Source organism: Lathamus discolor, chromosome W (assembly GCF_037157495.1).
Source record: "Lathamus discolor isolate bLatDis1 chromosome W, bLatDis1.hap1, whole genome shotgun sequence".
NCBI lineage: Eukaryota > Metazoa > Chordata > Aves > Psittaciformes > Psittacidae > Lathamus > Lathamus discolor.
Window position 1 is genome coordinate 36,756,159 of NC_088908.1, and position 72,089 is coordinate 36,828,247.

Below are 72,089 nucleotides of genomic sequence, written 5' to 3' on the forward strand. Positions count from 1 at the left end.
TTGTCCATCTCTAACCATTTTTTGCAAAACTGTAACAATTTTTCAGCTGTCTTTGTCCGTTTCCAACGCATTTTTGCACATTTCTAACCATTCTTAAACCATCTTTGGCCATTTCTAACCCATTTTTGCGCAACTCTAACCATTCTTAAGCCATTTTTGGCCGTTTCTAACCCATTTTTGCGCATCTCTAACCCTCCTAAAGACATTTTTGGCCGTTTCTGACTCATTTTTGCACATCTCTAACCCTTCTTAAGCCATATTTGGCCATTTCTAACCCATCTTTTGCACATCTTAAACCCTTCTTAAGCCATCTTTAGCCATTTCTAAATTATTTTTGCACCGCTCTAAACACTTTAAACCGTCTTTGGCCATTTCTAACCCATTTGTTGCAAAAGCCTAACCCCTTTTATGCGTTTTTGGTCATTTCAATCCCAGTTTTGCCCAATCCTCAGAGTTTTTCAGCCATCTTTAGCCATTTCTAACCCAGTTTTGCACATCTCTAACCCTTGTTAAGACATTTTTGGCCATTTCAAACCCATTTTTGCACATCTCTAACCCTTGTTAAGACATTTTTGGCCATTTCTAACCCATCTTTTGCACATCTCAAACCCTTTTAACACATCTTTGGCCGATTCAAACACATTTTTGCACATCTCTAACCCTTCTGAAGCTGTCTTCGGCCACGTCATACCCATTTTTGCTCATCACTAAACCCTTTTAAGCCATTTTTTGTGAATTGCAACCAATTTTTGCACATCTCTAACTCCTTTTAAGCCATTTTGGCCACTTCTAACCCGATTCTAACGCATTTTTGCACATATCCAACCCTTCTGAAGCCATCTTTGGGCAGCTCCAACCCATTTTTGCACATCCATAAGGGCTTTTAATCCTTTTTTTGGCCATTTCTAACCCATTTTTGCACATCTCAAACTCTTTTAAGCCATCTTTGTCCATCTCTAACCATTTTTTGCAAAACTGTAACAATTTTTCAGCTGTCTTTGTCCGTTTCCAACGCATTTTTGCACATTTCTAACCATTCTTAAACCATCTTTTGCCATTTCTAACCCATTTTTGCGCAACTCTAACCCTTCTTAAGCCATTTTTGGCCGTTTCTAACCCATTTTTGCGCATCTCTAACCCTCCTAAAGACATTTTTGGCCATTTCTAACACATTTTTGCGCATCTCTAACCCTTCTTAAGCCATTTTTGGCTGTTTCTGACCCATTTTTGCACATCTCTAACCCTTCTTAAGACATATTTGGCCATTTCTAACCCATCTTTTGCACATCTCAAACCCTTCTTAAGCCATCTTTTGCCAATTCTAAATTATTTTTGAACCGCTCTAAACCCTTTAAACCGTCTTTGGCCATTTCTAACCCATTTGTTGCAAAAGCCTAACCCCTTTTATGCGTTTTTGGTCATTTCTGTCCCAGTTTTGCTTAATCCTCAGAGTTTTTCAGCCATCTTTAGCCATTTCTAACCCAGTTTTGCACATCTCTAACCCTTGTTAAGACATTTTTGGCCATTTCAAACCCAATTTTGCACATCTCTAACCCTTCTGAAGACATTTTTGGCCATTTCTAACCCAGTTTTGCACATCTCTAACCCTTCTTAAGCCATTTTTGGCTGTTTCTGACCCATTTTTGCACATCTCTAACCCTTCTTAAGACATATTTGGCCATTTCTAACCCATCTTTTGCACATCTCAAACCCTTCTTAAGCCATCTTTTGCCATTTCTAAATTATTTTTGCACCGCTCTAAACCCTTTAAACCGTCTTTGGCCATTTCTAACCCATTTGTTGCAAAAGCCTAACCCCTTTTATGCGTTTTTGGTCATTTCTGTCCCAGTTTTGCTTAATCCTCAGAGTTTTTCAGCCATCTTTAGCCATTTCTAACCCAGTTTTGCACATCTCTAACCCTTGTTAAGACATTTTTGGCCATTTCAAACCCATTTTTGCACATCTCTAACCCTTCTGAAGACATTTTTGGCCATTTCTAACCCATCTTTTGCACATCTCAAACCCTTTTAACACATCTTTGGCCGATTCAAACACATTTTTGCGCATCTCTAACCCTTCTGAAGACATTTTTGGCCATTTCTAACCCATCTTTTGCACATCTCAAACCCTTTTAACACATCTTTGGCCGATTCAAACACATTTTTGCACATCTCTAACCCTTCTGAAGCTGTCTTCGGCCACGTCATACCCATTTTTGCTTATCACTAAACCCTTTTAAGCCATTTTTTGTGAATTGTAACCAATTTTTGCACATCTCTAACTCCTTTTAAGCCATTTTGGCCACTTCTAACCCAATTCAAACGCATTTTTGCACATATCCAACCCTTCTGAAGCCATCTTTGGGCAGCTCCAACCCATTTTTGCACATCCATAAGGGCTTTTAATCCTTTTTTTGGCCATTTCTAACCCATTTTTGCACATCTCAAACTCTTTTAAGCCATCTTTGTCCATCTCTAACCATTCTTTGCAAAACTCTAACAATTTTTAAGCTGTCTTTGTCCGTTTCCAACACATTTTTGCACATTTCTAACCATTCTTAAGCCATCTTTGGCCATTTCTAACCCATTTTTGCACATTTCTAACCATTCTTAAGCCATCTTTGGCCATTTCTAACCCATTTTTGCACATCTCTAACCCTTCTTAAGCCATCTTTGGCCATTTCAAACACATTTCTGCGCATCTCTAACCTTTCTTAAGCCAACTTTCACCATTTTTAACATTTTTTTGCACATCCCTAAGCTCTTTTAATCCCTTTTTGGCCATTTCTAACCAATTTTTGCTCATCTCTAACCCTTCTTAAGCCATCTTTTGCCATTACTAAAGTATTTTTGCACCGCTCTAAACCCTTTTAAACCATCTTTGGCCATCTCTAACCCATTTATGCAAATCTCTAACCCCTTTTAGGCATTTTTGGCCATGACTATCCCAGTTTTGCCCAATCCTCACACTTTTTCAGCCATCAGTAGTCATTTCTAACCCATTTTTGCGCATCTCTAACCCTTCTTAAGCCATTTTTGGCCGTTTCTAACCCATTTTTGCGCATCTCTAACCCTCCTAAAGGCATTTTTGGCCATTTCTAAACCATTTTTGCGCATCTCTAACCCTTCTTAAGCCATTTTTGGCCGTTTCTGACCCATTTTTGCACATCTCTAACCCTTCTTAAGCCATATTTGGCCATTTCTAACCCATCTTTTGCACATCTCAAACCCTTCTTAAGCCATCTTTTGCCATTTCTAAATTATTTTTGCACCGCTCTAAACCCTTTAAACCGTCTTTGGCCATTTCTAACCCATTTGTTGCAAAAGCCTAACCCCTTTTATGCGTTTTTGGTCATTTCTATCCCAGTTTTGCCAATCCTCAGAGTTTTTCAGCCATCTTTAGCCATTTCTAACCCAGTTTTGCACATTTCTAACCCTTGTTAAGACATTTTTGGCCATTTCAAACCCATTTTTGCACATCTCTAACCCTTCTGAAGCCATTTTTGGCCATTTCTAACCCATCTTTTGCACATCTCAAACCCTTTTAACACATCTTTGGCCGATTCAAACTCATTTTTGCACATCTCTAACCCTTCTGAAGACATTTTTGGCCATTTCTAACCCATCTTTTGCACATCTCAAACCCTTTTAACACATCTTTGGCCGATTCAAACACATTTTTGCACATCTCTAACCCTTCTGAAGCTGTCTTCGGCCACGTCATACCCATTTTTGCTCATCACTAAACCCTTTTAAGCCATTTTTTGTGAATTGTAACCAATTTTTGCACATCTCTAACTCCTTTTAAGCCATTTTGGCCACTTCTAACCCAATTCAAACGCATTTTTGCACATATCCAACCCTTCTGAAGCCATCTTTGGGCAGCTCCAACCCATTTTTGCACATCCATAAGGGCTTTTAATCCTTTCTTTGGCCATTTCTAACCCATTTTTGCACATCTCAAACTCTTTTAAGCCATCTTTGTTCATCTCTAACCATTTTTTGCAAAACTCTAACAATTTTTAAGCTGTCTTTGCCCCTTTCCAACGCATTTTTGCACATTTCTAACCATTCTTAAGCCATCTTTGGCCATTTCTAACCCATTTTTGCACATCTCTAACCCTTCTTAAGCCGTCTTTGGCCATTTCAAACACATTTCTGCACACCTCTAACCTTTCTTAAGCCAACTTTCACCATTTTTAACATTTTTTTGCACATCCCTAAGCTCTTTTAATCCCTTTTTGGCCATTTCTAACCAATTTTTGCTCATCTCTAACCCTACTTAAGCCATCTTTTGCCATTACTAAAGTATTTTTGCACCGCTCTAAACCCTTTTAAACCATCTTTGGCCATCTCTAACCCATTTTTGCGCATCTCTAACCCTTCTTAAGCCATTTTTGGCCGTTTCTGACCCATTTTTGCACATCTCTAACCCTTCTTAAGACATATTTGGCCATTTCTAACCCATCTTTTGCACATCTCAAACCCTTCTTAAGCCATCTTTTGCCATTTCTAAATTATTTTTGCACCGCTCTAAACCCTTTTAAACCGTCTTTGGCCATTTCTAACCCATTTGTTGCAAAAGTCTAACCCCTTTTATGCGTTTTTGGTCATTTCTGTCCCAGTTTTGCCCAATCCTCAGAGTTTTTCAGCCATCTTTAGCCATTTCTAACCCAGTTTTGCACATCTCAAACCCTTTTAACCCATCTTTGGCCGATTCAAACACATTTTTGCACATCTCTAACCCTTCTGAAGACATTTTTGGCCATTTCTAACCCATCTTTTGCACATCTCAAACCCTTTTAACACATCTTTGGCCGATTCAAACACATTTTTGCACATCTCTAACCCTTCTGAAGCTGTCTTCGGCCACGTCATACCCATTTTTGCTCATCACTAAACCCTTTTAAGCCATTTTTTGTGAATTGTAACCAATTTTTGCACATCTCTAACTCCTTTAAGCCATTTTGGCCACTTCTAACCCGATTCTAACACATTTTGCACATATCCAACCCTTCTGAAGCCATCTTTGGGCAGCTCCAACTCATTTTTGCACATCCATAAGGGCTTTTAATCCTTTTTTTGGCCATTTCTAACGCATTTTTGCACATCTCAAACTCTTTTAAGCCATCTTTGTCCATCTCTAACCATTTTTTGCAAAACTCTAACCATTTTTAAGATCTCTTTGTCCGTTTCCAACGCATTTTTGCACATTTCTAACCATTCTTAAGCCATCTTTGGCCATTTTTAACCCATTTTTGCACATCTCTAACCCTTCTTAAGCCAACATTGGCTATTTCAAACACATTTCTGCACATCTCTAACCTTTCTTAAGCCAACTTTCACCATTTTAAACATTTTTTTGCACATCCCTAAGCTCTTTTAATCCCTTTTTGGCCATTTCTAACCAATTTTTGCTCATCTCTAACCCTTCTTAAGCCATCTTTTGCCATTACTAAAGTATTTTTGCACCGCTCTAAACCCTTTTAAACCATCTTTGGCCATCTCTAACCCATTTATGCAAATCTCTAACCCCTTTTAGGCATTTTTGGCCATGACTATCCCAGTTTTGCCCAATCCTCACACTTTTTCAGCCATCAGTAGTCATTTCTAACCCATTTTTGCGCATCTCTAACCCTTCTTAAGCCATTTTTGGCCGTTTCTAACCCATTTTTGCGCATCTCTAACCCTCCTAAAGGCATTTTTGGCCATTTCTAACCCATTTTTGCGCATCTCTAACCCTTCTTAAGCCATTTTTGGCCGTTTCTGACCCATTTTTGCACATCTCTAACCCTTCTTAAGACATATTTGGCCGTTTCTAACCCATCTTTTGCACATCTCAAACCCTTCTTAAGCCATCTTTTGCCGTTTCTAAATTATTTTTGCACCGCTCTAAACCCTTTTAAACCGTCTTTGGCCATTTCTAACCCATTTGTTGCAAAAGCCTAACCCCTTTTATGCGTTTTTGGTCATTTCTATCCCAGTTTTGCCCAATCCTCAGAGTCTTTCAGCCATCTTTAGCCATTTCTAACCCAGTTTTGCACATCTCTAACCCTTGTTAAGACATTTTTGGCCATTTCAAACCCATTTTTGCACATCTCTAACCCTTCTGAAGACATTTTTGGCCATTTCTAACCCATCTTTTGCACATCTCAAACCCTTTTAACACATCTTTGGCCGATTCAAACACATTTTTGCACATCTCTAACCCTTCTGAAGCTGTCTTCGGCCACGTCATACCCATTTTTGCTCATCACTAAACCCTTTTAAGCCATTTTTTGTGAATTGTAACCAATTTTTGCACATCTCTAACTCCATTAAGCCATTTTGGCCACTTCTAACCCGATTCTAACGCATTTTTGCACATATCCAACCCTTCTGAAGCCATCTTTGGGCGGCTCCAACCCATTTTTGCACATCTATAAGGGCTTTTAATCCTTTCTTTGGCCATTTCTAACCCATTTTTGCACATCTCAAACTCTTTTAAGCCATCTTTGTTCATCTCTAACCATTTTTTGCAAAACTCTAACAATTTTTAAGCTGTCTTTGCCCCTTTCCAACGCATTTTTGCACATTTCTAACCATTCTTAAGCCATCTTTGGCCATTTCTAACCCATTTTTGCACATCTCTAACCCTTCTTAAGCCGTCTTTGGCCATTTCAAACACATTTCTGCACACCTCTAACCTTTCTTAAGCCAACTTTCACCATTTTTAACATTTTTTTGCACATCCCTAAGCTCTTTTAATCCCTTTTTGGCCATTTCTAACCAATTTTTGCTCATCTCTAACCCTACTTAAGCCATCTTTTGCCATTACTAAAGTATTTTTGCACCGCTCTAAACCCTTTTAAACCATCTTTGGCCATCTCTAACCCATTTTTGCGCATCTCTAACCCTTCTTAAGCCATTTTTGGCCGTTTCTGACCCATTTTTGCACATCTCTAACCCTTCTTAAGACATATTTGGCCATTTCTAACCCATCTTTTGCACATCTCAAACCCTTCTTAAGCCATCTTTTGCCATTTCTAAATTATTTTTGCACCGCTCTAAACCCTTTTAAACCGTCTTTGGCCATTTCTAACCCATTTGTTGCAAAAGTCTAACCCCTTTTATGCGTTTTTGGTCATTTCTGTCCCAGTTTTGCCCAATCCTCAGAGTTTTTCAGCCATCTTTAGCCATTTCTAACCCAGTTTTGCACATCTCAAACCCTTTTAACACATCTTTGGCCGATTCAAACACATTTTTGCACATCTCTAACCCTTCTGAAGACATTTTTGGCCATTTCTAACCCATCTTTTGCACATCTCAAACCCTTTTAACACATCTTTGGCCGATTCAAACACATTTTTGCACATCTCTAACCCTTCTGAAGCTGTCTTCGGCCACGTCATACCCATTTTTGCTCATCACTAAACCCTTTTAAGCCATTTTTTGTGAATTGTAACCAATTTTTGCACATCTCTAACTCCTTTAAGCCATTTTGGCCACTTCTAACCCGATTCTAACACATTTTGCACATATCCAACCCTTCTGAAGCCATCTTTGGGCAGCTCCAACTCATTTTTGCACATCCATAAGGGCTTTTAATCCTTTTTTTGGCCATTTCTAACGCATTTTTGCACATCTCAAACTCTTTTAAGCCATCTTTGTCCATCTCTAACCATTTTTTGCAAAACTCTAACCATTTTTAAGATCTCTTTGTCCGTTTCCAACGCATTTTTGCACATTTCTAACCATTCTTAAGCCATCTTTGGCCATTTTTAACCCATTTTTTGCACATCTCTAACCCTTCTTAAGCCAACATTGGCTATTTCAAACACATTTCTGCACATCTCTAACCTTTCTTAAGCCAACTTTCACCATTTTAAACATTTTTTTGCACATCCCTAAGCTCTTTTAATCCCTTTTTGGCCATTTCTAACCAATTTTTGCTCATCTCTAACCCTTCTTAAGCCATCTTTTGCCATTACTAAAGTATTTTTGCACCGCTCTAAACCCTTTTAAACCATCTTTGGCCATCTCTAACCCATTTATGCAAATCTCTAACCCCTTTTAGGCATTTTTGGCCATGACTATCCCAGTTTTGCCCAATCCTCACACTTTTTCAGCCATCAGTAGTCATTTCTAACCCATTTTTGCGCATCTCTAACCCTTCTTAAGCCATTTTTGGCCGTTTCTAACCCATTTTTGCGCATCTCTAACCCTCCTAAAGGCATTTTTGGCCATTTCTAACCCATTTTTGCGCATCTCTAACCCTTCTTAAGCCATTTTTGGCCGTTTCTGACCCATTTTTGCACATCTCTAACCCTTCTTAAGACATATTTGGCCATTTCTAACCCATCTTTTGCACATCTCAAACCCTTCTTAAGCCATCTTTTGCCATTTCTAAATTATTTTTGCACCGCTCTAAACCCTTTTAAACCGTCTTTGGCCATTTCTAACCCATTTGTTGCAAAAGTCTAACCCCTTTTATGCGTTTTTGGTCATTTCTGTCCCAGTTTTGCCCAATCCTCAGAGTCTTTCAGCCATCTTTAGCCATTTCTAACCCAGTTTTGCACATCTCTAACCCTTGTTAAGACATTTTTGGCCATTTCAAACCCATTTTTGCACATCTCTAACCCTTCTGAAGACATTTTTGGCCATTTCTAACCCATCTTTTGCACATCTCAAACCCTTTTAACACATCTTTGGCCGATTCAAACACATTTTTGCACATCTCTAACCCTTCTGAAGCTGTCTTCGGCCACGTCATACCCATTTTTGCTCATCACTAAACCCTTTTAAGCCATTTTTTGTGAATTGTAACCAATTTTTGCACATCTCTAACTCCATTAAGCCATTTTGGCCACTTCTAACCCGATTCTAACGCATTTTTGCACATATCCAACCCTTCTGAAGCCATCTTTGGGCGGCTCCAACCCATTTTTGCACATCCATACGGGCTTTTAATCCTTTCTTTGGCCATTTCTAACCCATTTTTGCACATCTCAAACTCTTTTAAGCCATCTTTGTTCATCTCTAACCATTTTTTGCAAAACTCTAACAATTTTTAAGCTGTCTTTGCCCCTTTCCAACGCATTTTTGCACATTTCTAACCATTCTTAAGCCATCTTTGGCCATTTCTAACCCATTTTTGCACATCTCTAACCCTTCTTAAGCCGTCTTTGGCCATTTCAAACACATTTCTGCACACCTCTAACCTTTCTTAAGCCAACTTTCACCATTTTTAACATTTTTTTGCACATCCCTAAGCTCTTTTAATCCCTTTTTGGCCATTTCTAACCAATTTTTGCTCATCTCTAACCCTTCTTAAGCCATCTTTTGCCATTACTAAAGTATTTTTGCACCGCTCTAAACCCTTTTAAACCATCTTTGGCCATCTCTAACCCATTTTTGCGCATCTCTAACCCTTCTTAAGCCATTTTTAGCCGTTTCTGACCCATTTTTGCACATCTCTAACCCTTCTTAAGACATATTTGGCCATTTCTAACCCATCTTTTGCACATCTCAAACCCTTCTTAAGCCATCTTTTGCCATTTCTAAATTATTTTTGCACCGCTCTAAACCCTTTTAAACCGTCTTTGGCCATTTCTAACCCATTTGTTGCAAAAGTCTAACCCCTTTTATGCGTTTTTGGTCATTTCTGTCCCAGTTTTGCCCAATCCTCAGAGTTTTTCAGCCATCTTTAGCCATTTCTAACCCAGTTTTGCACATCTCAAACCCTTTTAACACATCTTTGGCCGATTCAAACACATTTTTGCACATCTCTAACCCTTCTGAAGACATTTTTGGCCATTTCTAACCCATCTTTTGCACATCTCAAACCCTTTTAACACATCTTTGGCCGATTCAAACACATTTTTGCACATCTCTAACCCTTCTGAAGCTGTCTTCGGCCACGTCATACCCATTTTTGCTCATCACTAAACCCTTTTAAGCCATTTTTTGTGAATTGTAACCAATTTTTGCACATCTCTAACTCCTTTAAGCCATTTTGGCCACTTCTAACCCGATTCTAACACATTTTGCACATATCCAACCCTTCTGAAGCCATCTTTGGGCAGCTCCAACTCATTTTTGCACATCCATAAGGGCTTTTAATCCTTTTTTTGGCCATTTCTAACGCATTTTTGCACATCTCAAACTCTTTTAAGCCATCTTTGTCCATCTCTAACCATTTTTTGCAAAACTCTAACCATTTTTAAGATCTCTTTGTCCGTTTCCAACGCATTTTTGCACATTTCTAACCATTCTTAAGCCATCTTTGGCCATTTCTAACCCATTTTTTGCACATCTCTAACCCTTCTTAAGCCAACATTGGCTATTTCAAACACATTTCTGCACATCTCTAACCTTTCTTAAGCCAACTTTCACCATTTTAAACATTTTTTTGCACATCCCTAAGCTCTTTTAATCCCTTTTTGGCCATTTCTAACCAATTTTTGCTCATTTCTAACCCTTCTTAAGCCATCTTTTGCCATTACTAAAGTATTTTTGCACCGCTCTAAACCCTTTTAAACCATCTTTGGCCATCTCTAACCCATTTATGCAAATCTCTAACCCCTTTTAGGCATTTTTGGCCATGACTATCCCAGTTTTGCCCAATCCTCACACTTTTTCAGCCATCAGTAGTCATTTCTAACCCATTTTTGCGCATCTCTAACCCTTCTTAAGCCATTTTTGGCCGTTTCTAACCCATTTTCGCGCATCTCTAACCCTCCTAAAGGCATTTTTGGCCATTTCTAACCCATTTTTGCGCATCTCTAACCCTTCTTAAGCCATTTTTGGCCGTTTCTGACCCATTTTTGCACATCTCTAACCCTTCTTAAGACATATTTGGCCGTTTCTAACCCATCTTTTGCACATCTCAAACCCTTCTTAAGCCATCTTTTGCCGTTTCTAAATTATTTTTGCACCGCTCTAAACCCTTTTAAACCGTCTTTGGCCATTTCTAACCCATTTGTTGCAAAAGCCTAACCCCTTTTATGCGTTTTTGGTCATTTCTATCCCAGTTTTGCCCAATCCTCAGAGTCTTTCAACCATCTTTAGCCATTTCTAACCCAGTTTTGCACATCTCTAACCCTTGTTAAGACATTTTTGGCCATTTCAAACCCATTTTTGCACATCTCTAACCCTTCTGAAGACATTTTTGGCCATTTCTAACCCATCTTTTGCACATCTCAAACCCTTTTAACACATCTTTGGCCGATTCAAACACATTTTTGCACATCTCTAACCCTTCTGAAGCTGTCTTCGGCCACGTCATACCCATTTTTGCTCATCACTAAACCCTTTTAAGCCATTTTTTGTGAATTGTAACCAATTTTTGCACATCTCTAACTCCATTAAGCCATTTTGGCCACTTCTAACCCCATTCTAACGCATTTTTGCACATATCCAACCCTTCTGAAGCCATCTTTGGGCGGCTCCAACCCATTTTTGCACATCCATAAGGGCTTTTAATCCTTTTTTTGGCCATTTCTAACCCATTTTTGCACATCTCAAACTCTTTTAAGCCATCTTTGTCCATCTCTAACCATTTTTTGCAAAACTCTAACAATTTTTAAGCTCTCTTTGTCCGTTTCCAACGCATTTTTGCACATTTCTAACCATTCTTAAGCCATCTTTGGCCATTTCTAACCCATTTTTGCACATCTCTAACCCTTCTTAAGCCATCTTTGGCCATTTCAAACACATTTCTGCACATCTCTAACCTTTCTTAAGCCAACTTTCACCGTTTTTAACATTTTTTTGCACATCCCTAAGCTCTTTTAATCCCTTTTTGGCCATTTCTAACCAATTTTTGCTCATCCTTAACCGTACTTAAGCCATCTTTTGCCATTACTAAAGTATTTTTGCACCGCTCTAAACCCTTTTAAACCATCTTTGGCCATCTCTAACCCATTTTTGCGCATCTCTAACCCTTCTTAAGCCATTTTTGGCCGTTTCTGACCCATTTTTGCACATCTCTAACCCTTCTTAAGACATATTTGGCCATTTCTAACCCATCTTTTGCACATCTCAAACCCTTCTTAAGCCATCTTTTGCCATTTCTAAATTATTTTTGCACCGCTCTAAACCCTTTTAAACCGTCTTTGGCCATTTCTAACCCATTTGTTGCAAAAGTCTAACCCCTTTTATGCGTTTTTGGTCATGTCTATCCCAGTTTTGCCCAATCCTCAGAGTTTTTCAGCCATCTTTAGCCATTTCTAACCCAGTTTTGCACATCTCTAACCCTTCTTAAGACATTTTTGGCCATTTCAAACCCATTTTTGCACATCTCTAACCCTTCTGAAGACATTTTTGGCCATTTCTAACCCATCTTTTGCACATCTCAAACCCTTTTAACACATCTTTGGCCGATTCAAACACATTTTTCACATCTCTAACCCTTCTGAAGCTGTCTTCGGCCACGTCATACCCATTTTTGCTCATCACTAAACCCTTTTAAGCCATTTTTTGTGAATTGTAACCAATTTTTGCACATCTCTAACTCCTTTAAGCCATTTTGGCCACTTCTAACCCGATTCTAACGCATTTTTGCACATATCCAACCCTTCTGAAGCCATCTTTGGGCAGCTCCAACCCATTTTTGCACATCCATAAGGGCTTTTAATCCTTTTTTTGGCCATTTCTAACCCATTTTTGCACATCTCAAACTCTTTTAAGCCATCTTTGTCCATCTCTAACCATTTTTTGCAAAACTCTAAAAATTTTTAAGCTGTCTTTGTCCGTTTCCAACGCATTTTTGCACATTTCTAACCATTCTTAAGCCATCTTTGGCCATTTCTAACCCATTTTTGCACATCTCTAACCCTTCTTAAGCCGTCTTTGGCCATTTCAAACACATTTCTGCACACCTCTAACCTTTCTTAAGCCAACTTTCACCATTTTTAACATTTTTTTGCACATCCCTAAGCTCTTTTAATCCCTTTTTGGCCATTTCTAACCAATTTTTGCTCATCTCTAACCCTTCTTAAGCCATCTTTTGCCATTACTAAAGTATTTTTGCACCGCTCTAAACCCTTTTAAACCATCTTTGGCCATCTCTAACCCATTTATGCAAATCTCTAACCCCTTTTAGGCATTTTTGGCCATGACTATCCCAGTTTTGCCCAATCCTCACACTTTTTCAGCCATCAGTAGTCATTTCTAACCCATTTTTGCGCATCTCTAACCCTTCTTAAGCCATTTTTGGCCGTTTCTAACCCATTTTTGCGCATCTCTAACCCTCCTAAAGGCATTTTTGGCCATTTCTAACCCATTTTTGCACATCTCTAACCCTTCTTAAGCCATATTTGGCCATTTCTAACCCATCTTTTGCACATCTCAAACCCTTCTTAAGCCATCTTTTGCCATTTCTAAATTATTTTTGCACCGCTCTAAACCCTTTATACCGTCTTTGGCCATTTCTAACCCATTTGTTGCAAAAGCCTAACCCCTTTTATGCGTTTTTGGTCATTTCTATCCCAGTTTTGCCAATCCTCAGAGTTTTTCAGCCATCTTTAGCCATTTCTAACCCAGTTTTGCACATTTCTAACCCTTGTTAAGACATTTTTGGCCATTTCAAACCCATTTTTGCACATCTCTAACCCTTCTGAAGACATTTTTGGCCATTTCTAACCCATCTTTTGCACATCTCAAACCCTTTTAACACATCTTTGGCCGATTCAAACACATTTTTGCACATCTCTAACCCTTCTGAAGACATTTTTGGCCATTTCTAACCCATCTTTTGCACATCTCAAACCCTTTTAACACATCTTTGGCCGATTCAAACACATTTTTGCACATCTCTAACCCTTCTGAAGCTGTCTTCGGCCACGTCATACCCATTTTTGCTCATCACTAAACCCTTTTAAGCCATTTTTTGTGAATTGTAACCAATTTTTGCACATCTCTAACTCCTTTTAAGCCATTTTGGCCACTTCTAACCCAATTCAAACGCATTTTTGCACATATCCAACCCTTCTGAAGCCATCTTTGGGCAGCTCCAACCCATTTTTGCACATCCATAAGGGCTTTTAATCCTTTCTTTGGCCATTTCTAACCCATTTTTGCACATCTCAAACTCTTTTAAGCCATCTTTGTTCATCTCTAACCATTTTTTGCAAAACTCTAACAATTTTTAAGCTGTCTTTGCCCCTTTCCAACGCATTTTTGCACATTTCTAACCATTCTTAAGCCATCTTTGGCCATTTCTAACCCATTTTTGCACATCTCTAACCCTTCTTAAGCCGTCTTTGGCCATTTCAAACACATTTCTGCACACCTCTAACCTTTCTTAAGCCAACTTTCACCATTTTTAACATTTTTTTGCACATCCCTAAGCTCTTTTATTCCCTTTTTGGCCATTTCTAACCAATTTTTGCTCATCTCTAACCCTACTTAAGCCATCTTTTGCCATTACTAAAGTATTTTTGCACCGCTCTAAACCCTTTTAAACCATCTTTGGCCATCTCTAACCCATTTATGCAAATCTCTAACCCCTTTTAGGCATTTTTGGCCATGACTATCCCAGTTTTGCCCAATCCTCACACTTTTTCAGCCATCAGTAGTCATTTCTAACCCATTTTTGCGCATCTCTAACCCTTCTTAAGCCATTTTTGGCCGTTTCTAACCCATTTTTGCGCATCTCTAACCCTCCTAAAGGCATTTTTGGCCATTTCTAACCCATTTTTGCGCATCTCTAACCCTTCTTAAGCCATTTTTGGCCGTTTCTGACCCATTTTTGCACATCTCTAACCCTTCTTAAGACATATTTGGCCGTTTCTAACCCATCTTTTGCACATCTCAAACCCTTCTTAAGCCATCTTTTGCCGTTTCTAAATTATTTTTGCACCGCTCTAAACCCTTTTAAACCGTCTTTGGCCATTTCTAACCCATTTGTTGCAAAAGCCTAACCCCTTTTATGCGTTTTTGGTCATTTCTATCCCAGTTTTGCCCAATCCTCAGAGTCTTTCAGCCATCTTTAGCCATTTCTAACCCAGTTTTGCACATCTCTAACCCTTGTTAAGACATTTTTGGCCATTTCAAACCCATTTTTGCACATCTCTAACCCTTCTGAAGACATTTTTGGCCATTTCTAACCCATCTTTTGCACATCTCAAACCCTTTTAACACATCTTTGGCCGATTCAAACACATTTTTGCACATCTCTAACCCTTCTGAAGCTGTCTTCGGCCACGTCATACCCATTTTTGCTCATCACTAAACCCTTTTAAGCCATTTTTTGTGAATTGCAACCAATTTTTGCACATCTCTAACTCCTTTTAAGCCATTTTGGCCACTTCTAACCCGATTCTAACGCATTTTTGCACATATCCAACCCTTCTGAAGCCATCTTTGGGCGGCTCCAACCCATTTTTGCACATCCATAAGGGCTTTTAATCCTTTTTTTGGCCATTTCTAACCAATTTTTGCACATCTCAAACTCTTTTAAGCCATCTTTGTCCATCTCTAACCATTTTTTGCAAAACTCTAACAATTTTTAAGCTGTCTTTGTCCGTTTCCAACGCATTTTTGCACATTTCTAACCATTCTTAAGCCATCTTTGGCCATTTCTAACCCATTTTTGCACATCTCTAACCCTTCTTAAGCCGTCTTTGGCCATTTCAAACACATTTCTGCACACCTCTAACCTTTCTTAAGCCAACTTTCACCGTTTTTAACACTTTTTTGCACATCCCTAAGCTCTTTTAATCCCTTTTTGGCCATTTCTAACCAATTTTTGCTCATCCTTAACCCTACTTAAGCCATCTTTTGCCATTACTAAAGTATTTTTGCACCGCTCTAAACCCTTTTAAACCATCTTTGGCCATCTCTAACCCATTTTTGCGCATCTCTAACCCTTCTTAAGCCATTTTTGGCCGTTTCTGACCCATTTTTGCACATCTCTAACCCTTCTTAAGACATATTTGGCCATTTCTAACCCATCTTTTGCACATCTCAAACCCTTCTTAAGCCATCTTTTGCCATTTCTAAATTATTTTTGCACCGCTCTAAACCCCTTTAAACCGTCTTTGGCCATTTCTAACCCATTTGTTGCAAAAGTCTAACCCCTTTTATGCGTTTTTGGTCATTTCTGTCCCAGTTTTGCCCAATCCTCAGAGTTTTTCAGCCATCTTTAGCCATTTCTAACCCAGTTTTGCACATCTCAAACCCTTTTAACACATCTTTGGCCGATTCAAACACATTTTTGCACATCTCTAACCCTTCTGAAGACATTTTTGGCCATTTCTAACCCATCTTTTGCACATCTCAAACCCTTTTAACACATCTTTGGCCGATTCAAACACATTTTTGCACATCTCTAACCCTTCTGAAGCTGTCTTCGGCCACGTCATACCCATTTTTGCTCATCACTAAACCCTTTTAAGCCATTTTTTGTGAATTGTAACCAATTTTTGCACATCTCTAACTCCTTTAAGCCATTTTGGCCACTTCTAACCCGATTCTAACACATTTTGCACATATCCAACCCTTCTGAAGCCATCTTTGGGCAGCTCCAACTCATTTTTGCACATCCATAAGGGCTTTTAATCCTTTTTTTGGCCATTTCTAACGCATTTTTGCACATCTCAAACTCTTTTAAGCCATCTTTGTCCATCTCTAACCATTTTTTGCAAAACTCTAACAATCTTTAAGCTGTCTTTGTCCGTTTCCAACGCATTTTTGCACATTTCTAACCATTCTTAAGCCATCTTTGGCCATTTCTAACCCGTTTTTGCACATCTCTAACCTTTCTTAAGCCGTCTTTGGCCATTTCAAACACATTTCTGCACACCTCTAACCTTTCTTAAGCCAACTTTCACCATTTTTAACATTTTTTTGCACATCCCTAAGCTCTTTTAATCCCTTTTTGGCCATTTCTAACCAATTTTTGCTCATCTCTAACCCTTCTTAAGCCATCTTTTGCCATTACTAAAGTATTTTTGCACCGCTCTAAACCCTTTTAAACCATCTTTGGCCATCTCTAACCCATTTATGCAAATCTCTAACCCCTTTTAGGCATTTTTGGCCATGACTATCCCAGTTTTGCCCAATCCTCACACATTTTCAGCCATCAGTAGTCATTTCTAACCCATTTTTGCGCATCTCTAACCCTTCTTAAGCCATTCTTGGCCGTTTCTAACCCATTTTTGCGCATCTCTAACCCTCCTAAAGGCATTTTTGGCCATTTCTAACCCATTTTTGCGCATCTCTAACCCTTCTTAAGCCATTTTTGGCCGTTTCTGACCCATTTTTGCACATCTCTAACCCTTCTTAAGACATATTTGGCCGTTTCTAACCCATCTTTTGCACATCTCAAACCCTTCTTAAGCCATCTTTTGCCGTTTCTAAATTATTTTTGCACCGCTCTAAACCCTTTTAAACCGTCTTTGGCCATTTCTAACCCATTTGTTGCAAAAGCCTAACCCCTTTTATGCGTTTTTGGTCATTTCTATCCCAGTTTTGCCCAATCCTCAGAGTCTTTCAGCCATCTTTAGCCATTTCTAACCCAGTTTTGCACATCTCTAACCCTTGTTAAGCCATTTTTGGCCATTTCAAACCCATTTTTGCACATCTCTAACCCTTCTGAAGACATTTTTGGCCATTTCTAACCCATCTTTTGCACATCTCAAACCCTTTTAACACATCTTTGGCCGATTCAAACACATTTTTGCACATCTCTAACCCTTCTGAAGCTGTCTTCGGCCACGTCATACCCATTTTTGCTCATCACTAAACCCTTTTAAGCCATTTTTTGTGAATTGTAACCAATTTTTGCGCATCTCTAACTCCATTAAGCCATTTTGGCCACTTCTAACCCGATTCTAACGCATTTTTGCACATATCCAACCCTTCTGAAGCCATCTTTGGGCGGCACCAACCCATTTTTGCACATCCATAAGGGCTTTTAATCCTTTTTTTGGCCATTTCTAACCCATTTTTGCACATCTCAAACTCTTTTAAGCCATCTTTGTCCATCTCTAACCATTTTTTGCAAAACTCTAACAATTTTTAAGCTGTCTTTGTCCGTTTCCAACGCATTTTTGCACATTTCTAACCATTCTTAAGCCATCTTTGGCCATTTCTAACCCATTTTTGCACATCTCTAACCCTTCTTAAGCCATCTTTGTCCAATTCAAACACATTTCTGCACATCTCTAACCTTTCTTAAGCCAACTTTCACCGTTTTTAACATTTTTTTGCACATCCCTAAGCTCTTTTAATCCCTTTTTGGCCATTTCTAACCAATTTTTGCTCATCCTTAACCGTACTTAAGCCATCTTTTGCCACTACTAAAGTATTTTTGCACCGCTCTAAACCCTTTTAAACCATCTTTGGCCATCTCTAACCCATTTTTGCGCATCTCTAACCCTTCTTAAGCCATTTTTGGCCGTTTCTGACCCATTTTTGCACATCTCTAACCCTTCTTAAGACATATTTGGCCATTTCTAACCCATCTTTTGCACATCTCAAACCCTTCTTAAGCCATCTTTTGCCATTTCTAAATTATTTTTGCACCGCTCTAAACCCTTTTAAACCGTCTTTGGCCATTTCTAACCCATTTGTTGCAAAAGTCTAACCCCTTTTATGCGTTTTTGGTCTTTTCTATCCCAGTTTTGCCCAATCCTCAGAGTTTTTCAGCCATCTTTAGCCATTTCTAACCCAGTTTTGCACATCTCTAACCCTTGTTAAGACATTTTTGGCCATTTCAAACCCATTTTTGCACATCTCTAACCCTTCTGAAGACATTTTTGGCCATTTCTAACCCATCTTTTGCACATCTCAAACCCTTTTAACACATCTTTGGCCGATTCAAACACATTTTTCACATCTCTAACCCTTCTGAAGCTGTCTTCGGCCACGTCATACCCATTTTTGCTCATCACTAAACCCTTTTAAGCCATTTTTTGTGAATTGTAACCAATTTTTGCACATCTCTAACTCCTTTAAGCCATTTTGGCCACTTCTAACCCCATTCTAACGCATTTTTGCACATATCCAACCCTTCTGAAGCCATCTTTGGGCGGCTCCAACCCATTTTTGCACATCCATAAGGGTTTTAATCCTTTTTTTGGCCATTTCTAACCCATTTTTGCACATCTCAAACTCTTTTAAGCCATCTTTGTCCATCTCTAACCATTTTTTGCAAAACTCTAAAAATTTTTAAGCTGTCTTTGTCCGTTTCCAACGCATTTTTGCACATTTCTAACCATTCTTAAGCCGTCTTTGGCCATTTCTAACCCATTTTTGCACATCTCTAACCCTTCTTAAGCCGTCTTTGGCCATTTCAAACACATTTCTGCACACCTCTAACCTTTCTTAAGCCAACTTTCACCATTTTTAACATTTTTTTGCACATCCCTAAGCTCTTTTAATCCCTTTTTGGCCATTTCTAACCAATTTTTGCTCATCTCTAACCCTTCTTAAGCCATCTTTTGCCATTACTAAAGTATTTTTGCACCGCTCTAAACCCTTTTAAACCATCTTTGGCCATCTCTAACCCATTTTTGCGCATCTCTAACCCTTCTTAAGCCATTTTTGGCCGTTTCTGACCCATTTTTGCACATCTCTAACCCTTCTTAAGCCATTTTTGGCCGTTTCTAACCCATCTTTTGCACATCTCAAACCCTTCTTAAGCCATCTTTTGCCATTTCTAAATTATTTTTGCACCGCTCTAAACCCTTTTAAACCGTCTTTGGCCATTTCTAACCCCTTTGTTGCAAAAGTCTAACCCCTTTTATGCGTTTTTGGTCATTTCTATCCCAGTTTTGCCCAATCCTCAGAGTTTTTCAGCCATCTTTAGCCATTTCTAACCCAGTTTTGCACATCTCTAACCCTTCTGATGACATTTTTGGCCATTTCAAACCCATTTTTGCACATCTCTAACCCTTCTGAAGACATTTTTGGCCATTTCTAACCCAACTTTTGCACATCTCAAACCCTTTTAACACATCTTTGGCCGATTCAAACACATTTTTCACATCTCTAACCCTTCTGAAGCTGTCTTCGGCCACGTCATACCCATTTTTGCTCATCACTAAACCCTTTTAAGCCATTTTTTGTGAATTGTAACCAATTTTTGCACATCTCTAACTCCTTTAAGCCATTTTGGCCACTTCTAACCCCATTCTAACGCATTTTTGCACATATCCAACCCTTCTGAAGCCATCTTTGGGCGGCTCCAACCCATTTTTGCACATCCATAAGGGTTTTAATCCTTTTTTTGGCCATTTCTAACCCATTTTTGCACATCTCAAACTCTTTTAAGCCATCTTTGTCCATCTCTAACCATTTTTTGCAAAACTCTAACAATTTTTAAGCTGTCTTTGTCCGTTTCCAACGCATTTTTGCACATTTCTAACCATTCTTAAGCCATCTTTGGCCATTTCTAACCCATTTTTGCACATCTCTAACCCTTCTTAAGCCATCTTTGGCCATTTCAAACACATTTCTGCACATCTCTAACCTTTCTTAAGCCAACTTTCACCATTTTTAACATTTTTTTGCACATCCCTAAGCTCTTTTAATCCCTTTTTGGCCATTTCTAACCAATTTTTGCTCATCTCTAACCCTTCTTAAGCCATCTTTTGCCATTACTAAAGTATTTTTGCACCGCTCTAAACCCTTTTAAACCATCTTTGGCCATCTCTAACCCATTTTTGCGCATCTCTAACCCTTCTTAAGCCATTTTTGGCCGTTTCTGACCCATTTTTGCACATCTCTAACCCTTCTTAAGACATATTTGGCCATTTCTAACCCATCTTTTGCACATCTCAAACCCTTCTTAAGCCATCTTTTGCCATTTCTAAATTATTTTTGCACCGCTCTAAACCCTTTTAAACCGTCTTTGGCCATTTCTAACCCATTTGTTGCAAAAGTCTAACCCCTTTTATGCGTTTTTGGTCTTTTCTATCCCAGTTTTGCCCAATCCTCAGAGTTTTTCAGCCATCTTTAGCCATTTCTAACCCAGTTTTGCACATCTCTAACCCTTGTTAAGACATTTTTGGCCATTTCAAACCCATTTTTGCACATCTCTAACCCTTCTGAAGACATTTTTGGCCATTTCTAACCCATCTTTTGCACATCTCAAACCCTTTTAACACATCTTTGGCCGATTCAAACACATTTTTCACATCTCTAACCCTTCTGAAGCTGTCTTCGGCCACGTCATACCCATTTTTGCTCATCACTAAACCCTTTTAAGCCATTTTTTGTGAATTGTAACCAATTTTTGCACATCTCTAACTCCTTTAAGCCATTTTGGCCACTTCTAACCCCATTCTAACGCATTTTTGCACATATCCAACCCTTCTGAAGCCATCTTTGGGCGGCTCCAACCCATTTTTGCACATCCATAAGGGTTTTAATCCTTTTTTTGGCCATTTCTAACCCATTTTTGCACATCTCAAACTCTTTTAAGCCATCTTTGTCCATCTCTAACCATTTTTTGCAAAACTCTAAAAATTTTTAAGCTGTCTTTGTCCGTTTCCAACGCATTTTTGCACATTTCTAACCATTCTTAAGCCGTCTTTGGCCATTTCTAACCCATTTTTGCACATCTCTAACCCTTCTTAAGCCGTCTTTGGCCATTTCAAACACATTTCTGCACACCTCTAACCTTTCTTAAGCCAACTTTCACCATTTTTAACATTTTTTTGCACATCCCTAAGCTCTTTTAATCCCTTTTTGGCCATTTCTAACCAATTTTTGCTCATCTCTAACCCTTCTTAAGCCATCTTTTGCCATTACTAAAGTATTTTTGCACCGCTCTAAACCCTTTTAAACCATCTTTGGCCATCTCTAACCCATTTTTGCGCATCTCTAACCCTTCTTAAGCCATTTTTGGCCGTTTCTGACCCATTTTTGCACATCTCTAACCCTTCTTAAGCCATTTTTGGCCGTTTCTAACCCATCTTTTGCACATCTCAAACCCTTCTTAAGCCATCTTTTGCCATTTCTAAATTATTTTTGCACCGCTCTAAACCCTTTTAAACCGTCTTTGGCCATTTCTAACCCCTTTGTTGCAAAAGTCTAACCCCTTTTATGCGTTTTTGGTCATTTCTATCCCAGTTTTGCCCAATCCTCAGAGTTTTTCAGCCATCTTTAGCCATTTCTAACCCAGTTTTGCACATCTCTAACCCTTCTGATGACATTTTTGGCCATTTCAAACCCATTTTTGCACATCTCTAACCCTTCTGAAGACATTTTTGGCCATTTCTAACCCAACTTTTGCACATCTCAAACCCTTTTAACACATCTTTGGCCGATTCAAACACATTTTTCACATCTCTAACCCTTCTGAAGCTGTCTTCGGCCACGTCATACCCATTTTTGCTCATCACTAAACCCTTTTAAGCCATTTTTTGTGAATTGTAACCAATTTTTGCACATCTCTAACTCCTTTAAGCCATTTTGACCACTTCTAACCCGATTCTAACGCATTTTTGCACATATCCAACCCTTCTGAAGCCATCTTTGGGCGGCTCCAACCCATTTTTGCACATCCATAAGGGTTTTAATCCTTTTTTTGGCCATTTCTAACCCATTTTTGCACATCTCAAACTCTTTTAAGCCATCTTTGTCCATCTCTAACCATTTTTTGCAAAACTCTAACAATTTTTAAGCTGTCTTTGTCCGTTTCCAACGCATTTTTGCACATTTCTAACCATTCTTAAGCCATCTTTGGCCATTTCTAACCCATTTTTGCACATCTCTAACCCTTCTTAAGCCATCTTTGGCCATTTCAAACACATTTCTGCACATCTCTAACCTTTCTTAAGCCAACTTTCACCATTTTTAACATTTTTTTGCACATCCCTAAGCTCTTTTAATCCCTTTTTGGCCATTTCTAACCAATTTTTGCTCATCTCTAACCCTTCTTAAGCCATCTTTTGCCATTACTAAAGTATTTTTGCACCGCTCTAAACCCTTTTAAACCATCTTTGGCCATCTCTAACCCATTTTTGCGCATCTCTAACCCTTCTTAAGCCATTTTTGGCCGTTTCTGACCCATATTTGCACATCTCTAACCCTTCTTAAGACATATTTGTCCATTTCTAACCCATCTTTTGCACATCTCAAACCCTTCTTAAGCCATCTTTTGCCATTTCTAAATTATTTTTGCACCGCTCTAAACCCTTTTAAACCGTGTTTGGCCATTTCTAACCCATTTGTTGCAAAAGTCTAACCCCTTTTATGCGTTTTTGGTCATTTCTATCCCAGTTTTGCCCAATCCTCAGAGTTTTTCAGCCATCTTTAGCCATTTCTAACCCAGTTTTGCACATCTCTAACCCTTGTTAAGACATTTTTGGCCATTTCAAACCCATTTTTGCACATCTCTAACCCTTCTGAAGACATTTTTGGCCATTTCTAACCCATCTTTTGCACATCTCAAACCCTTTTAACACATCTTTGGCCGATTCAAACACATTTTTCACATCTCTAACCCTTCTGAAGCTGTCTTCGGCCACGTCATACCCATTTTTGCTCATCACTAAACCCTTTTAAGCCATTTTTTGTGAATTGTAACCAATTTTTGCACATCTCTAACTCCTTTAAGCCATTTTGGCCACTTCTAACCCGATTCTAACGCATTTTTGCACATATCCAACCCTTCTGAAGCCATCTTTGGGCGGCTCCAACCCATTTTTGCACATCCATAAGGGTTTTAATCCTTTTTTTGGCCATTTCTAACCCATTTTTGCACATCTCAAACTCTTTTAAGCCATCTTTGTCCATCTCTAACCATTTTTTGCAAAACTCTAAAAATTTTTAAGCTGTCTTTGTCCGTTTCCAACGCATTTTTGCACATTTCTAACCATTCTTAAGCCATCTTTGGCCATTTCTAACCCATTTTTGCACATCTCTAACCCTTCTTAAGCCATCTTTGACCATTTCAAACACATTTCTGCACATCTCCAACCTTTCTTAAGCCAACTTTCACCATTTTTAACATTTTTTGCACATCCCTAAGCTCTTTTAATCCCTTTTTGGCCATTTCTAACCAATTTTTGCTCATCTCTAACCCTTCTTAAGCCATCTTTTGCCATTACTAAAGTATTTTTGCACCGCTCTAAACCCTTTTAAACCATCTTTGGCCATCTCTAACCCATTTTTGCGCATCTCTAACCCTTCTTAAGCCATTTTTGGCCGTTTCTGACCCATTTTTGCACATCTCTAACCCTTCTTAAGCCATTTTTGGCCGTTTCTAACCCATCTTTTGCACATCTCAAACCCTTCTTAAGCCATCTTTTGCCATTTCTAAATTATTTTTGCACCGCTCTAAACCCTTTTAAACCGTCTTTGGCCATTTCTAACCCATTTGTTGCAAAAGTCTAACCCCTTTTATGCGTTTTTGGTCATTTCTATCCCAGTTTTGCCCAATCCTCAGAGTTTTTCAGCCATCTTTAGCCATTTCTAACCCAGTTTTGCACATCTCTAACCCTTCTGATGACATTTTTGGCCATTTCAAACCCATTTTTGCACATCTCTAACCCTTCTGAAGACATTTTTGGCCATTTCTAACCCAACTTTTGCACATCTCAAACCCTTTTAACACATCTTTGGCCGATTCAAACACATTTTTCACATCTCTAACCCTTCTGAAGCTGTCTTCGGCCTCGTCATACCCATTTTTGCTCATCACTAAACCCTTTTAAGCCATTTTTTGTGAATTGTAACCAATTTTTGCACATCTCTAACTCCTTTAAGCCATTTTGGCCACTTCTAACCCGATTCTAACGCATTTTTGCACATATCCAACCCTTCTGAAGCCATCTTTGGGCGGCTCCAACCCATTTTTGCACATCCATAAGGGTTTTAATCCTTTTTTTGGCCATTTCTAACCCATTTTTGCACATCTCAAACTCTTTTAAGCCATCTTTGTCCATCTCTAACCATTTTTTGCAAAACTCTAACAATTTTTAAGCTGTCTTTGTCCGTTTCCAACGCATTTTTGCACATTTCTAACCATTCTTAAGCCATCTTTGGCCATTTCTAACCCATTTTTGCACATCTCTAACCCTTCTTAAGCCATCTTTGGCCATTTCAAACACATTTCTGCACATCTCTAACCTTTCTTAAGCCAACTTTCACCATTTTTAACATTTTTTTGCACATCCCTAAGCTCTTTTAATCCCTTTTTGGCCATTTCTAACCAATTTTTGCTCATCTCTAACCCTTCTTAAGCCATCTTTTGCCATTACTAAAGTATTTTTGCACCGCTCTAAACCCTTTTAAACCATCTTTGGCCATCTCTAACCCATTTTTGCGCATCTCTAACCCTTCTTAAGCCATTTTTGGCCGTTTCTGACCCATTTTTGCACATCTCTAACCCTTCTTAAGACATATTTGTCCATTTCTAACCCATCTTTTGCACATCTCAAACCCTTCTTAAGCCATCTTTTGCCATTTCTAAATTATTTTTGCACCGCTCTAAACCCTTTTAAACCGTCTTTGGCCATTTCTAACCCATTTGTTGCAAAAGTCTAACCCCTTTTATGCGTTTTTGGTCATTTCTATCCCAGTTTTGCCCAATCCTCAGAGTTTTTCAGCCATCTTTAGCCATTTCTAACCCAGTTTTGCACATCTCTAACCCTTGTTAAGACATTTTTGGCCATTTCAAACCCATTTTTGCACATCTCTAACCCTTCTGAAGACATTTTTGGCCATTTCTAACCCATCTTTTGCACATCTCAAACCCTTTTAACACATCTTTGGCCGATTCAAACACATTTTTCACATCTCTAACCCTTCTGAAGCTGTCTTCGGCCACGTCATACCCATTTTTGCTCATCACTAAACCCTTTTAAGCCATTTTTTGTGAATTGTAACCAATTTTTGCACATCTCTAACTCCTTTAAGCCATTTTGGCCACTTCTATCCCGATTCTAACGCATTTTTGCACATATCCAACCCTTCTGAAGCCATCTTTGGGCAGCTCCAACCCATTTTTGCACATCCATAAGGGTTTTAATCCTTTTTTTGGCCATTTCTAACCCATTTTTGCACATCTCAAACTCTTTTAAGCCATCTTTGTCCATCTCTAACCATTTTTTGCAAAACTCTAACAATTTTTAAGCTGTCTTTGTCCGTTTCCAACGCATTTTTGCACATTTCTAACCATTCTTAAGCCATCTTTGGCCATTTCTAACCCATTTTTGCACATCTCTAACCCTTCTTAAGCCATCTTTGGCCATTTCAAACACATTTCTGCACATCTCTAACCTTTCTTAAGCCAACTTTCACCATTTTTAACATTTTTTTGCACATCCCTAAGCTCTTTTAATCCCTTTTTGGCCATTTCTAACCAATTTTTGCGCATCTCTAACCCTTCTTAAGCCATCTTTTGCCATTACTAAAGTATTTTTGCACCGCTCTAAACCCTTTTAAACCATCTTTGGCCATCTCTAACCCATTTTTGCGCATCTCTAACCCTTCTTAAGCCATTTTTGGCCGTTTCTGACCCATTTTTGCACATCTCTAACCCTTCTTAAGACATATTTGTCCATTTCTAACCCATCTTTTGCACATCTCAAACCCTTCTTAAGCCATCTTTTGCCATTTCTAAATTATTTTTGCACCGCTCTAAACCCTTTTAAACCGTCTTTGGCCATTTCTAACCCATTTGTTGCAGAAGTCTAACCCCTTTTATGCGTTTTTGGTCATTTCTATCCCAGTTTTGCCCAATCCTCAGAGTTTTTCAGCCATCTTTAGCCATTTCTAACCCAGTTTTGCACATCTCTAACCCTTGTTAAGACATTTTTGGCCATTTCAAACCCATTTTTGCACATCTCTAACCCTTCTGAAGACATTTTTGGCCATTTCTAACCCATCTTTTGCACATCTCAAACCCTTTTAACACATCTTTGGCCGATTCAAACACATTTTTCACATCTCTAACCCTTCTGAAGCTGTCTTCGGCCACGTCATACCCATTTTTGCTCATCACTAAACCCTTTTAAGCCATTTTTTTGTGAATTGTAACCAATTTTTGCACATCTCTAACTCCTTTTAAGCCATTTTGGCCACTTCTAACCCGATTCTAACGCATTTTTGCACATATCCAACCCTTCTGAAGCCATCTTCGGGCGGCTCCAACCCATTTTTGCACATCCATAAGGGTTTTAATCCTTTTTTTGGCCATTTCTAACCCATTTTTGCACATCTCAAACTCTTTTAAGCCATCTTTGTCCATCTCTAACCATTTTTTGCAAAACTCTAAAAATTTTTAAGCTGTCTTTGTCCGTTTCCAACGCATTTTTGCACATTTCTAACCATTCTTAAGCCATCTTTGGCCATTTCTAACCCATTTTTGCACATCTCTAACCCTTCTTAAGCCATCTTTGACCATTTCAAACACATTTCTGCACATCTCCAACCTTTCTTAAGCCAACTTTCACCATTTTTAACATTTTTTGCACATCCCTAAGCTCTTTTAATCCCTTTTTGGCCATTTCTAACCAATTTTTGCTCATCTCTAACCCTTCTTAAGCCATCTTTTGCCATTACTAAAGTATTTTTGCACCGCTCTAAACCCTTTTAAACCATCTTTGGCCATCTCTAACCCATTTTTGCGCATCTCTAACCCTTCTTAAGCCATTTTTGGCCGTTTCTGACCCATTTTTGCACATCTCTAACCCTTCTTAAGCCATTTTTGGCCGTTTCTAACCCATCTTTTGCACATCTCAAACCCTTCTTAAGCCATCTTTTGCCATTTCTAAATTATTTTTGCACCGCTCTAAACCCTTTTAAACCGTCTTTGGCCATTTCTAACCCATTTGTTGCAAAAGTCTAACCCCTTTTATGCGTTTTTGGTCATTTCTATCCCAGTTTTGCCCAATCCTCAGAGTTTTTCAGCCATCTTTAGCCATTTCTAACCCAGTTTTGCACATCTCTAACCCTTCTGATGACATTTTTGGCCATTTCAAACCCATTTTTGCACATCTCTAACCCTTCTGAAGACATTTTTGGCCATTTCTAACCCAACTTTTGCACATCTCAAACCCTTTTAACACATCTTTGGCCGATTCAAACACATTTTTCACATCTCTAACCCTTCTGAAGCTGTCTTCGGCCTCGTCATACCCATTTTTGCTCATCACTAAACCCTTTTAAGCCATTTTTTGTGAATTGTAACCAATTTTTGCACATCTCTAACTCCTTTAAGCCATTTTGGCCACTTCTAACCCGATTCTAACGCATTTTTGCACATATCCAACCCTTCTGAAGCCATCTTTGGGCGGCTCCAACCCATTTTTGCACATCCATAAGGGTTTTAATCCTTTTTTTGGCCATTTCTAACCCATTTTTGCACATCTCAAACTCTTTTAAGCCATCTTTGTCCATCTCTAACCATTTTTTGCAAAACTCTAACAATTTTTAAGCTGTCTTTGTCCGTTTCCAACGCATTTTTGCACATTTCTAACCATTCTTAAGCCATCTTTGGCCATTTCTAACCCATTTTTGCACATCTCTAACCCTTCTTAAGCCATCTTTGGCCATTTCAAACACATTTCTGCACATCTCTAACCTTTCTTAAGCCAACTTTCACCATTTTTAACATTTTTTTGCACATCCCTAAGCTCTTTTAATCCCTTTTTGGCCATTTCTAACCAATTTTTGCTCATCTCTAACCCTTCTTAAGCCATCTTTTGCCATTACTAAAGTATTTTTGCACCGCTCTAAACCCTTTTAAACCATCTTTGGCCATCTCTAACCCATTTTTGCGCATCTCTAACCCTTCTTAAGCCATTTTTGGCCGTTTCTGACCCATTTTTGCACATCTCTAACCCTTCTTAAGACATATTTGTCCATTTCTAACCCATCTTTTGCACATCTCAAACCCTTCTTAAGCCATCTTTTGCCATTTCTAAATTATTTTTGCACCGCTCTAAACCCTTTTAAACCGTCTTTGGCCATTTCTAACCCATTTGTTGCAAAAGTCTAACCCCTTTTATGCGTTTTTGGTCATTTCTATCCCAGTTTTGCCCAATCCTCAGAGTTTTTCAGCCATCTTTAGCCATTTCTAACCCAGTTTTGCACATCTCTAACCCTTGTTAAGACATTTTTGGCCATTTCAAACCCATTTTTGCACATCTCTAACCCTTCTGAAGACATTTTTGGCCATTTCTAACCCATCTTTTGCACATCTCAAACCCTTTTAACACATCTTTGGCCGATTCAAACACATTTTTCACATCTCTAACCCTTCTGAAGCTGTCTTCGGCCACGTCATACCCATTTTTGCTCATCACTAAACCCTTTTAAGCCATTTTTTGTGAATTGTAACCAATTTTTGCACATCTCTAACTCCTTTAAGCCATTTTGGCCACTTCTAACCCGATTCTAACGCATTTTTGCACATATCCAACCCTTCTGAAGCCATCTTTGGGCAGCTCCAACCCATTTTTGCACATCCATAAGGGTTTTAATCCTTTTTTTGGCCATTTCTAACCCATTTTTGCACATCTCAAACTCTTTTAAGCCATCTTTGTCCATCTCTAACCATTTTTTGCAAAACTCTAACAATTTTTAAGCTGTCTTTGTCCGTTTCCAACGCATTTTTGCACATTTCTAACCATTCTTAAGCCATCTTTGGCCATTTCTAACCCATTTTTGCACATCTCTAACCCTTCTTAAGCCATCTTTGGCCATTTCAAACACATTTCTGCACATCTCTAACCTTTCTTAAGCCAACTTTCACCATTTTTAACATTTTTTTGCACATCCCTAAGCTCTTTTAATCCCTTTTTGGCCATTTCTAACCAATTTTTGCGCATCTCTAACCCTTCTTAAGCCATCTTTTGCCATTACTAAAGTATTTTTGCACCGCTCTAAACCCTTTTAAACCATCTTTGGCCATCTCTAACCCATTTTTGCGCATCTCTAACCCTTCTTAAGCCATTTTTGGCCGTTTCTGACCCATTTTTGCACATCTCTAACCCTTCTTAAGACATATTTGTCCATTTCTAACCCATCTTTTGCACATCTCAAACCCTTCTTAAGCCATCTTTTGCCATTTCTAAATTATTTTTGCACCGCTCTAAACCCTTTTAAACCGTCTTTGGCCATTTCTAACCCATTTGTTGCAGAAGTCTAACCCCTTTTATGCGTTTTTGGTCATTTCTATCCCAGTTTTGCCCAATCCTCAGAGTTTTTCAGCCATCTTTAGCCATTTCTAACCCAGTTTTGCACATCTCTAACCCTTGTTAAGACATTTTTGGCCATTTCAAACCCATTTTTGCACATCTCTAACCCTTCTGAAGACATTTTTGGCCATTTCTAACCCATCTTTTGCACATCTCAAACCCTTTTAACACATCTTTGGCCGATTCAAACACATTTTTCACATCTCTAACCCTTCTGAAGCTGTCTTCGGCCACGTCATACCCATTTTTGCTCATCACTAAACCCTTTTAAGCCATTTTTTTGTGAATTGTAACCAATTTTTGCACATCTCTAACTCCTTTTAAGCCATTTTGGCCACTTCTAACCCGATTCTAACGCATTTTTGCACATATCCAACCCTTCTGAAGCCATCTTCGGGCGGCTCCAACCCATTTTTGCACATCCATAAGGGTTTTAATCCTTTTTTTGGCCATTTCTAACCCATTTTTGCACATCTCAAACTCTTTTAAGCCATCTTTGTCCATCTCTAACCATTTTTTGCAAAACTCTAACAATTTTTAAGCTGTCTTTGTCCGTTTCCAACGCATTTTTGCACATTTCTAACCATTCTTAAGCCATCTTTGGCCATTTCTAACCCATTTTTGCACATCTCTAACCCTTCTTAAGCCGTCTTTGGCCATTTCAAACACATTTCTGCACACCTCTAACCTTTCTTAAGCCAACTTTCACCATTTTTAACATTTTTTTGCACATCCCTAAGCTCTTTTAATCCCTTTTTGGCCATTTCTAACCAATTTTTGCTCATCTCTAACCCTACTTAAGCCATCTTTTGCCATTACTAAAGTATTTTTGCACCGCTCTAAACCCTTTTAAACCATCTTTGGCCATCTCTAACCCATTTTTGCGCATCTCTAACCCTTCTTAAACCATTTTTGGCCGTTTCTGACCCATTTTTGCACATCTCTAACCCTTCTTAAGACATATTTGTCCATTTCTAACCCATCTTTTGCACATCTCAAACCCTTCTTAAGCCATCTTTTGCCATTTCTAAATTATTTTTGCACCGCTCTAAACCCTTTTAAACCGTCTTTGGCCATTTCTAACCCATTTGTTGCAAAAGTCTAACCCCTTTTATGCGTTTTTGGTCATTTCTATCCCAGTTTTGCCCAATCCTCAGAGTTTTTCAGCCATCTTTAGCCATTTCTAACCCAGTTTTGCACATCTCTAACCCTTGTTAAGACATTTTTGGCCATTTCAAACCCATTTTTGCACATCTCTAACCCTTCTGAAGACATTTTTGGCCATTTCTAACCCATCTTTTGCACATCTCAAACCCTTTTAACACATCTTTGGCCGATTCAAACACATTTTTCACATCTCTAACCCTTCTGAAGCTGTCTTCGGCCACGTCATACCCATTTTTGCTCATCACTAAACCCTTTTAAGCCATTTTTTGTGAATTGTAACCAATTTTTGCACATCTCTAACTCCTTTAAGCCATTTTGGCCACTTCTAACCCCATTCTAACGCATTTTTGCACATATCCAACCCTTCTGAAGCCATCTTTGGGCGGCTCCAACCCATTTTTGCACATCCATAAGGGTTTTAATCCTTTTTTTGGCCATTTCTAACCCATTTTTGCACATCTCAAACTCTTTTAAGCCATCTTTGTCCATCTATAACCATTTTTTGCAAAACTCTAAAAATTTTTAAGCTGTCTTTGTCCGTTTCCAACGCATTTTTGCACATTTCTAACCATTCTTAAGCCATCTTTGGCCATTTCTAACCCATTTTTGCACAACTCTAACCCTTCTTAAGCCATCTTTGACCATTTCAAACACATTTCTGCACATCTCCAACCTTTCTTAAGCCAACTTTCACCATTTTTAACATTTTTTGCACATCCCTAAGCTCTTTTAATCCCTTTTTGGACATTTCTAACCAATTTTTGCTCATCTCTAACCCTTCTTAAGCCATCTTTTGCCATTACTAAAGTATTTTTGCACCGCTCTAAACCCTTTTAAACCATCTTTGGCCATCTCTAACCCATTTTTGCGCATCTCTAACCCTTCTTAAGCCATTTTTGGCCGTTTCTGACCCATTTTTGCACATCTCTAACCCTTCTTAAGCCATTTTTGGCCGTTTCTAACCCATCTTTTGCACATCTCAAACCCTTCTTAAGCCATCTTTTGCCATTTCTAAATTATTTTTGCACCGCTCTAAACCCTTTTAAACCGTCTTTGGCCATTTCTAACCCATTTGTTGCAAAAGTCTAACCCCTTTTATGCGTTTTTGGTCATTTCTATCCCAGTTTTGCCCAATCCTCAGAGTTTTTCAGCCATCTTTAGCCATTTCTAACCCAGTTTTGCACATCTCTAACCCTTCTGATGACATTTTTGGCCATTTCAAACCCATTTTTGCACATCTCTAACCCTTCTGAAGACATTTTTGGCCATTTCTAACCCAACTTTTGCACATCTCAAACCCTTTTAACACATCTTTGGCCGATTCAAACACATTTTTCACATCTCTAACCCTTCTGAAGCTGTCTTCGGCCACGTCATACCCATTTTTGCTCATCACTAAACCCTTTTAAGCCATTTTTTGTGAATTGTAACCAATTTTTGCACATCTCTAACTCCTTTAAGCCATTTTGGCCACTTCTAACCCGATTCTAACGCATTTTTGCACATATCCAACCCTTCTGAAGCCATCTTTTGGCGGCTCCAACCCATTTTTGCACATCCATAAGGGTTTTAATCCTTTTTTTGGCCATTTCTAACCCATTTTTGCACATCTCAAACTCTTTTAAGCCATCTTTGTCCATCTCTAACCATTTTTTGCAAAACTCTAAAAATTTTTAAGCTGTCTTTGTCCGTTTCCAACGCATTTTTGCACATTTCTAACCATTCTTAAGCCATCTTTGGCCATTTCTAACCCATTTTTGCGCATCTCTAACCCTTCTTAAGCCGTCTTTGGCCATTTCAAACACATTTCTGCACACCTCTAACCTTTCTTAAGCCAACTTTCACCATTTTTAACATTTTTTTGCACATCCCTAAGCTCTTTTAATCCCTTTTTGGCCATTTCTAACCAATTTTTGCTCATCTCTAACCCTACTTAAGCCATCTTTTGCCATTACTAAAGTATTTTTGCACCGCTCTAAACCCTTTTAAACCATCTTTGGCCATCTCTAACCCATTTTTGCGCATCTCTAACCCTTCTTAAGCCATTTTTGGCCGTTTCTGACCCATTTTTGCACATCTCTAACCCTTCTTAAGACATATTTGGCCATTTCTAACCCATCTTTTGCACATCTCAAACCCTTCTTAAGCCATCTTTTGCCATTTCTAAATTATTTTTGCACCGCTCTAAACCCTTTTAAACCGTCTTTGGCCATTTCTAACCCATTTGTTGCAAAAGTCTAACCCCTTTTATGCGTTTTTGGTCATTTCTATCCCAGTTTTGCCCAATCCTCAGAGTTTTTCAGCCATCTTTAGCCATTTCTAACCCAGTTTTGCACATCTCTAACCCTTGTTAAGACATTTTTGGCCATTTCAAACCCATTTTTGCACATCTCTAACCCTTCTGAAGACATTTTTGGCCATTTCTAACCCATCTTTTGCACATCTCAAACCCTTTTAACACATCTTTGGCCGATTCAAACACATTTTTCACATCTCTAACCCTTCTGAAGCTGTCTTCGGCCACGTCATACCCATTTTTGCTCATCACTAAACCCTTTTAAGCCATTTTTTGTGAATTGTAACCAATTTTTGCACATCTCTAACTCCTTTAAGCCATTTTGGCCACTTCTAACCCGATTCTAACGCATTTTTGCACATATCCAACCCTTCTGAAGCCATCTTTGGGCGGCTCCAACCCATTTTTGCACATCCATAAGGGTTTTAATCCTTTTTTTGGCCATTTCTAACCCATTTTTGCACATCTCAAACTCTTTTAAGCCATCTTTGTCCATCTATAACCATTTTTTGCAAAACTCTAAAAATTTTTAAGCTGTCTTTGTCCGTTTCCAACGCATTTTTGCACATTTCTAACCATTCTTAAGCCATCTTTGGCCATTTCTAACCCATTTTTGCACAACTCTAACCCTTCTTAAGCCATCTTTGACCATTTCAAACACATTTCTGCACATCTCCAACCTTTCTTAAGCCAACTTTCACCATTTTTAACATTTTTTGCACATCCCTAAGCTCTTTTAATCCCTTTTTGGCCATTTCTAACCAATTTTTGCTCATCTCTAACCCTTCTTAAGCCATCTTTTGCCATTACTAAAGTATTTTTGCACCGCTCTAAACCCTTTTAAACCATCTTTGGCCATCTCTAACCCATTTTTGCGCATCTCTAACCCTTCTTAAGCCATTTTTGGCCGTTTCTGACCCATTTTTGCACATCTCTAACCCTTCTTAAGCCATTTTTGGCCGTTTCTAACCCATCTTTTGCACATCTCAAACCCTTCTTAAGCCATCTTTTGCCATTTCTAAATTATTTTTGCACCGCTCTAAACCCTTTTAAACCGTCTTTGGCCATTTCTAACCCATTTGTTGCAAAAGTCTAACCCCTTTTATGCGTTTTTGGTCATTTCTATCCCAGTTTTGCCCAATCCTCAGAGTTTTTCAGCCATCTTTAGCCATTTCTAACCCAGTTTTGCACATCTCTAACCCTTCTGATGACATTTTTGGCCATTTCAAACCCATTTTTGCACATCTCTAACCCTTCTGAAGACATTTTTGGCCATTTCTAACCCAACTTTTGCACATCTCAAACCCTTTTAACACATCTTTGGCCGATTCAAACACATTTTTCACATCTCTAACCCTTCTGAAGCTGTCTTCGGCCACGTCATACCCATTTTTGCTCATCACTAAACCCTTTTAAGCCATTTTTTGTGAATTGTAACCAATTTTTGCACATCTCTAACTCCTTTAAGCCATTTTGGCCACTTCTAACCCGATTCTAACGCATTTTTGCACATATCCAACCCTTCTGAAGCCATCTTTGGGCGGCTCCAACCCATTTTTGCACATCCATAAGGGTTTTAATCCTTTTTTTGGCCATTTCTAACCCATTTTTGCACATCTCAAACCCTTTTAAACCATCTTTGTCCATCTCTAACCATTTTTTGCAAAACTCTAAAAATTTTTAACCTGTCTTTGTCCGTTTCCCACGCATTTTTGCACATTTCTAACCATTCTTAAGCCATCTTTGGCCATTTCTAACCCATTTTTGCACATCTCTAACCTTTCTTAAGCCGTCTTTGGCCATTTCAAACACATTTCTGCACACCTCTAACCTTTCTTAAGCCAACTTTCACCATTTTTAACATTTTTTTGCACATCCCTAAGCTCTTTTAATCCCTTTTTGGCCATTTCTAACCAATTTTTGCTCATCTCTAACCCTTCTTAAGCCATCTTTTGCCATTACTAAAGTATTTTTGCACCGCTCTAAACCCTTTTAAACCATCTTTGGCCATCTCTAACCCATTTTTGCGCATCTCTAACCCTTCTTAAGCCATTTTTGGCCGTTTCTGACCCATTTTTGCACATCTCTAACCCTTCTTAAGACATATTTGGCCATTTCTAACCCATCTTTTGCACATCTCAAACCCTTCTTAAGCCATCTTTTGCCATTTCTAAATTATTTTTGCACCGCTCTAAACCCTTTTAAACCGTGTTTGGCCATTTCTAACCCATTTGTTGCAGAAGTCTAACCCCTTTTATGCGTTTTTGGTCATTTCTATCCCAGTTTTGCCCAATCCTCAGAGTTTTTCAGCCATCTTTAGCCATTTCTAACCCAGTTTTGCACATCTCTAACCCTTGTTAAGACATTTTTGGCCATTTCAAACCCATTTTTGCACATCTCTAACCCTTCTGAAGACATTTTTGGCCATTTCTAACCCATCTTTTGCACATCTCAAACCCTTTTAACACATCTTTGGCCGATTCAAACACATTTTTCACATCTCTAACCCTTCTGAAGCTGTCTTCGGCCACGTCATACCCATTTTTGCTCATCACTAAACCCTTTTAAGCCATTTTTTGTGAATTGTAACCAATTTTTGCACATCTCTAACTCCTTTAAGCCATTTTGGCCACTTCTAACCCCATTCTAACGCATTTTTGCACATATCCAACCCTTCTGAAGCCATCTTTGGGCGGCTCCAACCCATTTTTGCACATCCATAAGGGTTTTAATCCTTTTTTTGGCCATTTCTAACCCATTTTTGCACATCTCAAACTCTTTTAAGCCATCTTTGTCCATCTCTAACCATTTTTTGCAAAACTCTAACAATTTTTAAGCTGTCTTTGTCCGTTTCCAACGCATTTTTGCACATTTCTAACCATTCTTAAGCCGTCTTTGGCCATTTCTAACCCATTTTTGCACATCTCTAACCCTTCTTAAGCCATCTTTGGCCATTTCAAACACATTTCTGCACATCTCTAACCTTTCTTAAGCCAACTTTCACCATTTTTAACATTTTTTTGCACATCCCTAAGCTCTTTTAATCCCTTTTTGGCCATTTCTAACCAATTTTTGCTCATCTCTAACCCTTCTTAAGCCATCTTTTGCCATTACTAAAGTATTTTTGCACCGCTCTAAACCCTTTTAAACCATCTTTGGCCATCTCTAACCCATTTTTGCGCATCTCTAACCCTTCTTAAGCCATTTTTGGCCGTTTCTGACCCATTTTTGCACATCTCTAACCCTTCTTAAGACATATTTGTCCATTTCTAACCCATCTTTTGCACATCTCAAACCCTTCTTAAGCCATCTTTTGCCATTTCTAAATTATTTTTGCACCGCTCTAAACCCTTTTAAACCGTCTTTGGCCATTTCTAACCCATTTGTTGCAAAAGTCTAACCCCTTTTATGCGTTTTTGGTCATTTCTATCCCAGTTTTGCCCAATCCTCAGAGTTTTTCAGCCATCTTTAGCCATTTCTAACCCAGTTTTGCACATCTCTAACCCTTCTGATGACATTTTTGGCCATTTCAAACCCATTTTTGCACATCTCTAACCCTTCTGAAGACATTTTTGGCCATTTCTAACCCATCTTTTGCACATCTCAAACCCTTTTAACACATCTTTGGCCGATTCAAACACATTTTTCACATCTCTAACCCTTCTGAAGCTGTCTTCGGCCACGTCATACCCATTTTTGCTCATCACTAAACCCTTTTAAGCCATTTTTTGTGAATTGTAACCAATTTTTGCACATCTCTAACTCCTTTAAGCCATTTTGGCCACTTCTAACCCCATTCTAACGCATTTTTGCACATATCCAACCCTTCTGAAGCCATCTTTGGGCGGCTCCAACCCATTTTTGCACATCCATAAGGGTTTTAATCCTTTTTTTGGCCATTTCTAACCCATTTTTGCACATCTCAAACTCTTTTAAGCCATCTTTGTCCATCTCTAACCATTTTTTGCAAAACTCTAAAAATTTTTAAGCTGTCTTTGTCCGTTTCCAACGCATTTTTGCACATTTCTAACCATTCTTAAGCCATCTTTGGCCATTTCTAACCCATTTTTGCACATCTCTAACCTTTCTTAAGCCGTCTTTGGCCATTTCAAACACATTTCTGCACACCTCTAACCTTTCTTAAGCCAACTTTCACCATTTTTAACATTTTTTTGCACATCCCTAAGCTCTTTTAATCCCTTTTTGGCCATTTCTAACCAATTTTTGCTCATCTCTAACCCTTCTTAAGCCATCTTTTGCCATTACTAAAGTATTTTTGCACTGCTCTAAACCATTTTAAACCATCTTTGGCCATCTCTAACCCATTTTTGCGCATCTCTAACCCTTCTTAAGCCATTTTTGGCCGTTTCTGACCCATTTTTGCACATCTCTAACCCTTCTTAAGACATATTTGGCCATTTCTAACCCATCTTTTGCACATCTCAAACCCTTCTTAAGCCATCTTTTGCCATTTCTAAATTATTTTTGCACCGCTCTAAACCCTTTTAAACCGTCTTTGGCCATTTCTAACCCATTTGTTGCAAAAGTCTAACCCCTTTTATGCGTTTTTGGTCATTTCTATCCCAGTTTTGCCCAATCCTCAGAGTTTTTCAGCCATCTTTAGCCATTTCTAACCCAGTTTTGCACATCTCTAACCCTTGTTAAGACATTTTTGGCCATTTCAAACCCATTTTTGCACATCTCTAACCCTTCTGAAGACATTTTTGGCCATTTCTAACCCATCTTTTGCACATCTCAAACCCTTTTAACACATCTTTGGCCGATTCAAACACATTTTTCACATCTCTAACCCTTCTGAAGCTGTCTTCGGCCACGTCATACCCATTTTTGCTCATCACTAAACCCTTTTAAGCCATTTTTTGTGAATTGTAACCAATTTTTGCACATCTCTAACTCCTTTAAGCCATTTTGGCCACTTCTAACCCGATTCTAACGCATTTTTGCACATATCCAACCCTTCTGAAGCCATCTTTGGGCGGCTCCAACCCATTTTTGCACATCCATAAGGGTTTTAATCCTTTTTTTGGCCATTTCTAACCCATTTTTGCACATCTCAAACTCTTTTAAGCCATCTTTGTCCATCTCTAACCATTTTTTGCAAAACTCTAACAATTTTTAAGCTGTCTTTGTCCGTTTCCAACGCATTTTTGCACATTTCTAACCATTCTTAAGCCATCTTTGGCCATTTCTAACCCATTTTTGCACATCTCTAACCCTTCTTAAGCCATCTTTGGCCATTTCAAACACATTTCTGCACACCTCTAACCTTTCTTAAGCCAACTTTCACCATTTTTAACATTTTTTTGCACATCCCTAAGCTCTTTTAATCCCTTTTTGGCCATTTCTAACCAATTTTTGCTCATCTCTAACCCTTCTTAAGCCATCTTTTGCCATTACTAAAGTATTTTTGCACCGCTCTAAACCCTTTTAAACCATCTTTGGCCATCTCTAACCCATTTTTGCGCATCTCTAACCCTTCTTAAGCCATTTTTGGCCGTTTCTGACCCATTTTTGCACATCTCTAACCCTTCTTAAGACATATTTGTCCATTTCTAACCCATCTTTTGCACATCTCAAACCCTTCTTAAGCCATCTTTTGCCATTTCTAAATTATTTTTGCACCGCTCTAAACCCTTTTAAACCGTCTTTGGCCATTTCTAACCCATTTGTTGCAAAAGTCTAACCCCTTTTATGCGTTTTTGGTCATTTCTATCCCAGTTTTGCCCAATCCTCAGAGTTTTTCAGCCATCTTTAGCCATTTCTAACCCAGTTTTGCACATCTCTAACCCTTCTGATGACATTTTTGGCCATTTCAAACCCATTTTTGCACATCTCTAACCCTTCTGAAGACATTTTTGGCCATTTCTAACCCATCTTTTGCACATCTCAAACCCTTTTAACACATCTTTGGCCGATTCAAACACATTTTTCACATCTCTAACCCTTCTGAAGCTGTCTTCGGCCACGTCATACCCATTTTTGCTCATCACTAAACCCTTTTAAGCCATTTTTTGTGAATTGTAACCAATTTTTGCACATCTCTAACACCTTTAAGCCATTTTGGCCACTTCTAACCCCATTCTAACGCATTTTTGCACATATCCAACCCTTCTGAAGCCATCTTTGGGCGGCTCCAACCCATTTTTGCACATCCATAAGGGTTTTAATCCTTTTTTTGGCCATTTCTAACCCATTTTTGCACATCTCAAACTCTTTTAAGCCATCTTTGTCCATCTCTAACCATTTTTTGCAAAACTCTAAAAATTTTTAAGCTGTCTTTGTCCGTTTCCAACGCATTTTTGCACATTTCTAACCATTCTTAAGCCATCTTTGGCCATTTCTAACCCATTTTTGCACATCTCTAACCTTTCTTAAGCCGTCTTTGGCCATTTCAAACACATTTCTGCACACCTCTAACCTTTCTTAAGCCAACTTTCACCATTTTTAACATTTTTTTGCACATCCCTAAGCTCTTTTAATCCCTTTTTGGCCATTTCTAACCAATTTTTGCTCATCTCTAACCCTTCTTAAGCCATCTTTTGCCATTACTAAAGTATTTTTGCACCGCTCTAAACCATTTTAAACCATCTTTGGCCATCTCTAACCCATTTTTGCGCATCTCTAACCCTTCTTAAGCCATTTTTGGCCGTTTCTGACCCATTTTTGCACATCTCTAACCCTTCTTAAGACATATTTGGCCATTTCTAACCCATCTTTTGCACATCTCAAACCCTTCTTAAGCCATCTTTTGCCATTTCTAAATTATTTTTGCACCGCTCTAAACCCTTTTAAACCGTCTTTGGCCATTTCTAACCCATTTGTTGCAGAAGTCTAACCCCTTTTATGCGTTTTTGGTCATTTCTATCCCAGTTTTGCCCAATCCTCAGAGTTTTTCAGCCATCTTTAGCCATTTCTAACCCAGTTTTGCACATCTCTAACCCTTGTTAAGACATTTTTGGCCATTTCAAACCCATTTTTGCACATCTCTAACCCTTCTGAAGACATTTTTGGCCATTTCTAACCCATCTTTTGCACATCTCAAACCCTTTTAACACATCTTTGGCCGATTCAAACACATTTTTCACATCTCTAACCCTTCTGAAGCTGTCTTCGGCCACGTCATACCCATTTTTGCTCATCACTAAACCCTTTTAAGCCATTTTTTGTGAATTGTAACCAATTTTTGCACATCTCTAACTCCTTTTAAGCCATTTTGGCCACTTCTAACCCGATTCTAACGCATTTTTGCACATATCCAACCCTTCTGAAGCCATCTTCGGGCGGCTCCAACCCATTTTTGCACATCCATAAGGGTTTTAATCCTTTTTTTGGCCATTTCTAACCCATTTTTGCACATCTCAAACTCTTTTAAGCCATCTTTGTCCATCTCTAACCATTTTTTGCAAAACTCTAAAAATTTTTAAGCTGTCTTTGTCCGTTTCCAACGCATTTTTGCACATTTCTAACCATTCTTAAGCCATCTTTGGCCATTTCTAACCCATTTTTGCACATCTCTAACCCTTCTTAAGCCGTCTTTGGCCATTTCAAACACATTTCTGCACACCTCTAACCTTTCTTAAGCCAACTTTCACCGTTTTTAACATTTTTTTGCACATCCCTAAGCTCTTTTAATCCCTTTTTGGCCATTTCTAACCAATTTTTGCTCATCTCTAACCCTTCTTAAGCCATCTTTTGCCATTACTAAAGTATTTTTGCACCGCTCTAAACCCTTTTAAACCATCTTTGGCCATCTCTAACCCATTTTTGCGCATCTCTAACCCTTCTTAAGCCATTTTTGGCCGTTTCTGACCCATATTTGCACATCTCTAACCCTTCTTAAGACATATTTGGCCATTTCTAACCCATCTTTTGCACATCTCAAACCCTTCTTAAGCCATCTTTTGCCATTTCTAAATTATTTTTGCACCGCTCTAAACCCTTTTAAACAGTCTTTGGCCATTTCTAACCCATTTGTTGCAAAAGTCTAACCCCTTTTATGCGTTTTTGGTCATTTCTATCCCAGTTTTGCCCAATCCTCAGAGTTTTTCAGCCATCTTTAGCCATTTCTAACCCAGTTTTGCACATCTCTAACCCTTGTTAAGACATTTTTGGCCATTTCAAACCCATTTTTGCACATCTCTAACCCTTCTGAAGACATTTTTGGCCATTTCTAACCCATCTTTTGCACATCTCAAACCCTTTTAACACATCTTTGGCCGATTCAAACACATTTTTGCACATCCCTAACCCTTCTGAAGCTGTCTTCGGCCACGTCATACCCATTTTTGCTCATCACTAAACCCTTTTAAGCCATTTTTTGTGAATTGTAACCAATTTTTGCACATCTCTAACTCCTTTAAGCCATTTTGGCCACTTCTAACCCCATTCTAACGCATTTTTGCACATATCCAACCCTTCTGAAGCCATCCTTGGGCAGCTCCAACCCATTTTTGCACATCCATAAGGGTTTTAATCCTTTTTTTGGCCATTTCTAACCCATTTTTGCACATCTCAAACTCTTTTAAGCCATCTTTGTCCATCTCTAACCATTTTTTGCAAAACTCTAACAATTTTTAAGCTGTCTTTGTCCGTTTCCAACGCATTTTTGCACATTTCTAACCATTCTTAAGCCGTCTTTGGCCATTTCTAACCCATTTTTGCACATCTCTAACCCTTCTTAAGCCATCTTTGGCCATTTCAAACACATTTCTGCACATCTCTAACCTTTCTTAAGCCAACTTTCACCATTTTTAACATTTTTTTGCACATCCCTAAGCTCTTTTAATCCCTTTTTGGCCATTTCTAACCAATTTTTGCTCATCTCTAACCCTTCTTAAGCCATCTTTTCCCATTACTAAAGTATTTTTGCACCGCTCTAAACCCTTTTAAACCATCTTTGGCCATCTCTAACCCATTTATGCAAAACTCTAACCCCTTTTAGGCATTTTTGGCCATGACTATTTCAGTTTTGCCCAATCCTCACACTTTTTCAGCCATCAGTAGTCATTTCTAACCCATTTTTGCGCATCTCTAACCCTTCTTAAGCCATTTTTGGCCGTTTCTAACCCATTTTTGCGCATCTCTAACCCTCCTAAAGACATTTTTGGCCATTTCTAACCCATTTTTGCGCATCTCTAACCCTACTTAAGCCATTTTTGGCCGTTTCTGACCCATTTTTGCACATCTCTAACCCTTCTTAAGACATATTTGGCCATTTCTAACCCATCTTTTGCACATCTCAAACCCTTCTTAAGCCATCTTTTGCCATTTCTAAATTATTTTTGCACCGCTCTAAACCCTTTAAACCGTCTTTGGCCATTTCTAACCCATTTGTTGCAAAAGCCTGACCCCTTTTATGCGTTTTTGGTCATTTCTATCCCAGTTTTGCCCAATCCTCAGTTTTTCAGCCATCTTTAGCCATTTCTAACCCAGTTTTGCACATCTCTAACCCTTGTTAAGACATTTTTGGCCATTTCAAACCCATTTTTGCACATCTCTAACCCTTCTGAAGACATTTTTGGCCATTTCTAACCCATCTTTTGCACATCTCAAACCCTTTTAACACATCTTTGGCCGATTCAAACACATTTTTCACATCTCTAACCCTTCTGAAGCTGTCTTCGGCCACGTCATACCCATTTTTGCTCATCACTAAACCCTTTTAAGCCATTTTTTTGTGAATTGTAACCAATTTTTGCACATCTCTAACTCCTTTAAGCCATTTTGGCCACTTCTAACCCGATTCTAACACATTTTTGCACATATCCAACCCTTCTGAAGCCATCTTCGGGCGGCTCCAACCCATTTTTGCACATCCATAAGGGTTTTAATCCTTTTTTTGGCCATTTCTAACCCATTTTTGCACATCTCAAACTCTTTTAAGCCATCTTTGTCCATCTCTAACCATTTTTTGCAAAACTCTAACAATTTTTAAGCTGTCTTTGTCCGTTTCCAACGCATTTTTGCACATTTCTAACCATTCTTAAGCCATCTTTGGCCATTTCTAACCCATTTTTGCACATCTCTAACCCTTCTTAAGCCGTCTTTGGCCATTTCAAACACATTTCTGCACACCTCTAACCTTTCTTAAGCCAACTTTCACCATTTTTAACATTTTTTTGCACATCCCTAAGCTCTTTTAATCCCTTTTTGGCCATTTCTAACCAATTTTTGCTCATCTCTAACCCTACTTAAGCCATCTTTTGCCATTACTAAAGTATTTTTGCACCGCTCTAAACCCTTTTAAACCATCTTTGGCCATCTCTAACCCATTTTTGCGCATCTCTAACCCTTCTTAAACCATTTTTGGCCGTTTCTGACCCATTTTTGCACATCTCTAACCCTTCTTAAGACATATTTGTCCATTTCTAACCCATCTTTTGCACATCTCAAACCCTTCTTAAGCCATCTTTTGCCATTTCTAAATTATTTTTGCACCGCTCTAAACCCTTTTAAACCGTCTTTGGCCATTTCTAACCCATTTGTTGCAAAAGTCTAACCCCTTTTATGCGTTTTTGGTCATTTCTATCCCAGTTTTGCCCAATCCTCAGAGTTTTTCAGCCATCTTTAGCCATTTCTAACCCAGTTTTGCACATCTCTAACCCTTGTTAAGACATTTTTGGCCATTTCAAACCCATTTTTGCACATCTCTAACCCTTCTGAAGACATTTTTGGCCATTTCTAACCCATCTTTTGCACATCTCAAACCCTTTTAACACATCTTTGGCCGATTCAAACACATTTTTCACATCTCTAACCCTTCTGAAGCTGTCTTCGGCCACGTCATACCCATTTTTGCTCATCACTAAACCCTTTTAAGCCATTTTTTGTGAATTGTAACCAATTTTTGCACATCTCTAACTCCTTTAAGCCATTTTGGCCACTTCTAACCCGATTCTAACGCATTTTTGCACATATCCAACCCTTCTGAAGCCATCTTTGGGCGGCTCCAACCCATTTTTGCACATCCATAAGGGTTTTAATCCTTTTTTTGGCCATTTCTAACCCATTTTTGCACATCTCAAACTCTTTTAAGCCATCTTTGTCCATCTATAACCATTTTTTTGCAAAACTCTAAAAATTTTTAAGCTGTCTTTGTCCGTTTCCAACGCATTTTTGCACATTTCTAACCATTCTTAAGCCATCTTTGGCCATTTCTAACCCATTTTTGCACAACTCTAACCCTTCTTAAGCCATCTTTGACCATTTCAAACACATTTCTGCACATCTCCAACCTTTCTTAAGCCAACTTTCACCATTTTTAACATTTTTTGCACATCCCTAAGCTCTTTTAATCCCTTTTTGGCCATTTCTAACCAATTTTTGCTCATCTCTAACCCTTCTTAAGCCATCTTTTGCCATTACTAAAGTATTTTTGCACCGCTCTAAACCCTTTTAAACCATCTTTGGCCATCTCTAACCCATTTTTGCGCATCTCTAACCCTTCTTAAGCCATTTTTGGCCGTTTCTGACCCATTTTTGCACATCTCTAACCCTTCTTAAGCCATTTTTGGCCGTTTCTAACCCATCTTTTGCACATCTCAAACCCTTCTTAAGCCATCTTTTGCCATTTCTAAATTATTTTTGCACCGCTCTAAACCCTTTTAAACCGTCTTTGGCCATTTCTAACCCATTTGTTGCAAAAGTCTAACCCCTTTTATGCGTTTTTGGTCATTTCTATCCCAGTTTTGCCCAATCCTCAGAGTTTTTCAGCCATCTTTAGCCATTTCTAACCCAGTTTTGCACATCTCTAACCCTTCTGATGACATTTTTGGCCATTTCAAACCCATTTTTGCACATCTCTAACCCTTCTGAAGACATTTTTGGCCATTTCTAACCCAACTTTTGCACATCTCAAACCCTTTTAACACATCTTTGGCCGATTCAAACACATTTTTCACATCTCTAACCCTTCTGAAGCTGTCTTCGGCCACGTCATACCCATTTTTGCTCATCACTAAACCCTTTTAAGCCATTTTTTGTGAATTGTAACCAATTTTTGCACATCTCTAACTCCTTTAAGCCATTTTGGCCACTTCTAACCCGATTCTAACGCATTTTTGCACATATCCAACCCTTCTGAAGCCATCTTTTGGCGGCTCCAACCCATTTTTGCACATCCATAAGGGTTTTAATCCTTTTTTTGGCCATTTCTAACCCATTTTTGCACATCTCAAACTCTTTTAAGCCATCTTTGTCCATCTCTAACCATTTTTTGCAAAACTCTAAAAATTTTTAAGCTGTCTTTGTCCGTTTCCAACGCATTTTTGCACATTTCTAACCATTCTTAAGCCATCTTTGGCCATTTCTAACCCATTTTTGCGCATCTCTAACCCTTCTTAAGCCCTCTTTGGCCATTTCAAACACATTTCTGCACACCTCTAACCTTTCTTAAGCCAACTTTCACCATTTTTAACATTTTTTTGCACATCCCTAAGCTCTTTTAATCCCTTTTTGGCCATTTCTAACCAATTTTTGCTCATCTCTAACCCTACTTAAGCCATCTTTTGCCATTACTAAAGTATTTTTGCACCGCTCTAAACCCTTTTAAACCATCTTTGGCCATCTCTAACCCATTTTTGCGCATCTCTAACCCTTCTTAAGCCATTTTTGGCCGTTTCTGACCCATTTTTGCACATCTCTAACCCTTCTTAAGACATATTTGGCCATTTCTAAATTATTTTTGCACCGCTCTAAACCCTTTTAAACCGTCTTTGGCCATTTCTAACCCATTTGTGGCAAAAGTCTAACCCCTTTTATGCGTTTTTGGTCATTTCTATCCCAGTTTTGCCCAATCCTCAGAGTTTTTCAGCCATCTTTAGCCATTTCTAACCCAGTTTTGCACATCTCTAACCCTTGTTAAGACATTTTTGGCCATTTCAAACCCATTTTTGCACATCTCTAACCCTTCTGAAGACATTTTTGGCCATTTCTAACCCATCTTTTGCACATCTCAAACCCTTTTAACACATCTTTGGCCGATTCAAACACATTTTTCACATCTCTAACCCTTCTGAAGCTGTCTTCGGCCACGTCATACCCATTTTTGCTCATCACTAAACCCTTTTAAGCCATTTTTTGTGAATTGTAACCAATTTTTGCACATCTCTAACTCCTTTAAGCCATTTTGGCCACTTCTAACCCGATTCTAACGCATTTTTGCACATATCCAACCCTTCTGAAGCCATCTTTGGGCGGCTCCAACCCATTTTTGCACATCCATAAGGGTTTTAATCCTTTTTTTGGCCATTTCTAACCCATTTTTGCACATCTCAAACTCTTTTAAGCCATCTTTGTCCATCTATAACCATTTTTTGCAAAACTCTAAAAATTTTTAAGCTGTCTTTGTCCGTTTCCAACGCATTTTTGCACATTTCTAACCATTCTTAAGCCATCTTTGGCCATTTCTAACCCATTTTTGCACAACTCTAACCCTTCTTAAGCCATCTTTGACCATTTCAAACACATTTCTGCACATCTCCAACCTTTCTTAAGCCAACTTTCACCATTTTTAACATTTTTTGCACATCCCTAAGCTCTTTTAATCCCTTTTTGGCCATTTCTAACCAATTTTTGCTCATCTCTAACCCTTCTTAAGCCATCTTTTGCCATTACTAAAGTATTTTTGCACCGCTCTAAACCCTTTTAAACCATCTTTGGCCATCTCTAACCCATTTTTGCGCATCTCTAACCCTTCTTAAGCCATTTTTGGCCGTTTCTGACCCATTTTTGCACATCTCTAACCCTTCTTAAGCCATTTTTGGCCGTTTCTAACCCATCTTTTGCACATCTCAAACCCTTCTTAAGCCATCTTTTGCCATTTCTAAATTATTTTTGCACCGCTCTAAACCCTTTTAAACCGTCTTTGGCCATTTCTAACCCATTTGTTGCAAAAGTCTAACCCCTTTTATGCGTTTTTGGTCATTTCTATCCCAGTTTTGCCCAATCCTCAGAGTTTTTCAGCCATCTTTAGCCATTTCTAACCCAGTTTTGCACATCTCTAACCCTTCTGATGACATTTTTGGCCATTTCAAACCCATTTTTGCACATCTCTAACCCTTCTGAAGACATTTTTGGCCATTTCTAACCCATCTTTTGCACATCTCAAACCCTTTTAACACATCTTTGGCCGATTCAAACACATTTTTCACATCTCTAACCCTTCTGAAGCTGTCTTCGGCCACGTCATACCCATTTTTGCTCATCACTAAACCCTTTTAAGCCATTTTTTGTGAATTGTAACCAATTTTTGCACATCTCTAACTCCTTTAAGCCATTTTGGCCACTTCTAACCCGATTCTAACGCATTTTTGCACATATCCAACCCTTCTGAAGCCATCTTTGGGCGGCTCCAACCCATTTTTGCACATCCATAAGGGTTTTAATCCTTTTTTTGGCCATTTCTAACCCATTTTTGCACATCTCAAACCCTTTTAAACCATCTTTGTCCATCTCTAACCATTTTTTGCAAAACTCTAAAAATTTTTAAGCTGTCTTTGTCCGTTTCCCACGCATTTTTGCACATTTCTAACCATTCTTAAGCCATCTTTGGCCATTTCTAACCCATTTTTGCACATCTCTAACCTTTCTTAAGCCGTCTTTGGCCATTTCAAACACATTTCTGCACACCTCTAACCTTTCTTAAGCCAACTTTCACCATTTTTAACATTTTTTTGCACATCCCTAAGCTCTTTTAATCCCTTTTTGGCCATTTCTAACCAATTTTTGCTCATCTCTAACCCTTCTTAAGCCATCTTTTGCCATTACTAAAGTATTTTTGCACCGCTCTAAACCATTTTAAACCATCTTTGGCCATCTCTAACCCATTTTTGCGCATCTCTAACCCTTCTTAAGCCATTTTTGGCCGTTTCTGACCCATTTTTGCACATCTCTAACCCTTCTTAAGACATATTTGGCCATTTCTAACCCATCTTTTGCACATCTCAAACCCTTCTTAAGCCATCTTTTGCCATTTCTAAATTATTTTTGCACCGCTCTAAACCCTTTTAAACCGTCTTTGGCCATTTCTAACCCATTTGTTGCAAAAGTCTAACCCCTTTTATGCGTTTTTGGTCATTTCTATCCCAGTTTTGCCCAATCCTCAGAGTTTTTCAGCCATCTTTAGCCATTTCTAACCCAGTTTTGCACATCTCTAACCCTTGTTAAGACATTTTTGGCCATTTCAAACCCATTTTTGCACATCTCTAACCCTTCTGAAGACATTTTTGGCCATTTCTAACCCATCTTTTGCACATCTCAAACCCTTTTAACACATCTTTGGCCGATTCAAACACATTTTTCACATCTCTAACCCTTCTGAAGCTGTCTTCGGCCACGTCATACCCATTTTTGCTCATCACTAAACCCTTTTAAGCCATTTTTTGTGAATTGTAACCAATTTTTGCACATCTCTAACTCCTTTAAGCCATTTTGGCCACTTCTAACCCCATTCTAACGCATTTTTGCACATATCCAACCCTTCTGAAGCCATCTTTGGGCGGCTCCAACCCATTTTTGCACATCCATAAGGGTTTTAATCCTTTTTTTGGCCATTTCTAACCCATTTTTGCACATCTCAAACTCTTTTAAGCCATCTTTGTCCATCTCTAACCATTTTTTGCAAAACTCTAAAAATTTTTAAGCTGTCTTTGTCCGTTTCCAACGCATTTTTGCACATTTCTAACCATTCTTAAGCCATCTTTGGCCATTTCTAACCCATTTTTGCACATCTCTAACCCTTCTTAAGCCGTCTTTGGCCATTTCAAACACATTTCTGCACACCTCTAACCTTTCTTAAGCCAACTTTCACCATTTTTAACATTTTTTTGCACATCCCTAAGCTCTTTTAATCCCTTTTTGGCCATTTCTAACCAATTTTTGCTCATCTCTAACCCTTCTTAAGCCATCTTTTGCCATTACTAAAGTATTTTTGCACCGCTCTAAACCCTTTTAAACCATCTTTGGCCATCTCTAACCCATTTTTGCGCATCTCTAACCCTTCTTAAGCCATTTTTGGCCGTTTCTGACCCATTTTTGCACATCTCTAACCCTTCTTAAGACATATTTGGCCATTTCTAACCCATCTTTTGCACATCTCAAACCCTTCTTAAGCCATCTTTTGCCATTTCTAAATTATTTTTGCACCGCTCTAAACCCTTTTAAACCGTCTTTGGCCATTTCTAACCCATTTGTTGCAAAAGTCTAACCCCTTTTATGCGTTTTTGGTCATTTCTATCCCAGTTTTGCCCAATCCTCAGAGTTTTTCAGCCATCTTTAGCCATTTCTAACCCAGTTTTGCACATCTCTAACCCTTCTGATGACATTTTTGGCCATTTCAAACCCATTTTTGCACATCTCTAACCCTTCTGAAGACATTTTTGGCCATTTCTAACCCATCTTTTGCACATCTCAAACCCTTTTAACACATCTTTGGCCGATTCAAACACATTTTTCACATCTCTAACCCTTCTGAAGCTGTCTTCGGCCACGTCATACCCATTTTTGCTCATCACTAAACCCTTTTAAGCCATTTTTTGTGAATTGTAACCAATTTTTGCACATCTCTAACTCCTTTAAGCCATTTTGGCCACTTCTAACCCGATTCTAACGCATTTTTGCACATATCCAACCCTTCTGAAGCCATCTTCGGGCGGCTCCAACCCATTTTTGCACATCCATAAGGGTTTTAATCCTTTTTTTGGCCATTTCTAACCCATTTTTGCACATCTCAAACTCTTTTAAGCCATCTTTGTCCATCTCTAACCATTTTTTGCAAAACTCTAAAAATTTTTAAGCTGTCTTTGTCCGTTTCCAACGCATTTTTGCACATTTCTAACCATTCTTAAGCCATCTTTGGCCATTTCTAACCCATTTTTGCACATCTCTAACCTTTCTTAAGCCGTCTTTGGCCATTTCAAACACATTTCTGCACACCTCTAACCTTTCTTAAGCCAACTTTCACCATTTTTAACATTTTTTTGCACATCCCTAAGCTCTTTTAATCCCTTTTTGGCCATTTCTAACCAATTTTTGCTCATCTCTAACCCTTCTTAAGCCATCTTTTGCCATTACTAAAGTATTTTTGCACCGCTCTAAACCATTTTAAACCATCTTTGGCCATCTCTAACCCATTTTTGCGCATCTCTAACCCTTCTTAAGCCATTTTTGGCCGTTTCTGACCCATTTTTGCACATCTCTAACCCTTCTTAAGACATATTTGGCCATTTCTAACCCATCTTTTGCACATCTCAAACCCTTCTTAAGCCATCTTTTGCCATTTCTAAATTATTTTTGCACCGCTCTAAACCCTTTTAAACCGTCTTTGGCCATTTCTAACCCATTTGTTGCAAACGTCTAACCCCTTTTATGCGTTTTTGGTCATTTCTATCCCAGTTTTGCCCAATCCTCAGAGTTTTTCAGCCATCTTTAGCCATTTCTAACCCAGTTTTGCACATCTCTAACCCTTGTTAAGACATTTTTGGCCATTTCAAACCCATTTTTGCACATCTCTAACCCTTCTGAAGACATTTTTGGCCATTTCTAACCCATCTTTTGCACATCTCAAACCCTTTTAACACATCTTTGGCCGATTCAAACACATTTTTCACATCTCTAACCCTTCTGAAGCTGTCTTCGGCCACGTCATACCCATTTTTGCTCATCACTAAACCCTTTTAAGCCATTTTTTGTGAATTGTAACCAATTTTTGCACATCTCTAACACCTTTAAGCCATTTTGGCCACTTCTAACCCCATTCTAACGCATTTTTGCACATATCCAACCCTTCTGAAGCCATCTTTGGGCGGCTCCAACCCATTTTTGCACATCCATAAGGGTTTTAATCCTTTTTTTGGCCATTTCTAACCCATTTTTGCACATCTCAAACTCTTTTAAGCCATCTTTGTCCATCTCTAACCATTTTTTGCAAAACTCTAAAAATTTTTAAGCTGTCTTTGTCCGTTTCCAACGCATTTTTGCACATTTCTAACCATTCTTAAGCCATCTTTGGCCATTTCTAACCCATTTTTGCACATCTCTAACCTTTCTTAAGCCGTCTTTGGCCATTTCAAACACATTTCTGCACACCTCTAACCTTTCTTAAGCCAACTTTCACCATTTTTAACATTTTTTTGCACATCCCTAAGCTCTTTTAATCCCTTTTTGGCCATTTCTAACCAATTTTTGCTCATCTCTAACCCTTCTTAAGCCATCTTTTGCCATTACTAAAGTATTTTTGCACCGCTCTAAACCATTTTAAACCATCTTTGGCCATCTCTAACCCATTTTTGCGCATCTCTAACCCTTCTTAAGCCATTTTTGGCCGTTTCTGACCCATTTTTGCACATCTCTAACCCTTCTTAAGACATATTTGGCCATTTCTAACCCATCTTTTGCACATCTCAAACCCTTCTTAAGCCATCTTTTGCCATTTCTAAATTATTTTTGCACCGCTCTAAACCCTTTTAAACAGTCTTTGGCCATTTCTAACCCATTTGTTGCAAAAGTCTAACCCCTTTTATGCGTTTTTGGTCATTTCTATCCCAGTTTTGCCCAATCCTCAGAGTTTTTCAGCCATCTTTAGCCATTTCTAACCCAGTTTTGCACATCTCTAACCCTTGTTAAGACATTTTTGGCCATTTCAAACCCATTTTTGCACATCTCTAACCCTTGTTAAGACATTTTTGGCCATTTCTAACCCATCTTTTGCACATCTCAAACCCTTTTAACACATCTTTGGCCGATTCAAACACATTTTTGCACATCCCTAACCCTTCTGAAGCTGTCTTCGGCCACGTCATACCCATTTTTGCTCATCACTAAACCCTTTTAAGCCATTTTTTGTGAATTGTAACCAATTTTTGCACATCTCTAACTCCTTTAAGCCATTTTGGCCACTTCTAACCCGATTCTAACGCATTTTTGCACATATCCAACCCTTCTGAAGCCATCCTTGGGCAGCTCCAACCCATTTTTGCACATCCATAAGGGTTTTAATCCTTTTTTTGGCCATTTCTAACCCATTTTTGCACATCTCAAACTCTTTTAAGCCATCTTTGTCCATCTCTAACCATTTTTTGCAAAACTCTAACAATTTTTAAGCTGTCTTTGTCCGTTTCCAACGCATTTTTGCACATTTCTAACCATTCTTAAGCCGTCTTTGGCCATTTCTAACCCATTTTTGCACATCTCTAACCCTTCTTAAGCCATCTTTGGCCATTTCAAACACATTTCTGCACATCTCTAACCTTTCTTAAGCCAACTTTCACCATTTTTAACATTTTTTTGCACATCCCTAAGCTCTTTTAATCCCTTTTTGGCCATTTCTAACCAATTTTTGCTCATCTCTAACCCTTCTTAAGCCATCTTTTCCCATTACTAAAGTATTTTTGCACCGCTCTAAACCCTTTTAAACCATCTTTGGCCATCTCTAACCCATTTATGCAAAACTCTAACCCCTTTTAGGCATTTTTGGCCATGACTATTTCAGTTTTGCCCAATCCTCACACTTTTTCAGCCATCAGTAGTCATTTCTAACCCATTTTTGCGCATCTCTAACCCTTCTTAAGCCATTTTTGGCCGTTTCTAACCCATTTTTGCGCATCTCTAACCCTCCTAAAGACATTTTTGGCCATTTCTAACCCATTTTTGCGCATCTCTAACCCTACTTAAGCCATTTTTGGCCGTTTCTGACCCATTTTTGCACATCTCTAACCCTTCTTAAGACATATTTGGCCATTTCTAACCCATCTTTTGCACATCTCAAACCCTTCTTAAGCCATCTTTTGCCATTTCTAAATTATTTTTGCACCGCTCTAAACCCTTTAAACCGTCTTTGGCCATTTCTAACCCATTTGTTGCAAAAGCCTGACCCCTTTTATGCGTTTTTGGTCATTTCTATCCCAGTTTTGCCCAATCCTCAGTTTTTCAGCCATCTTTAGCCATTTCTAACCCAGTTTTGCACATCTCTAACCCTTGTTAAGACATTTTTGGCCATTTCAAACCCATTTTTGCACATCTCTAACCCTTCTGAAGACATTTTTGGCCATTTCTAACCCATCTTTTGCACATCTCAAACCCTTTTAACACATCTTTGGCCGATTCAAACACATTTTTCACATCTCTAACCCTTCTGAAGCTGTCTTTGGCCACGTCATACCCATTTTTGCTCATCACTAAACCCTTTTAAGCCATTTTTTGTGAATTGTAACCAATTTTTGCACATCTCTAACTCCTTTAAGCCATTTTGGCCACTTCTAACCCGATTCTAACACATTTTTGCACATATCCAACCCTTCTGAAGCCATCTTTGGGCAGCTCCAACCCATTTTTGCACATCCATAAGGGCTTTTAATCCTTTTTTTGGCCATTTCTAACCCATTTTTGCACATCTCAAACTTTTTAAGCCATCTTTGTCCATCTCTAACCATTTTTTGCAAAACTCTAACAATTTTTAAGCTGTCTTTGTCCGTTTCCAACGCATTTTTGCACATTTCTAACCATTCTTAAGCCGTCTTTGGCCATTTCTAACCCATTTTTGCACATCTCTAACCCTTCTTAAGCCATCTTTGGCCATTTCAAACACATTTCTGCACACCTCTAACCTTTCTTAAGCCAACTTTCACCATTTTTAACATTTTTTTGCACATCCCTAAGCTCTTTTAATCCCTTTTTGGCCATTTCTAACCAATTTTTGCTCATCTCTAACCCTTCTTAAGCCATCTTTTCCCATTACTAAAGTATTTTTGCACCGCTCTAAACCCTTTTAAACCATCTTTGGCCATCTCTAACCCATTTATGCAAAACTCTAACCCCTTTTAGGCATTTTTGGGCATGACTATCCCAGTTTTGCCCAATCCTCACACTTTTTCAGCCATCAGTAGTCATTTCTAACCCATTTTTGCGCATCTCTAACCCTTCTTAAGCCATTTTTGGCCGTTTCTGACCCATTTTTGCGCATCTCTAACCCTTCTTAAGACATATTTGGCCATTTCTAACCCATCTTTTGCACATCTCAAACCCTTCTTAAGCCATCTTTTGCCATTTCTAAATTATTTTTGCACCGCTCTAAACCCTTTAAACCGTCTTTGGCCATTTCTAACCCATTTGTTGCAAAAGTCTAACCCCTTTTATGCGTTTTTGGTCATTTCTATCCCAGTTTTGCCCAATCCTCAGTTTTTCGGCCATCTTTAGCCATTTCTAACCCAGTTTTGCACATCTCTAACCCTTGTTAAGACATTTTTGGCCATTTCAAACCCATTTTTGCACATCTCTAACCCTTCTGAAGACATTTTTGGCCATTTCTAACCCATCTTTTGCACATCTCAAACCCTTTTAACACATCTTTGGCCGATTCAAACACATTTTTCACATCTCTAACCCTTCTGAAGCTGTCTTCGGCCACGTCATACCCATTTTTGCTCATCACTAAACCCTTTTAAGCCATTTTTTGTGAATTGTAACCAATTTTTGCACATCTCTAACTCCTTTAAGCCATTTTGGCCACTTCTAACCCGATTCTAACACATTTTTGCACATATCCAACCCTTCTGAAGCCATCTTTGGGCAGCTCCAACCCATTTTCGCACATCCATAAGGGCTTTTAATCCTTTTTTTGGCCATTTCTAACCCATTTTTGCACATCTCAAACTTTTTAAGCCATCTTTGTCCATCTCTAACCATTTTTTGCAAAACTCTAACAATTTTTAAGCTGTCTTTGTCCGTTTCCAACGCATTTTTGCACATTTCTAACCATTCTTAAGCCATCTTTGGCCATTTCTAACCCATTTTTGCACATCTCTAACCCTTCTTAAGCCATCTTTGGCCATTTCAAACACATTTCTGCACACCTCTAACCTTTCTTAAGCCAACTTTCACCTTTTTTAACATTTTTTTGCACATCCCTAAGCTCTTTTAAGCCCTTTTTGGCCATTTCTAACCAATTTTTGCTCATCTCTAACCCTTCTTAAGCCATCTTTTGCCATTACTAAAGTATTTTTGCACCGCTCTAAACCCTTTTAAACCATCTTTGGCCATCTCTAACCCATTTATGCAAATCTCTAACCCCTTTTAGGCATTTTTGGCCATGACTATCCCAGTTTTGCCCTATCCTCAGGGTTTTTCAGCCATCTTTAGCCATTTCTAACCCATTTTTGCGCATCTCTAACCCTTCTTAAGCCATTTTTGGCCGTTTCTAACCCATTTTTGCGCATCTCCAACCCTCCTAAAGACATTTTTGGCCATTTCTAACCCATCTTTTGCACATCTCAAACCCTTTTAACACATCTTTGGCCGATTCAAACACATTTTTGCACATCTCTAACCCTTCTGATGACATTTTTGGCCATTTCTAACCCATCTTTTGCACATCTCAAACCCTTTTAACAAATCTTTGGCCGATTCAAACGCATTTTTGCACATCCCTAACCCTTCTGAAGCTGCATTCGGCCACGTCATACCCATTTTTGCTCATCACTAAACCCTTTTAAGCCATTTTTTGTGAATTGTAACCAATTTTTGCACATCTCTAACTCCTTTTAAGCCATTTTGGCCACTTCTAACCCGATTCTAACGCATTTTTGCACATATCCAACCCTTCTGAAGCCATCTTTGGGCAGCTCCAACCCATTTTTGCACATCCATAAGGGCTTTTAATCCTTTTTTTGGCCATTTCTAACCCATTTTTGCACATCTCAAACTCTTTTAAGCCCTCTTTGTCCATCTCTAACCATTTTTTGCAAAACCCTAACAATTTTTAAGCTGTCTTTGTCCGTTTCCAACGCATTTTTGCACATCTCTAATCCTTCTTAAGACATATTTGGCCATTTCAAACCCATCTTTTGCTCAACTCAAACCCTTCTGAAGGCATTTTTGGCCATTTCTAACCCATCTTTTGCACATCTCAAACCCTTTTAACACATCTTTGGCCGATTCAAACACATTTTTGCACATCTCTTACCCTTCTGAAGCTGTCTTCTGCCACGTCATACCCATTTTTGCTCATCACTAAACCCTTTTAAGCCATTTTTTGTGAATTGTAACCAATTTTTGCACATCTCTAACTCCTTTTAAGCAATTTTGGCCACTTCTAACCCGATTCTAACGCATTTTTGCACATATCCAACCCTTCTGAAGCCATCTTTGGGCAGCTCCAACCCATTTTTGCACATCCATAAGGGCTTTTAATCCTTTTTTTGGCCATTTCTAACCCATTTTTGCACATCTCTAACTCTTTTAAGCCATCTTTGTCCATCTCTAACCATTTTTTGCAAAACTCTAACAATTTTTAAGCTGTCTTTGTCCGTTTCCAACGCATTTTTGCACATCTCTAACCCTTCTTAAGACATATTTGGCCATTTCTAACCCATCTTTTGCTCATCTCAAACCCTTCTTAAGCCATCATTGGCCATTTCTAACCCATCTTTTGCGCATCTCAAACCCTTTTAACACATCTTTGGCCATTTCTAACCCATTTTTGCACATCTCAAACCCTTCTTAAGCCATTTTTGGCCGTTTCTGACCCATTTTTGCACATCTCTAACCCTTCTTAAGACATATTTGGCCATTTCTAACCCATCTTTTGCACATCTCAAACCCTTCTTAAGCCATCTTTTGCCATTTCTAAATTATTTTTGCACCGCTCTAAACCCTTTTAAACCGTCTTTGGCCATTTCTAACCCATTTGTTGCAAAAGCCTAACCCCTTTTATGCGTTTTTGGTCATTTCTATCCCAGTTTTGCCCAATCCTCAGAGTTTTTCAGCCATCTTTAGCCATTTCTAACCCAGTTTTGCACATCTCTAACCCTTGTTAAGATATTTTTGGCCATTTCAAACCCATTTTTGCACATCTCTAACCCTTCTGAAGACATTTTTGGCCATTTCTAACCCATCTTTTGCACATCTCAAACCCTTTTAACACATCTTTGGCCGATTCAAACACATTTTTCACATCTCTAACCCTTCTGAAGCTGTCTTCGGCCACGTCATACCCATTTTTGCTCATCACTAAACCCTTTTAAGCCATTTTTTGTGAATTGTAACCAATTTTTGCACATCTCTAACTCCTTTTAAGCCATTTTGGCCACTTCTAACCCATTTCTAACGCATTTTTGCACATATCCAACCCTTCTGAAGCCATCTTTGGGCAGCTCCAACCCATTTTTGCACATCCATAAGGGCTTTTAATCCTTTTTTTGGCCATTTCTAACCCATTTTTGCACATCTCAAACTCTTTTAAGCCCTCTTTGTCCATCTCTAACCATTTTTTGCAAAACCCTAACAATTTTTAAGCTGTCTTTGTCCGTTTCCAACGCATTTTTGCACATCTCTAATCCTTCTTAAGACATATTTGGCCATTTCAAACCCATCTTTTGCTCAACTCAAACCCTTCTGAAGGCATTTTTGGCCATTTCTAACCCATCTTTTGCACATCTCAAACCCTTTTAACACATCTTTGGCCGATTCAAACACATTTTTGCACATCTCTTACCCTTCTGAAGCTGTCTTCTGCCACGTCATACCCATTTTTGCTCATCACTAAACCCTTTTAAGCCATTTTTTGTGAATTGTAACCAATTTTTGCACATCTCTAACTCCTTTTAAGCAATTTTGGCCACTTCTAACCCGATTCTAACGCATTTTTGCACATATCCAACCCTTCTGAAGCCATCTTTGGGCAGCTCCAACCCATTTTTGCACATCCATAAGGGCTTTTAATCCTTTTTTTGGCCATTTCTAACCCATTTTTGCACATCTCTAACTCTTTTAAGCCATCTTTGTCCATCTCTAACCATTTTTTGCAAAACTCTAACAATTTTTAAGCTGTCTTTGTACGTTTCCAACGCATTTTTGCACATCTCTAACCCTTCTTAAGACATATTTGGCCATTTCTAACCCATCTTTTGCTCATCTCAAACCCTTCTTAAGCCATCATTGGCCATTTCTAACCCATCTTTTGCGCATCTCAAACCCTTTTAACACATCTTTGGCCATTTCTAACCCATTTTTGCACATCTCAAACCCTTCTTAAGCCATTTTTGGCCGTTTCTGACCCATTTTTGCACATCTCTAACCCTTCTTAAGACATATTTGGCCATTTCTAACCCATCTTTTGCACATCTCAAACCCTTCTTAAGCCATCTTTTGCCATTTCTAAATTATTTTTGCACCGCTCTAAACCCTTTTAAACCGTCTTTGGCCATTTCTAACCCATTTGTTGCAAAAGCCTAACCCCTTTTATGCGTTTTTGGTCATTTCTATCCCAGTTTTGCCCAATCCTCAGAGTTTTTCAGCCATCTTTAGCCATTTCTAACCCAGTTTTGCACATCTCTAACCCTTGTTAAGATATTTTTGGCCATTTCAAACCCATTTTTGCACATCTCTAACCCTTCTGAAGACATTTTTGGCCATTTCTAACCCATCTTTTGCACATCTCAAACCCTTTTAACACATCTTTGGCCGATTCAAACACATTTTTGCACATCTCTAACCCTTCTGAAGCTGTCTTCGGCCACGTCATACCCATTTTTGCTCATCACTAAACCCTTTTAAGCCATTTTTTGTGAATTGCAACCAATTTTTGCACATCTCTAACTCCTTTTAAGCCATTTTGGCCACTTCTAACCCGATTCTAACGCATTTTTGCACATATCCAACCCTTCTGAAGCCATCTTTGGGCAGCTCCAACCCATTTTTGCACATCCATAAGGGCTTTTAATCCTTTTTTTGGCCACTTCTAACCCATTATTGCACATCTCAAACTCTTTTAAGCCATCTTTGTCCATCTCTAACCATTTTTTGCAAAACTCTAACAATTTTTAAGCTGTCTTTGTCCGTTTCCAACGCATTTTTGCACATTTCTAACCATTCTTAAGCCATCTTTGGCCATTTCTAACCCATTTTTGCGCATCTCTAACCCTTCTTAAGCCGTCTTTGGCCATTTCAAACACATTTCTGCACACCTCTAACCTTTCTTAAGCCAACTTTCACCTTTTTTAACATTTTTTTGCACATCCCTAAGCTCTTTTTAGCCCTTTTTGGCCATTTCTAACCAATTTTTGCTCATCTCTAACCCTTCTTAAGCCATCTTTTGCCATTACTAAAGTATTTTTGCACCGCTCTAAACCCTTTTAAACCATCTTTGGCCATCTCTAACCCATTTATGCAAATCTCTAACCCCTTTTAGGCATTTTTGGCCATGACTATCCCAGTTTTGCCCTATCCTCAGGGTTTTTCAGCCATCTTTAGCCATTTCTAACCCATTTTTGCGCATCTCTAACCCTTCTTAAGCCATTTTTGGCCGTTTCTAACCCATTTTTGCGCATCTCCAACCCTCCTAAAGACATTTTTGGCCATTTCTAACCCATCTTTTGCACATCTCAAACCCTTTTAACACATCTTTGGCCGATTCAAACACATTTTTGCACATCTCTAACCCTTCTGATGACATTTTTGGCCATTTCTAACCCATCTTTTGCACATCTCAAACCCTTTTAACAAATCTTTGGCCGATTCAAACGCATTTTTGCACATCCCTAACCCTTCTGAAGCTGCCTTCGGCCACGTCATACCCATTTTTGCTCATCACTAAACCCTTTTAAGCCATTTTTTGTGAATTGTAACCAATTTTTGCACATCTCTAACTCCTTTTAAGCCATTTTGGCCACTTCTAACCCGATTCTAACGCATTTTTGCACATATCCAACCCTTCTGAAGCCATCTTTGGGCAGCTCCAACCCCTTTTTGCACATCCATAAGGGCTTTTAATCCTTTTTTTGGCCATTTCTAACCCATTTTTGCACATCTCAAACTCTTTTAAGCCCTCTTTGTCCATCTCTAACCATTTTTTGCAAAACCCTAACAATTTTTAAGCTGTCTTTGTCCGTTTCCAACGCATTTTTGCACATCTCTAATCCTTCTTAAGACATATTTGGCCATTTCAAACCCATCTTTTGCTCAACTCAAACCCTTCTGAAGGCATTTTTGGCCATTTCTAACCCATCTTTTGCACATCTCAAACCCTTTTAACACATCTTTGGCCATTTCTAACCCATTTTTGCACATCTCTAACCCTTCTTAAGCCATTTTTGGCCGTTTCTGACCCATTTTTGCACATCTCTAACCCTTCTTAAGACATAGTTGGCCATTTCTAACCATTTTTTGCAAAACTCTAACAATTTTTAAGCTGTCTTTGTCCGTTTCCAACGCATTTTTGCACATTTCTAACCATTCTTAAGCCATCTTTGGCCATTTCTAACCCATTTTTGCGCATCTCTAACCCTTCTTAAGCCGTCTTTGGCCATTTCAAACACATTTCTGCATACCTCTAACCTTTCTTAAGGCAACTTTCACCATTTTTAACATTTTTTTGCACATCCCTAAGCACTTTTAATCCCTTTTTGGCCATTTCTAACCAATTTTTGCTCATCTCTAACCCTTCTTAAGCCATCTTTTGCCATTACTAAAGTATTTTTGCACCGCTCTAAACCCTTTTAAACCATCTTTGGCCATCTCTAACCCATTTATGCAAATCTCTAACCCCTTTTAGGCATTTTTGGCCATGACTATCCCAGTTTTGCCCAATCCTCACACTTTTTCAGCCATCAGTAGTCATTTCTCACCCATTTTTGCGCATCTCTAACCCTCCTAAAGACATTTTTGGCCATCTCTAACCCATTTTTGCGCATCTCTAACCCTTCTTAAGCCATTTTTGGCTGTTTCTGACCCATTTTTGCACATCTCTAACCCTTCTTAAGACATATTCGGCCATTTCTAACCCAACTTTTGCACATCTCAAACCCTTCTTAAGCCATCTTTTGCCATTTCTAAATTATTTTTGCACCGCTCTAAACCCTTTTAAACCGTCTTTGGCCATTTCTAACCCATTTGTTGCAAAAGCCTAACCCCTTTTATGCGTTTTTGGTCATTTCTATCCCAGTTTTGCCCAATCCTCAGAGTTTTTCAGCCATCTTTAGCCATTTCTAACCCAGTTTTGCACATCTCTAACCCTTGTTAAGACATTTTTGGCCATTTCAAACCCATTTTTGCACATCTCTAACCCTTCTGAAGACATTTTTGGCCATTTCTAACCCAGTTTTGCACATCTCTAACCCTTGTTAAGACATTTTTGGCCATTTCAAACCCATTTTTGCACATCTCTAACCCTTCTGAAGACATTTTTGGCCATTTCTAACCCATCTTTTGCACATCTCAAACCCTTTTAACACATCTTTGGCCGATTCAAACACATTTTTGCACATCTCTAACCCTTCTGAAGCTGTCTTCGGCCACGTCATACCCATTTTTGCTCATCACTAAACCCTTTTAAGCCATTTTTTGTGAATTGCAACCAATTTTTGCACATCTCTAACTCCTTTTAAGCCATTTTGGCCACTTCTAACCCGATTCTAACGCATTTTTGCACATATCCAACCCTTCTGAAGCCATCTTTGGGCAGCTCCAACCCATTTTTGCACATCCATAAGGGCTTTTAATCCTTTTTTTGGCCACTTCTAACCCATTATTGCACATCTCAAACTCTTTTAAGCCATCTTTGTCCATCTCTAACCATTTTTTGCAAAACTCTAACAATTTTTAAGCTGTCTTTGTCCGTTTCCAACGCATTTTTGCACATTTCTAACCATTCTTAAGCCATCTTTGGCCATTTCTAACCCATTTTTGCGCATCTCTAACCCTTCTTAAGCCGTCTTTGGCCATTTCAAACACATTTCTGCACACCTCTAACCTTTCTTAAGCCAACTTTCACCTTTTTTAACATTTTTTTGCACATCCCTAAGCTCTTTTTAGCCCTTTTTGGCCATTTCTAACCAATTTTTGCTCATCTCTAACCCTTCTTAAGCCATCTTTTGCCATTACTAAAGTATTTTTGCACCGCTCTAAACCCTTTTAAACCATCTTTGGCCATCTCTAACCCATTTATGCAAATCTCTAACCCCTTTTAGGCATTTTTGGCCATGACTATCCCAGTTTTGCCCTATCCTCAGGGTTTTTCAGCCATCTTTAGCCATTTCTAACCCATTTTTGCGCATCTCTAACCCTTCTTAAGCCATTTTTGGCCGTTTCTAACCCATTTTTGCGCATCTCCAACCCTCCTAAAGACATTTTTGGCCATTTCTAACCCATCTTTTGCACATCTCAAACCCTTTTAACACATCTTTGGCCGATTCAAACACATTTTTGCACATCTCTAACCCTTCTGATGACATTTTTGGCCATTTCTAACCCATCTTTTGCACATCTCAAACCCTTTTAACAAATCTTTGGCCGATTCAAACGCATTTTTGCACATCCCTAACCCTTCTGAAGCTGCCTTCGGCCACGTCATACCCATTTTTGCTCATCACTAAACCCTTTTAAGCCATTTTTTGTGAATTGTAACCAATTTTTGCACATCTCTAACTCCTTTTAAGCCATTTTGGCCACTTCTAACCCGATTCTAACGCATTTTTGCACATATCCAACCCTTCTGAAGCCATCTTTGGGCAGCTCCAACCCCTTTTTGCACATCCATAAGGGCTTTTAATCCTTTTTTTGGCCATTTCTAACCCATTTTTGCACATCTCAAACTCTTTTAAGCCCTCTTTGTCCATCTCTAACCATTTTTTGCAAAACCCTAACAATTTTTAAGCTGTCTTTGTCCGTTTCCAACGCATTTTTGCACATCTCTAATCCTTCTTAAGACATATTTGGCCATTTCAAACCCATCTTTTGCTCAACTCAAACCCTTCTGAAGGCATTTTTGGCCATTTCTAACCCATCTTTTGCACATCTCAAACCCTTTTAACACATCTTTGGCCATTTCTAACCCATTTTTGCACATCTCTAACCCTTCTTAAGCCATTTTTGGCCGTTTCTGACCCATTTTTGCACATCTCTAACCCTTCTTAAGACATAGTTGGCCATTTCTAACCATTTTTTGCAAAACTCTAACAATTTTTAAGCTGTCTTTGTCCGTTTCCAACGCATTTTTGCACATTTCTAACCATTCTTAAGCCATCTTTGGCCATTTCTAACCCATTTTTGCGCATCTCTAACCCTTCTTAAGCCGTCTTTGGCCATTTCAAACACATTTCTGCATACCTCTAACCTTTCTTAAGGCAACTTTCACCATTTTTAACATTTTTTTGCACATCCCTAAGCACTTTTAATCCCTTTTTGGCCATTTCTAACCAATTTTTGCTCATCTCTAACCCTTCTTAAGCCATCTTTTGCCATTACTAAAGTATTTTTGCACCGCTCTAAACCCTTTTAAACCATCTTTGGCCATCTCTAACCCATTTATGCAAATCTCTAACCCCTTTTAGGCATTTTTGGCCATGACTATCCCAGTTTTGCCCAATCCTCACACTTTTTCAGCCATCAGTAGTCATTTCTAACCCATTTTTGCGCATCTCTAACCCTCCTAAAGACATTTTTGGCCATCTCTAACCCATTTTTGCGCATTTCTAACCCTTCTTAAGCCATTTTTGGCTGTTTCTGACCCATTTTTGCACATCTCTAACCCTTCTTAAGACATATTCGGCCATTTCTAACCCATCTTTTGCACATCTCAAACCCTTCTTAAGCCATCTTTTGCCATTTCTAAATTATTTTTGCACCGCTCTAAACCCTTTTAAACCGTCTTTGGCCATTTCTAACCCATTTGTTGCAAAAGCCTAACCCCTTTTATGCGTTTTTGGTCATTTCTATCCCAGTTTTGCCCAATCCTCAGAGTTTTTCAGCCATCTTTAGCCATTTCTAACCCAGTTTTGCACATCTCTAACCCTTGTTAAGACATTTTTGGCCATTTCAAACCCATTTTTGCACATCTCTAACCCTTCTGAAGACATTTTTGGCCATTTCTAACCCAGTTTTGCACATCTCTAACCCTTGTTAAGACATTTTTGGCCATTTCAAACCCATTTTTGCACATCTCTAACCCTTCTGAAGGCATTTTTGGCCATTTCTAACCCATCTTTTGCACATCTCAAACCCTTTTAACACATCTTTGGCCGATTCAAACACATTTTTGCACATCTCTAACCCTTCTGAAGCTGTCTTCGGCCACGTCATACCCATTTTTGCTCATCACTAAACCCTTTTAAGCCATTTTTTTGTGAATTGTAACCAATTTTTACACATCTCTAACTCCTTTTAAGCCATTTTGGCCACTTCTAACCCGATTCTAACGCATTTTTGCACATATCCAACCCTTCTGAAGCCATCTTTGGGCAGCTCCAACCCATTTTTGCACATCCATAAGGGTTTTAATCCTTTTTTTGGCCATTTCTAACGCATTTTTGCACATTTCTAACCATTCTTAAGCCATCTTTGTCCATCTCTAACCATTTTTTGCAAAACTCTAACAATTTTTAAGCTGTCTTTGTCCGTTTCCAACGCATTTTTGCACATTTCTAACCATTCTTAAGCCATCTTTGGCCATTTCTAACCCATTTTTGCGCATCTCTAACCCTTCTTAAGCCGTCTTTGGCCATTTCAAACACATTTCTGCACACCTCTGACCTTTCTTAAGCCAACTTTCACCATTTTTAACATTTTTTTGCACATCCCTAAGCACTTTTAATCCCTTTTTGGCCATTTCTAACCAATTTTTGCTCATCTCTAACCCTTCTTAAGCCATCTTTTGCCATTACTAAAGTATTTTTGCACCACTCTAAACCCTTTTAAACCATCTTTGGCCATCTCTAACCCATTTATGCAAATCTCTAACCCCTTTTAGGCATTTTTGGCCATGACTATCCCATTTTTGCCCAATCCTCACACATTTTCAGCCATCAGTAGTCATTTCTAACCCATTTTTGCGCATCTCTAACCCTCCTAAAGACATTTTTGGCCGTCTCTAACCCATTTTTGCACATCTCTAACCCTTCTTAAGCCATTTTTGGCTGTTTCTGACCCATTTTTGCACATCTCTAACCCTTCTTAAGACGTATTTGGCCATTTCTAACCCATCTTTTGCACATCTCAAACCCTTCTTAAGCCATCTTTTGCCATTTCTAAATTATTTTTGCACCGCTCTAAACCCTTTTAAACCGTGTTTGGCCATTTCTAACCCATTTTTTGCAAAAGTCTAACCCCTTTTATGCGTTTTTGGTCATTTCTATCCCAGTTTTGCCCAATCCTCAGAGTTTTTCAGCCATCTTTAGCCATTTCTAACCCAGTTTTGCACATCTCTAACCCTTGTTAAGACATTTTTGGCCATTTCAAACCCATTTTTGCACATCTCTAACCCTTCTGAAGACATTTTTGGCCATTTCTAACCCAGTTTTGCACATCTCTAACCGTTGTTAAGACATTTTTGGCCATTTCAAACCCATTTTTGCACATCTCTAACCCTTCTGAAGACATTTTTGGCCATTTCTAACCCATCTTTTGCACATCTCAAACCCTTTTAACACATCTTTGGCCGATTCAAACACATTTTTGCACATCTCTAACCCTTCTGAAGCTGTCTTCGGCCACGTCATACCCATTTTTGCTCATCACTAAACCCTTTTAAGCCATTTTTTTGTGAATTGTAACCAATTTTTGCACATCTCTAACTCCTTGACATCTCTTGACTCCATCACTAGGCATATCAAGGATGAGGAGGTCATTAAGAACAGCCAACATGGTTTTATGAGGGGGAAGTCATGTATGACCAACCTTATAGCCGTCTATGAGGAAGTGACTAGGTGGAGGGATGATGGTAGAGCGGTAGATGTAGTTTTTCTTGATTTCAGTAAGGCATTTGATACTGTCTCCCACAGCATCCTCATAGATAAGCTAAGGAAGTGTGGGCTTGACGATCAAGTAGTGAGGTGGATCGAGAACTGGTTGAAAGGAAGAAGGCAGAGAGTTGTGGTCAATGGCGCAGAATCTAGCTGGAGGTCTGTGACTAGTGGAGTTCCTCAGGGGTCGGTGCTGGGACCGGTGCTGTTTAATATTTTCATCAATGACCTGGATGAGGGAACTGAGTGCACCCTCAGCAAGTTTGCTGATGACACAAAACTGGGAGGAGTGGCTGACACACCAGAGGACTGTGCTGCCATTCAGCGAGACCTGGACAGGCTGGAGAGTTGGGCGGGGAGAAACTTGATGAAATTTAACAAGGGCAAGTGTAGAGTCTTGCATCTGGGGAAGAACAACCCCATGTACCAGTACAGGTTGGGGGTTGACCTGCTGGAAAGTAGTGAAGGGGAAAGGGACCTGGGGGTCCTGGTGGATAGGAGGATGACCATGAGCCAGCAATGTGCTCTTGTGGCCAAGAAGGCAAATGGCATCTTAGGGTGCATTAGAAAGGGAGTGGTTAGTAGGTCAAGAGAGGTTCTCCTCCCCCTCTACTCAGCCTTGGTGAGGCCGCATCTGGAATATTGTGTCCAGTTCTGGGCCCCTCAATTCAAGAAGGACAGGGAATTGCTTGAAGGAGTCCAGCGCAGAGCCACAAAGATGATTAAGGGAGTGGAACATCTCCCTTATGAGGAGAGGCTGAGGGAGCTGGGTCTCTTTAGCTTGGAGAAGAGGAGACTGAGGGGTGACCTCATCAATGTTTACAAATATGTAAAGGGTAGGTGTCAGGATGATGGAGCTAGGCTTTTTTCAGTGATATCCAGTGATAGGACAAGGGGCAATGGGTGTAAACTGGAGCATAGGAAGTTCCACGTTAACATCAGGAAGAACTTCTTTACTGTAAGAGTGACAGAGCACTGGAACAGGTTGCCCAGGGGGGTTGTGGAGTCTCCTACACTGGAGATATTCAAGGCCCGCCAGGACAAGTTCCTGTGTGATGTACTGTAGGTTACCCTGCTCTTGCAGGGGGGTTGGACTAGATGATCTTTTTAGGTCCCTTCCAACCCTTGGGATTCTGTGATTCTGTGATTCCTTTTAAGCCATTTTGGCCACTTCTAACCCGATTCTAACGCATTTTTGCACATATCCAACCCTTCTGAAGCCATCTTTGGGCAGCTCCAACCCATTTTTGCACATCCATAAGGGTTTTAATCCTTTTTTTGGCCATTTCTAACCCATTTTTGCACATCTCAAACTCTTTTAAGCCATCTTTGTCCATCTCTAACCATTTTTTGCAAAACTAACAATTTTTAAGCTGTCTTTGTCCGTTTCCAACACATTTTTGCACATTTCTAACCATTCTTAAGCCATCTTTGGCCATTTCTAACCCATTTTTGCGCATCTCTAACCCTTCTTAAGCCGTCTTTGGCCATTTCAAACACATTTCTGCACACCTCTAACCTTTCTTAAGCCAACTTTCACCATTTTTAACATTTTTTTGCACATCCCTAAGCTCTTTTAATCCCTTTTTGGCCATTTCTAACCAATTTTTGCTCATCTCTAACCCTTCTTAAGCCATCTTTTGCCATTACTAAAGTATTTTTGCACCGCTCTAAACCCTTTTAAACCATCTTTGGCCATCTCTAACCCATTTATGCAAATCTCTAACCCCTTTTAGGCATTTTTGGCCATGACTATCCCAGTTTTGCCCAATCCTCACACTTTTTCAGCCATCAGTAGTCATTTCTAACCCATTTTTGCGCATCACTAACCCTTCTTAAGCCATTTTTGGCCGTTTCTAACCCATTTTTGCGCATCTCTAACCCTCCTAAAGACTTTTTTGGCCATTTCTAACCCATTTTTGCGCATCTCTAACCCTTCTTAAGCCATTTTTGGCCGTTTCTGACCCATTTTTGCACATCTCTAACCCTTCTTAAGCCATTTTTGGCCGTTTCTGACCCATTTTTGCACATCTCAAACCCTTCTTAAGCCATCTTTTGCCATTTCTAAATTATTTTTGCACCGCTCTAAACCCTTTTAAACCGTCTTTGGCCATTTCTAACCCATTTTTTGCAAAAGTCTAACCCCTTTTATGCGTTTTTGGTCATTTCTGTCCCAGTTTTGCCCAATCCTCAGAGTTTTTCAGCCATCTTTAGCCATTTCTAACCCAGTTTTGCACATCTCTAACCCTTGTTAAGACATTTTTGGCCATTTCAAACCCATTTTTGCACATCTCAAACCCTTTTAACACATCTTTGGCCGATTCAAACACATTTTTGCACATCTCTAACCCTTCTGAAGCTGTCTTCGGCCACGTCATACCCATTTTTGCTCATCACTAAACCCTTTTAAGCCATTTTTTTGTGAATTGTAACCAATTTTTGCATATCTCTAACTCCTTTTAAGCCATTTTGGCCACTTCTAACCCGATTCTAACGCATTTTTGCACATATCCAACCCTTCTGAAGCCATCTTTGGGCAGCTCCAACTCATTTTTGCACATCCATAAGGGCTTTTAGTCCTTTTTTTGGCCATTTCTAACCCATTTTTGCACATCTCAAACTCTTTTAAGCCATCTTTGTCCATCTCTAACCATTTTTTGCAAAACTCTAACAATTTTTAAGCTGTCTTTGTCCGTTTCCAACGCATTTTTGCACATTTCTAACCATTCTTAAGCCATCTTTGGCCATTTCTAACCCATTTTTGCGCATCTCTAACCCTTCTTAAGCCGTCTTTGGCCATTTCAAACACATTTCTGCACATCTCTAACCTTTCTTAAGCCAACTTTCACCATTTTTAACATTTTTTTGCACATCCCTAAGCTCTTTTAATCCCTTTTTGGCCATTTCTAACCAATTTTTGCTCATCTCTAACCCTTCTTAAGCCATCTTTTGCCATTACTAAAGTATTTTTGCACCGCTCTAAACCCTTTTAAACCATCTTTGGCCATCTCTAACCCATTTATGCAAATCTCTAACCCCTTTTAGGCATTTTTGGCCATGACTATCCCAGTTTTGCCCAATCCTCACACTTTTTCAGCCATCAGTAGTCATTTCTAACCCATTTTTGCGCATCTCTAACCCTCCTAAAGACATTTTTGGCCATCTCTAACCCATTTTTGCGCATCTCTAACCCTTCTTAAGCCATTTTTGGCCGTTTCTAACCCATTTTTGCGCATCTCTAACCCTCCTAAAGACTTTTTTGGCCATTTCTAACCCATTTTTGCGCATCTCTAACCCTTCTTAAGCCATTTTTGGCCGTTTCTGACCCATTTTTGCACATCTCTAACCCTTCTTAAGACATATTCGGCCATTTCTAACCCATCTTTTGCACATCTCAAACCCTTCTTAAGCCATCTTTTGCCATTTCTAAATTATTTTTGCACCGCTCTAAACCCTTTTAAACCGTCTTTGGCCATTTCTAACCCATTTTTTGCAAAAGTCTAACCCCTTTTATGCGTTTTTGGTCATTTCTGTCCCAGTTTTGCCCAATCCTCAGAGTTTTTCAGCCATCTTTAGCCATTTCTAACCCAGTTTTGCACATCTCTAACCCTTGTTAAGACATTTTTGGCCATTTCAAACCCATTTTTGCACATCTCAAACCCTTTTAACACATCTTTGGCCGATTCAAACACATTTTTGCACATCTCTAACCCTTCTGAAGCTGTCTTCGGCCACGTCATACCCATTTTTGCTCATCACTAAACCCTTTTAAGCCATTTTTTTGTGAATTGTAACCAATTTTTGCACATCTCTAACTCCTTTTAAGCCATTTTGGCCACTTCTAACCCGATTCTAACGCATTTTTGCACATATCCAACCCTTCTGAAGCCATCTTTGGGCAGCTCCAACTCATTTTTGCACATCCATAAGGGTTTTAATCCTTTTTTTGGCCATTTCTAACCCATTTTTGCACATCTCAAACTCTTTTAAGCCATCTTTGTCCATCTCTAACCATTTTTTGCAAAACTAACAATTTTTAAGCTGTCTTTGTCCGTTTCCAACACATTTTTGCACATTTCTAACCCTTCTTAAGCCGTCTTTGGCCATTTCAAACACATTTCTGCACACCTCTAACCTTTCTTAAGCCAACTTTCACCATTTTTAACATTTTTTTGCACATCCCTAAGCTCTTTTAATCCCTTTTTGGCCATTTCTAACCAATTTTTGCTCATCTCTAACCCTTCTTAAGCCATCTTTTGCCATTACTAAAGTATTTTTGCACCGCTCTAAACCCTTTTAAACCATCTTTGGCCATCTCTAACCCATTTATGCAAATCTCTAACCCCTTTTAGGCATTTTTGGCCATGACTATCCCAGTTTTGCCCAATCCTCACACTTTTTCAGCCATCAGTAGTCATTTCTAACCCATTTTTGCGCATCTCTAACCCTCCTAAAAACATTTTTGGCCATCTCTAACCCATTTTTGCGCATCTCTAACCCTTCTTAAGCCATTTTTGGCCGTTTCTGACCCATTTTTGCACATCTCTAACCCTTCTTAAGACATATTCGGCCATTTCTAACCCATCTTTTGCACATCTCAAACCCTTCTTAAGCCATCTTTTGCCATTTCTAAATTATTTTTGCACCGCTCTAAACCCCTTTAAACCGTCTTTGGCCATTTCTAACCCATTTTTTGCAAAAGTCTAACCCCTTTTATGCGTTTTTGGTCATTTCTATCCCAGTTTTGCCCAATCCTCAGAGTTTTTCAGCCATCTTTAGCCATTTCTAACCCAGTTTTGCACATCTCTAACCCTTGTTAAGACATTTTTGGCCATTTCAAACCCATTTTTGCACATCTCTAACCCTTCTGAAGACATTTTTGGCCATTTCTAACCCAGTTTTGCACATCTCTAACCCTTGTTAAGACATTTTTGGCCATTTCAAACCCATTTTTGCACATCTCTAACCCTTCTGAAGACATTTTTGGCCATTTCTAACCCATCTTTTGCACATCTCAAACCCTTTTAACACATCTTTGGCCGGTTCAAACACATTTTTGCACATCTCTAACCCTTCTGAAGCTGTCTTCGGCCACGTCATACCCATTTTTGCTCATCACTAAACCCTTTTAAGCCATTTTTTTGTGAATTGTAACCAATTTTTGCACATCTCTAACTCCTTGACATCTCTTGACTCCATCACTAGGCATATCAAGGATGAGGAGGTCATTAAGAACAGCCAACATGGTTTTATGAGGGGGAAGTCATGTATGACCAACCTTATAGCCGTCTATGAGGAAGTGACTAGGTGGAGGGATGATGGTAGAGCGGTAGATGTAGTTTTTCTTGATTTCAGTAAGGCATTTGATACTGTCTCCCACAGCATCCTCATAGATAAGCTAAGGAAGTGTGGGCTTGACGATCAAGTAGTGAGGTGGATCGAGAACTGGTTGAAAGGAAGAAGGCAGAGAGTTGTGGTCAATGGCGCAGAATCTAGCTGGAGGTCTGTGACTAGTGGAGTTCCTCAGGGGTCGGTGCTGGGACCGGTGCTGTTTAATATTTTCATCAATGACCTGGATGAGGGAACTGAGTGCACCCTCAGCAAGTTTGCTGATGACACAAAACTGGGAGGAGTGGCTGACACACCAGAGGACTGTGCTGCCATTCAGCGAGACCTGGACAGGCTGGAGAGTTGGGCGGGGAGAAACTTGATGAAATTTAACAAGGGCAAGTGTAGAGTCTTG